This window comes from Cetorhinus maximus, chromosome 5 (genome assembly GCF_964194155.1).
Source record: "Cetorhinus maximus chromosome 5, sCetMax3.hap1.1, whole genome shotgun sequence".
Taxonomy (NCBI): Eukaryota; Metazoa; Chordata; class Chondrichthyes; order Lamniformes; family Cetorhinidae; genus Cetorhinus; species Cetorhinus maximus.
In genome coordinates, this window is record NC_135883.1 from 155,936,282 (window position 1) to 156,008,370 (window position 72,089).

General features: G+C 44.8%; 1 protein-coding gene across 1 annotated transcript; it reads left to right on the plus strand.

Moving 5' to 3' along the window:
• The first annotated feature begins 17,589 nt into the window (after positions 1-17,589).
• Positions 17,590-55,987, plus strand: LOC144680380 (heme-binding protein 2-like). The gene is made up of 4 exons (XM_078541346.1): positions 17,590-17,712; positions 31,337-31,466; positions 48,127-48,301; positions 55,816-55,987. Exons 1-4 carry the CDS (start codon positions 17,590-17,592, stop codon positions 55,985-55,987), a joined length of 600 nt encoding a protein of 199 aa, XP_078397472.1.
• The last annotated feature ends 16,102 nt before the right edge of the window (positions 55,988-72,089 follow it).

Below are 72,089 nucleotides of genomic sequence, written 5' to 3' on the forward strand. Positions count from 1 at the left end.
TGGGCACTGCCTCTCACTGGGTTTCTGTTTCCTGGGCACTGCCTCTCACTGGGTTTCTGTTTCCTGGCACTGCCTCTCACTGGATTCCTGTTTCCTGGCACGTCCTCTCACTGGATTCCTGTTTCCTGGCACTGCCTCTCACTGGGTTTCTATTTCCTGGGCACTGATTTTCACTGGGTTTCTGTTTCCTGGGCACTGCCTCTCACTGGGTTTCTGTTTCCTGGGCACTGCCTCTCACTGGGTTTCTGTTTCCTGGGCACTGCCTCTCACTGTGTTACTTTTTCACTGGCATTGCCTCTCACTGGGTTTCTGTTTCCTGGGCACTGCCTCTCACTGTGTTACTTTTTCACTGGCATTGCCTCTCACTGGGTTTTTGTTTCCTGGGCACTGATTTTCACTGGGTTTCTGTTTCCTGGGCACTGCCTCTCACTGGGTTTCTGTTTCCTGGGCACTGCCTCTCACTGGGTTTCTGTTTCCTGGGCACTGCCTCTCACTGTGTTACTTTTTCACTGGCATTGCCTCTCACTGGGTTTCTGTTTCCTGGGCACTGCCTCTCACTGTGTTACTTTTTCACTGGCATTGCCTCTCACTGGGTTTTTGTTTCCTGGGCACTGACTCTCACTGGGGTGCAATTTCCCTGACACGGACTGACAGGGGTGAAAGGGAACCTGGAACGAGGGGGCACAGTGTAAAAATAAGGAGAAGCCTAGACATGTGCATCTTATTAATGTTTTGAGGGCTTCCTACTGGACAAAGAGGACAGGGATAGATAGTACAACCACTTGAGACTGTCGCTCCATTCAGGACCAACAGTCAATATGAGTGTCACTCCAGGATCCACTCAAAACCCTTGTCCACCCTCCGGTACAGGCGTCCCTTCACCTTCCCGAATTCTAATCACTTCTGGAACTTTTCCCTGAGCGCTTTCCCAATGCCAGGGAATTCTCTCCAGTCTCAAGTGGTGGCATTTTTTATGGTTCGACTATTTTTAGTTCCCGGCAAAGTAAGCCAATTCCCTTCAACTTATTGCTCATTTAAAGTCTCAACTCAGAGAGATTTTAAGCATTAAATGAACAAAGTCTTAAATTGGGTCCACAAATACAAGCCCTCTCCTCCAGAACTCTCAAAGCCCACAAAATTATCTTAGGACGGGACATATATTGAGGCATGTCTTAGTGGACCAACTCCTTTGAAAATTTACTAATATCAGCTCCTAGAAATCTTAATAAGACTTCTGCAGTACTGTATTTATGTGGATTGCCGAGATCATAAATATTTCAGACTACACGTTCCATATGCTTCAAAAACATACACATTTTAGTGAAGCCCATTTTAGTTTATAGCTTATAAATGAAGTTATAAGTGATAATCAAATCTAAACATAATGTGTCAATAAAAGCCTTAAATACATGAAATTTATAAATCCAACATGCCTGCAAATATTAAAACAGAAATACCTGGAAAAACTCAGCAGGTCTGGCAGCATTGGCGGAGAAGAGCACAGTTGACGTTTCGAGTCCTCATGAACAAACAATAACAATTAAGAAAGATATTTACTCACAAATTCAATATGGTGATATTGAAGTTTGATATATCTCTGTCTCAACCCAGGGTAATTCTCAAAAGGGAACTCTGACCCTTTATGTTCCAAAGGTGCCTGACTGACCTAATCCTCATGGTGTGAACTTTTAAATGCAGTGGGTGGAATCGCCTGTACCCGCTGGCATCGGGCGTGTTCGGTGCTGTGAGCGGACAATATGGCAAGAAGGCCAAAAATGGGTTCCAGGGAGTTGTGAAACCAGTTTGCGATCATCCTCTCAGCTTGGATGTGGGGAACCTCAATGTCGTACACCTACATATCATTGTAAGGTTCACCTGTCAGACTCATTCCTCCCCCGGCCGGATCGTCCACCCACGCTGATGTGTTTCACAACAGCATATAAAAGGCGTGCACTTGACAGGCTGCACTTTGAGGCAAACTTGGAGGCGAGTGCACAGTAACATTGCAGAGCACTCACCAAGGACGCCTGTTAGATTTCAAGGTTCAGGCGTGTTTTTCAGGGGGTTTGGGGCAAAGGCTGCCCTGCAGTTGAAGGTAGTGCACAAGCCCGTGTGGGGTGGTGGGTCGGGGAGTGGATAAGGGAAGCGGCCATGCATTAGGGACACCTTGTATAAAGTGACCCTTACTCTGCAGCTGAGACAGTTCAGGAGCAGCCACATTGATATGATTGGGGTTGGGCCTCGAGCTTATCTGCCCACTCAAGCAACACAGAGGCATTAGAGTGCTACCAATTGCTCCAGAGTTTATTACCCCTCGGGCACAGTCTGTAAATTAATGAGTGTTTTAGTGGACTGCAGAACAGTTGGACGACTGGGCACATTGTACAATCTCCTTGCTAAAGCTGGTCATGGAGCAGTCACTGGTGGAGGCGCTCACAACCCTTTGCATTGTCATCATCCCGGTTTGGACCAGTCTCCACCATGGTACAAGCTAACAGTGCAGTTTTGCAGCACGGGTTAGGAGAATGCCTGTGCCTGAGCTGAGAGCACAGCATGCAGTCCAATGGGCAAAGCTGCCGCCAATCGGCCGGGTGGAGTGGGGTGGAGGAAGGTGGGGTTTCGGGCAGCCATGCAGCGCAATAATCTCTGGCCATCCAAGTGGTGACCAGCTCCCTCCGGGATGTGTTAAGGGGCCTTCAGACTTAACCCAGAGAGGCCCTTTGTGCAACCATGCTAACCCACATGTCTCTCTCTTTCATCCTGCAGGAGGAGTACACCAGGATAATGGAGTTGGCTGAATTAGCTGTCTGCCTCATGGCTTACAGGGAAGGAAGATGATGGCGAAGAGAGTGACTGAGGCACTGGCTGTGCAGAGGGAGGAGTAGCACCCTCAGGAAGAAGGGGCGACTGGGACTCCCGCTCACGCCGCTGAAGGGCCACAGTGAGCCATCACTGGTCGGCACCTAGCTAGACCTAGGGACTATACAAGAGCCAGGATGCAAGAGTGATTAGATTTGTCCAGATCTCATGTTTCCCACATGTGCAGGGTGCCATCGACTGCACTCATGTGGCGCTGAGATCTCCGTCGCAACACTCGGTCCACTATGTGGGTTTCTGCTCCCTGTCTCCCTCCCTTTTGGAATAAAGAAGTTACATTTGTTATTTCCAAATCTAACGCACCCTTCTCCAAATATAGGAAATTTTGGAAAATTAAAACCTGTGCATCAGCTATCTCACTAGCCACTTCTGTCAAGACCTCACAGTGAATTCCATCTGTTCCTGGGGATTTGTCAGCCCGCAGCCCCAACAATTTTCTCAATACCACTTTTCTGGGGATTGTAATTTTCCCGAGTTCTTCCTCCCTTCCATTTCCGGATTTACAGCTAAGCCCATGATGTTACTTGTGTCCTCTATAGAAGATCGAAGCAAAATATCTGTTTAATTCATCCGCCACTTCCTGACTTTCAACTATCAATTCCCCCGACGCACTCTCTAAAGGACCAACACTTACTTTGTTAACTCTTCTTATTTAAATATCCATAGACCAATCCATAGGCCAATCGGATGACCTGTTTTAGGGTTTTGTCTTTTGTGCCAAAGGGGAAAGGGCCGGAGTCAGAAAAAGTGTATAAACGTCAGAGCCCAAGAAGACATCAGCACTGCAGGTGGAGGATAGGGGCCTGGTCACTCACTGGGAGACATGGGGAGACATCGTCCAGCGGGCCGACCACCTCAAGGGTGACCCTGTGCACGGGGAGTGACCAAGCACCCGGTACAGTGAGTACGAGCTGTCACTAGTGAATGAATAAAGGTTTCCCACCTGAAGTAGAAATTGCATCCAAGACTGGTTTTGTGTTGTTGATACCCAGAGAACAGGTCCTGAACCTTGTAGACTCCCTGCTTCTAGTGTCTTACACCTCCAGGACAACCGTTGCAGTTCAGAGCTGCATACAGCAGAACTAGACAACACCCTGGCTTGTCTGATGAGGGGTAAGGAAAATTCATGCCACCCAAGTGCCAGGCAATGACCATGAACGATGGCATTACCATTGCTGAGACCCAAGCATCAACCTCCTGGTTATCACCTTTGAGCAGAAACTGAAGTGACCAACCTCACAAACACTGTTTCTATCCGCCCAGATTAGAAACTTCATACTGGATCACCTCCTGCACACCCAATCCTCACTGCAAGGCAGACGTCTGGGTGTAATGTAATCCTCACCACTTTCCTGGATGTGTGAAGGTCCAGCAACACTCCAGGAGCTGACACAACCGTCCACAACAAATCAAACCCTTTAACCAGCACCACATCTATTAGCTTAAATATCCACACCTTCCACCATCGGTATGTTGTAGCTACAGGCTGTAATCTCTACAAGATTCACTACAGCGAGTTACTAAGACTTCTTCTGCAGCCCCTCCCAATTCCACAACCTTCACCACCTAGAAGGACAAGAGCAGCAGGTCAATGCAACACCTTCACCTCCAAGTTCCCCTCCAAGTTCTCAATCTCCATTATCTCACTGTCGCTGGATTAAATCCTGGAACTCCCAGTTTAACAATGTTGGTTTCCCTGCACCACATGGAATGCAGCCGTTCAAAAAGAGGCCTCACCACCATCTTTGGGCACCAAGGGAAGGGTAATAAATACCAACCTTGTCGGCAACTCTCACATCCCAAGAAGCAATAATAAATACCATGTGACCATAATGTGCAATGACTCAACTAAACGTGTTCCTGGTTAAAGTTTTTACAGTTTCATTTTTCTATGTGATTGAAGGGCACTTGAACAATTTAAAATATAAAAAATCAGCTCCATCTATTACTCTGAAATGTAGGCCTGTAAATGTCCAGATGGACAATTGGGATGTGTTTTCAGATCTGCCTTTGGAGGCAGCTTTACTTCAGTGATCATTGGGTGGTCCAGATCTCACTGACATTTACAATGACCCTGTTTTTGAGTGAGGTACTCAGCTTATTTTATTACTTTGCATTGAGAGAGCCAAAAGTCATGTCTTGGCCACTCTTCTCAGGAACATTTACAATGTGCTTTGCATCTTTTGATGTAGAACTCATGAGAGATGAAGAAAAACAGCGTCACAAGACCTCAAGTGACTTCATCTGCACCTGGACAAACCAAACACCTGAATTTTAATAATTGGAGATTTTACAACCTGAGACACAAAATGTACTTGTAATTCTCTCTGGCTCTTTATTCCCTGGGTTAGTTACAAAGCTTGTAGTCAAACCCGAATCTAGCAGACATGAGGAGGTGAGTGTTGGGTAGCAGTGCGATTGCACACAGCATGAAGGTGTCAATTAAGTTACATATTAGGTGGCGAATCTAAGATTTTAAACTGTTAATCCCAAGATTAGCAGCATCAGGTTAGAAACATAAAATGGCAGAATTAACTTTGGCTAGATAACTTGAATTATTGCCAATGTATTTATAAAACAAAGGAAGCTTCAGATGGTAAGAAATTGGAATGTATCCAAAATAGACATCTGTGCTCAGAGTCAGTCTGAACGCGAAATTACTTCAGATAAGCAAAAATTAAAAAACACTTAGTACAGCGAAACCTTAAAGTTAAATTACTTTTAGAAGGTAGCCAACCGGTCAGTCATTTCAAAACACCCCATTACACAGGTTGGAAAGAAAACATTTAGCCTTCACTAATTCTTAAATTGATAAGATTTATTAACAAAATAGACAATAGGAGCTTGTTTCGTCTCTGCAGACTGTCTAGAAAAAGTACACACCATTAGCTTTCAGTCAGTCAGCCATCTTTGGAACATAAAGGGTCATAGGGCAGTCTTTTGAGAATTCCCCTGGGTTGAGACAGAGATATATCAAAAGTCGATATGACCATAGTGAATTTGTGAGTAAATATCTTTCTTAATTGTTACTGTTTGTTTGAGTTACCCAACAATATTTGCTGATAAGATAGATTTATAAATTTCATGCATTTAGGACTACATTATTTACATGTTATGCTTAGCTTTAGTTATCATTTATAACTTAATGTATAAGATATGATCTATAATGGGCTTCAATAAAATGTCTACGTTTTTGAAGCACATAGAATGTGTAGTCTGAAATATTTATTATCTCGCCAACCCACATAAATACACTACCCTAGAAGTCTTAGTCAGATTTCTAAGAGCTGATGCTGGTTAACTTTCAAAGAAGTTCGCCTACTAAGACAGGCCTCAATGTATGTCCTGTCCTAAGATAATTTTGTGGGCTTTGAGACTCCTGGAGGAGAGGGCTTGTATTTGAGGACCCAGTCTAAGATTATCTTCCCTTAATGCTTAGAACCCCTTTTAGTTGAGAATTTAAGCTGGCAATAAGTTGAAGGGAATTGGCTTACCTTGCTGGGAGTTAAACTTGTAGAACCATTAACAGCTGGCGCCCAACGTGGGGCTCGAGATAATTTTAATTAAAACCATCCTAAACTAGAGTTATCCTCATTGAGATAAGATATTTTAAAGGAATTCCTAAAAAAACCTCAATTATAAGCACTTACCTAGATAGGGCTTTAGCCTGGTGTAATAACCATGGCAACACAGCATGGAACAGGGCTGATTCACTCTTTAGGTGACACAGGCAACTGCTTTGGCAGTCAACAAAATCTGATTGCACTTCCAGAAGCCGATCATGTAGTAATTTCTGCTGTGGAGGGAGGCAGGATAAGACGGGACACAGTTAGACCACCAGGGATTGTTGAACTTATTTATTTATTGGTACAGTAGAGAAAGAGGCCATTCGGCCCATTATGTTTGTACTAGCTCTTTGAGCATTTTAACTTGGGCCAGTCTCCTGCCTTTTCCCCATAACCCTGCACATTGTTTCTGTTTAAATAATCATACAATGCCCTCTTGAATGCCTCAATCAAACCTGCCTCCACCACACTTCACAGAATCACAGACTTCACCTCCAGGCAGTGCATTCCAAACTCTAACTACTTGCTGCATGAAAAAGTATTTTCTCACCTCACATTTGCTTCTTTTTCAAAACACTTTAAAACTATGCCCTCTGATTCTTGGTCTGCTTACGAGCAGAAACAGTTTATCTCTATCTGCACTGTCCAGACCGCTCATGATTTTGAAAACTTTTATCAAGTCTCCTCTCAGCCTTCTCCTCTCCAAGTAAAGCAGTCCCAACTTCTCCAATCTTTCCTCATAACTAAAGTGTCTCATGCCTGGAACCATTCTTGTAAACCTCTTCTACACTCTCTCCAATGCGTTCATATCCTTCCTATAGTGTGGTGCCCAGAACTGTACACAGTACTCCAGTTGAGATCTAACCAATATCTTGTATAAGTTCATCATTAGCTCCCTGCTCTATGCCCCTGTTAATGAAGCCTAGAATACTGTATGCTTTAGAAATAGTTCTCTCTCCCTGTCCTGCCACCTTTAATGACTTACGTACAAATACACCCAGGTATCTCTCCTCCTACACACACTTTAGAATAGTATCCTTCATTTTATATTGTCTCTCCATGTTCTTTGTTCCAAAGTGCATCACCTCACACTTCGCCGCATTGAACTTCATCTGCCACCTATCTGCCCACTCCACCAATGTGTCTGTGTCCTTTTGAAGTTCTACACTGTCCTCCTCACAGTTTACAATTCTTCCAAGTTTTGTGTCATCCGACAACTTTGAAAATGTGCCCTGCACACCAAGATCTAGATCATTTATATATATCAGGAAAAGTAAGTATCCCAATACCGACCCCTGGGGAATTCCACTGCAAACCTTCTTCCAGCCTGAAAACGACCCCTTAACCATTGTTTTCTGCTTCCTATCCCTCAGCCAATTTACTGCAAATGATGCTGGAATAGCACAAATCAACTGGCAGCCGAAAGTCACCTTACAGCCTTTAGACCAATAGGGTGTCTACTTAACAAATATACAGGCATTAGGTTACAGCTCATAAGATACAGGCAGGACAGGGGCCCCAGCTTTTATCGAAGGGCAAGGCACAGCTTTCGCCCCTGGAGGGTTTGGTTACAGAGAAACCCCATGAGTGGCAAACTGTGATTTAAATGCTGTCAGACAAGCTTATGCAGTCTTAAAGGGTTTATTACGCCAGTAAAGATGCTTCAAATTTTGAAGAGGCCAGAACAGGCCACTACATTCAGATGGTCACATTATCACACAAAATACTTAGCAAATTTCTGGGAAGCCAGAAGGCAGGATGAATATTTAAAAATTAGAATGGATATTACAGAATTTAACTAAATTTAAGCTTGTACAAAACATTGGGGAAATGAAGACTTACACACAGTGGCCAGTCTAATTCCTGGCGCTGCGACAGTCCCTAAGCTGTACATCCTGGGAGCCAATTTATGGCCTTGTTTATAATAAAGCACATGGAAAGCCTCTCATTTCTGAGATTACTCCTATGTTAGGAAGAATAACAGATGGACGTGGACTGTCTACAACCTATGAAATAGGGAGGATTTTAAATGACCATAACTGGAAATTGGGTCACAGGAGCCTATTGTGCAGCTATTTCGATTCAGCAATTAAATTAGACTGAAAAGGCATTAGCTCAAATCCCAGATCAACAGGAAAAATTCTTACGTGTCCATAGAATTATTGAAGAAGTTCATGCTTTGTCGAATATTCCACTCGTAAAATTCATCCTACTCTCCGTCAGGATTTTCGAATCTCTCTTTTGCTTTGTTGACCTTCATTGCTTTCCATTTCTCTCCTGGTGTTTGACAAGGTGGTAAACATCTCTTTGTTCTTTTGTCTGTGACATCTTTTGGTTATCTCCTCCTATCACTGCTTGCTTGTCCCAACAACCACCCCCACCCCCTTCTCTCCCACCCCCACCCCCTTAAACCAGCTTATATTTCACCCCTCTCCTATTTTTACTTAGATCTGTTGAAGGGTCATGAGGACTCGAAACGTTAACTGTACTTTTCTCCGCCGATGCTGCCAGACCTGCTCAGTTTTTCCCAGGTATTTCTGTTTCTGTTTTTGTTTTGTGACGGAGATTTACAGACAAGTTAGCATAACATTAATAGTGGGGAAAATGCTAGGGTCTATTATAAAAGACGTGTTAACAGAACACTTGGAAAGCATTAACAGGATTAGACAAAGTCAGCATTGGTTTATGAATGGGAAATCATGCTTAACTAATCTACTGGAGTTTTTTGAGGATGTAACTAGTAGAATAGATAAGGGAGAACCAGTGGATGTGATGCATTTGGATTTCAAGGAGGCTTTTGATAAGGTCCCACATATGAGGCTAGTGGGCAAAATTAAAGCACAAGGGATTGGTGGTAATATACCAGCATGGATTGAGAATTGGTTGACAGGCCAGAAACAGAGAGTGGGAATAAATTGATCTTTTTCCAGATGGTGGGTGGTGACTTGTGGTGTACTGCAGGGATCAATGCTTGGGCCCCAGATATTCAGGAAAAATATAAATGACTTGGATGAGGGAACCAAATGCAATATTTCCAAGTTTGCTGATGACACAAAACTGGATGGAGTTGTGAGTTGTGAGGAGAATGCAAGGAGGCTTCAGGGCAATTCAGACAAGTTGTGTGTGCGGGCAAACATATGGCAGATGCAGCATCTTTTGAATAAATATGAAGTTATATGCTTCGGTGTGAAGAAGAGAAAGGCAGAGTATTATTTAAATGGTGATACATTGGGAAATGTAGATATAAAAAGGGATCTGGGTGTCTTTGTACACCAGTCAATGAAAGTAAACAGGCAAGTGCAGCAAACAATTGGGAAGGCACATGGTATGTTGGCCTTCATTGCAAGAGGATTTGAGTTCAGAAGTAGGGATGTCTTACGCAGTTATACAAGGCCTTGGTGAGACCACACCTGGAGTGTTGTGTGCAGTTTTGGTCTCCCTACCTAAGAAAGGATGTACTTGCCATAGAGGGAATGCAGCGAAGGTTAACTAGACTGATACCGGGGATGGCAGGACTGTCGCATCAGAAGAGATTGGTACGACTGGGACTGTATTCACTAGAATTTAGTAGAATTAGAGGGGATCTGATTGAAACATATCAAATTCTAACAGGGCTAGACAGACTGAATGCAGAGAGGATGTTTCTCCTGGTTGGGGAGTCCAGGGACCACACTCTCAGGATACGGGGCAGGCCATTTAGGGCTGAAAGAAGGAAAAATGCCTTCCCTCGGAGGATGCTCAATCTGTGGAATTCTCTACCACAGAAGGGTGTGGAGGCCAGGCCGCTGAGTATATTCAAGAAATAAATTGATAATTTTTTGGATATTAGGGGCATCAAGGGGTATGGAGAGAAAGTGTTGAGATTGAGGATCAGCAGTGATTATATTGAATGGTGGAGCAGGCTCGAAGGGCCGAATGATCTATTCCTGCTCCTCGTTTCTATGTTTCTTGTGCCACAGGAATCAGTGCTGGAGCCTCAACTTATCACAATTTATATAAATGACTTTGATGAAGGGACCTAAGGAATAGTTGCTAAATGTGCTGACAACACAAAGATAGATCGGAAAGTAAATTGTGAAGAGAATGTAAGGAGGCTACAAAGTGACATAGGTAGGTTAAGTGTGTGGGCAAAGATCTGGCAAATGGAATATAATTTGGGCAAATGCGAACTCGTTCAATTTGTCAGGGAGAATAAGAAAGAAGCTCATTATCTAAATGGTGAGAGATTGCAGATCTCTGACATTCAGAGGGATCTGGGGATCTTAATGCATGAATCATCTGGAGTATTGTGTACAGTACTGGTCTCCATGTTTAAAGAAAGATGTAAAAGCTGTAAAAGAAACAGTTCAGAGAATATTTACTAGACTAATGATAGGAATGGGCAGTTTGTCTTATGAGGACAGGCTGGACAGGTTAGGCTTGTATCCACTGGGATTTAAAATAGTAAGAATTTACTTTATGGAAACCTTTGAGATCCTGAGGAGCCTTGACAGGGTGGATGTGGAGAGGATGTTTCCCCTTGTGGGAGAATCAAGAATGAGAAGTCACTGTTTAAAAATAAGGACAGCTCATTTCATACAGAGAGGAGGGGAGATTTCTTCCTCTCAGAGAGTTGTAAGTCTTTGGAACTCTCTTCCTCCAAAGGCGATGGAAGCAGAGTCTTTGAATGTTTTTAAGGCAGAGCAAGATAGATCCTTGATTTAAAAAAGGGGTGAAAGGTTATCAGGGGTAGACAGGAATGTGAGGTTCAGTTTACATTCATATCAGCCATGATCTTATTGATTGGCAGAGCAGGCTCGAGAAGCTGAGTGGCCTACTCCTGCTCCTAATTCGTATGTTCATTTGTATAAGCCAAAGTTGAAAGAAGCACAGTGTACAGCTAAACCCTGAAGCTAAATTACTTTTGGAAGGGAGCCAACCAGCCAGTCACTTCAAAACACCCCATTACACAGGTTGGAAAGAAAACATTTAGCCTTCACTAACTCTTCAATGATAAGATTTATGAATAAAATAGACAATAGGAGCTTGTTTTGTCTCTGCAGGCACTGGGCGGAATCGTCCCAGATTTGCTTTAAGTGCGGTAGCGGGCGGGTAAAACGACATTTTACCCATCGGCCGGAAAACAGCTTATTGTCCCAAACCCACCGTGTTAATTATGCATTCCCAGGAAACACACCATTTCCATGCCAGGCGGCCTCTCATTTGCCCTCCACACCATCATCTCACCGCATCACACCCGGCACCATATTGAAAGTGTAGCTGCGGCAAAACCTCTCAGTGCTTCCAGCCCACGGCTGCTGCCATAGACATAGTCCTGAATGGAAAAAAGACTGCAGCCCTCCCAGTTCAATGACATGTCTCTCGAGCACCTTTTGGACGTAGTGGAGACTCACCGTGATGTCCTCTAACCCCCGCTCTGGCCTCAGGATGGGCAGCAACATCACCAATCCGGCTTGGCAAGCTGTGGCAGTGTGGTCAGTTCCAATGCCCTGCACAAGAGGACTGCCACCCTGTGCCACAAGAGGATGAATGACCTTCCCCATTCCACCAGGGTAAGCCTACCCTTTTTCCTCACAGGGTCAGGCAGGGGCCCTTGGGCACCCATAGGGGGGAGGATCAGCAGGTGCACACCCTGAGGCCATCCATCCAGGTGACTATGGGAGTGTCCGGCACATCTGAATCCCCTCTTCCTGTGGCCTCAGCAGCTCCAGCGGCAAAGACTGAGGAGGGTTCCACTGCCACACAGCAGGACCCCGAAAGCAGGCCGGGGCCCTCCAGGTCTCAGCCTCCAGAGGACGCCAATCCTCTGTCTCCTTGTTCTGATGAGCACTGTTCATGTCACTCAGATGTGAAACTTTTCTGCACAAGATAAAGGCAGGAGACTCAGTCCATGGCCTCTCCCCTGTTCTCTGTGCAGCCTTCAGACTAAAGTAATGGTGTATCCTCACGTTCCCTGGACACATTCCTGATGCCTGCACCTCGGCTGTGCTTGTTATTGCCGCCGGAATGTCGTGGGCAGGCATCCCAGAGATCCGTCATTCTCTCTGTGTGTTCTCAGCACCTTTAAGGTGGGGCTGACCCCCATATCCTCAGCATCTGTGACCAGTGACGCTGTGCTCCTGAAGGGCTCAGTTTCTGAAGGTGGACAAAGGATCAGATGCTCCTTAAGATTCAGGGCTATGTCTCTTTGATTTGACCCTGATCACAGAGCGGAAGCGAGCTGCCCTTAGCCAGACAGGAGTCAGACATTCTCAGAGGCTATGTAAAGATATTAGGGGAGTCCTCACTGAATTTCGTCACCATCCTTCTGCAATCAAGTGACTATTAGGGCCTCCACTGCCATGTGTTCTACCATAAGCCAGACTGGATTCAAATATTCATAGATGTAATGTGAGGATCTTATGGTGTCTCTCCACTGCATGTTGTCATCATCCTCCACAAGTCTAGAGGCTATGAGGGCCTCCCGAGCACATCTGCCTGCTCTGGCCAGTGTGAGGGCCTCATCCTAGTCATGGTTGCCTTCAAGGCCCTCCTCACCCTCATCACAGTCGATGTCCTCAGAGGTGATGGAGGAGGAGGAGACCTCCAGTTCCTCCATCTCCTCCTCAACCAGCTCCTCTCCTGTTTGCAGCACCAGGTTGTAAAGGGTGTAGCAGGCGACGATGATGGGAGACACCCACTGGGGACTGTGTTGCAGGGCTCCTCCAGACCGGTCCAGGCACCGGAACCTCCTTTTCAGTATCCCGATGGTTTGCGCCACCAGGTGGAACCTCCATGAGCCTCACTATAGCGTTGCTCTGCTACAGTCTGAGGCCGCCGCACGGGTGTCATCAGCCACGTCCTCTGTGGGTAGCCCTAGTCCCCGAGGAGCCATCCCTGCAGCCTCTGTGGACCCTGGAAGACATCAGGGATCTGTGACTGATTGAGAATCTAGGAGTTGTGAACACTCCCTGGAAACGGTGCACGGACCTGCAGGATGTGTTTGTGGTGGTTGCACATCAGCTGCACATTCAGCGAATGGAATCCCTTATGGTTCACATAGTGGACCGTGTGTAGCGACGGAGATCTGAGCGCCACATGAGTGCAGTCGATGGCAACCTGCACCTGTGAGAAACCTGAGACCTGGACAAATCTAATCACTCTTGCATCCTGGCTCTCGTATAGTCCCTAGGTCTAGCTAGGTGCCGACCAGCGATGACTCACTGTGGCCCTTCAGCGGTGTGAGCGGGAGTCCCAGTCGCCCCTTCTTCCTGAGGGTGCTACTCCTCCCTCTGCACAGCCAGTGCCTCAGTCACTCTCTTCTCCATTGTCTTCACTCTCTGTAAGCCATGGGACATACAGCTACTTCACCAGGCTCCATGATCCTGATATACTCCTCCTGCAAGATGAAAGACAGAGAGGCGTGGGTCAGTATGGGTGCACAAAGAACCTCTCGGTTCAATTTGAATTCCCCTTAACACATCCCGGAGGGAGCTGGCCACCACTTGGATGGCCAGAGATTATTGCGCTGCATGGCTGCCCGAAACCCCACCTTCCTCCACCCCACTCCACCCGGCCGATTGGCGGCAGCTTTGCCCACTGGACTGCATGCTGTGCTCTCAGCTCAGGCACAGGCATTCTCATAACCCGCGCTGCAAAACTGCCCTGTTAGGTTGTACCATGGGGGAGACTGGTCCAAACCGGGATGATGACAATGCAAAGGGCTGTGAGCGTCTCCACCAGTGACTGCTCCATGACCAGCTTTAGCAAGGAGATTGTACAATGTGCCCAGTCGTCCAACTATTCTGCAGTCCACTAAAACGCTCATTAGTTTACAGACTGTGCCCGAGGGGTAATAAGCTCTGGAGCACTTGGTGGCACTTTAATGCCTCTGTGTTGCTTGAGTGGGCAGATAAGCTCGAGGCCCAACTCCAATCATATCAATGTGGCTGCTCCTGAACTGTCTCAGCTGCAGAGTAAGGGTCACTTTATACAAGGTGTCCCTAATGCGTGGCCGCTTCCCTCACCCACTCCCCCACCCACCACCCCACATGGGCTTGTGCACTACCTTCAACTGCAGTGCAGCCTTTGCCCCAAACCCCCTGAAAAACACGCCTGAACCTTGAAGTCTAACAGGTGTCCTTGGTGAGTGCTCTGCAATGTTACTGTGCACTCGCCTCCAAGTTTGCCTCAAAGTGCAGCCTGTCAAGTGCACGCCTTTTATATGCTGTTGTGAAACACATCAGCGTGGGTGGACGATCCGGCTGGGGGAGGAATGAGTCTGACAGGTGAGCCTTACAATGATATGTTGGTGTACGACATTGAGGTTTCCCATGTCCGATGGATGGAAATGCGGCCCGCCATCGATGGACTGAGAGGACGATTGCAAACTGGTTTCACAACTCCCTGGAACCCATTTTTGGCCATCTTGCCATATTATCCACTCACAGCACCGAACACGCCCGATGCCAGCGGGCACAGACGATTCCACCCACTGTATTTAAAAGTTCACACCATGAGGATTAGGTCAGTCAGGCACCTTTGGAACATAAAGGGTCAGTGTTCCCTTTTGAGAATTACCCCGGGTTGAGACAGAGATATATCAAAATTCAATATCACCATATTGAATTTGTGAGTAAATATCTTTCTTAATTGCTCCTGTTTGTTTGAGTTATCCAACAATATTTGCAGGTAAGTTGGATTTATAAATTTCATGTATTTTCAACTATTATTGACACGTTATGTTTTGCTTTAATTATCATTTATAACTTCATGTATAAGCTATAAAGCATAATGGACTTCAATAAAACGTGTATTTTTTTGAAGCATGTGCAACATGTAATCTAAAATATTTATTATCCCGGCAATCCTCATAAATACACTACTCCAGAACACTTACTAAGATTTCTAAGAGCTGACATTGGTTGACTTTCAAGGAACTTGGCCAACTAAGACATGCCCCAATTTATGCCCCATCCTAAAATAATTTTGTGGGCTTTGATACTCCTGGGGGACAGGGCTTGTATTTGAGGACTCAATCTAAGACTATGTTCCGATAATGTTTAGAATTTCTTTTACTTGGGACTTTAAACGTGCAATAAGTTGAAGGGAATTGGCTTACCTTGCCAGGAGCTAAAAATAGTAGAACCATTAAAAAGGCCACCACTTGAGGTTGGAGAGAATGATCCCTGGTATTGGGAAAGTGGTCAGGGAAAATATCTGGAAATGATTGGAATTGGGGAAGGTGAAGGGATGCCTGAACCGGAGGTGGAAAAGGGGTCTGAGTGGACCCTGGAGTGACACTCAGATAGACTGTTGGGCCTGAATGGATGGTCAGTCTCGAGGGGTTGTGCTATCTATCCCTGTCCTCTTTCCCCAGCCTTCAAAACATTAAAAAGATGCACATGTCTAGGCTTCTCCTTATTTTTACACTGTGCACCCCCCACCCTCCCATTCCAGGTTCCCTTTTACCCCAGTCAGTCAGTGCCAGGGGAATTGCACCCCAGTGAGAGCCCAGCAAACAGAAACCCAGTGAGAGGCAGTGCCCAGCAAACAGAAACCCAGTGAGAGGCAGTGCCAGGGATAAATTAACCCAGTGAGAGGCTGTGCCTAGAAAGCTTTTTTTAATTATTCATTAAGGGAAGTGGGCTTCGCTGGCTAAGCCAGCATTTATTGCCCATTCCTAGTTGCGCTTGAGAAGATGTTGGTGAGCTGCCTACCTGAACCACTGCAGTCTGTGTGGTGCAGGAACACCTGCAGTGCTATTAGGAAGGGAGTTCCAGGATTTTGACCAGGCAACAGCGAAGGAACGGCGATATATTTCCAAGTCAGGATGGTGAGTGACTTGGAGGGGAACTTCCAGATGGTGGTGTTCCCATCTATCTGCTGCCTTTGTCCTTCTATAAGGTAGTGGTTGTGGGTTTGGAAGGTGCTGTGTAAGGAACCTTGCTGAATTCCTGCAATGCATCTTGTAGGTGATACACACTGCTACTACTGTGCGTCGATGGTGGAGGAAGTGAATGTTTGTGGATGTGGTGCCAATCAAGCGGGCTGCTTTGTCCTGGACAATGTCAAGCTTCTTGAATGTTGTGGGAACTGCACTCCTCCAGGCAACTGGGGACTATTCCAGCCCACTCCTGACTTGTGCCTTGTAGATGGTGGACAGGCTTCGGGAAATGTGGAGGTGAGTAAAATGTGGCAGGATTCCACGTCTCTGACCTGCTCTTGCAGCCACAGTATTTATATGGCTGGTCCAGTTCAGTTTCTGGTCAGGATGTTGATAGTGGGGGATTCAGTGATGATAATGCCATTGAACGTCAAGGGGCAATGGTTAGATTCTCTCTTGTTGGAGATGATCATTGCCTGGCATTTCTGTGGCACAAATATTACTTGCCACTTGTCAGCCCAAGCCTGGACATTATCCAGGTCTTGCTGCATTTGGACATGGACTGGTTCAGTATCTGAGGAGCGGCGAGTGGTGCTGAACATCGTGTAATCATCAGCGAATCCAAGGCAGTGTCAGGAACTGGACTTCAGTGGGAGTTGTTACCAAGGGTTATGTACCTCAGCCAGTCTCAGTTACCTCAGGAGAGGAGGGGAAGAAACCAACAGGAACAGTGTGAAATGCTCAAGTCATTGGGCAGTGAGACCCACAGAGGCTTCACCTACTCAGTGAGGAAATGGTGGTCTGTCCCGCGGTTGGAGTGCAGCATGGCCACTGGGTTCCCACTTTCCGCCAGTGCAGGAAACCCAAGAAATGAAACTGTGCAGACATGAAACCCGAATGTGAAATTCTTTTCTCCCGGGTCACTAACACCTGCGACCGGCAGATCAATCTTCCATTCCAGGCGACTTCCAAACAGGGAGGGTTGACAATCCTGAATGTGTGAACTGGAATCAATTGTAAAACAGCTTCCCGAGTGTTCAGACTTCCCGGGAACCGGCACTCAGAGAGTTAATAGTTTCTAACTTCAAGTAACATTTCCATAATGAATCAGCTAGTGCGTTTCTTCAACACATAATGTTGCTACCTGCAGCTTAACTTTATTCAAAATCATCTTCATAAAACAGTATAAGAAGACCTGAGCTCTCTGCTCAAACTGCAGATCCACCTGAAGGTGCTGAGAGTCATTCAGGGTGTTCACCGGTGATCTGAGCGGACACCAGGATGCTGAGACTCTTCCTAACTGTGTCTGTCCTCTTCTGGCATCAACTTGCTGGTCAGGATGAGGTGGAGAACTTCTGTTATGAAAATGGCTGCATTGAGCCCGCAGAAGTCATTGTGGACAAGGTAAGTATATTTCAGAGTTTACTGCGTTCTGTCATGTTTGTCCTAGGGGAAATTATTCAATGCCCGTTTTTGGGGTAAATAACCTGCGGTGAATCGACAGCGCATCCCCCAACCCTGAAACATGAGGCTGGGCTGAAATTGGTCCTTGCATCTCAGTAACATTTTATACATGAGCTGCTGTCGGCTGATTGGTCTCCACTGCCAGCTTGTGTAGTGAGAATATCAGGGTTTCTGTCTCCAGCAGCGGGTCTAAAGTGGGGTTGGTGTGGAAACAGAGAGGTTAGAGGGACAATGCGAAGGACTGTAGAGTCGGGACACATTCCTGTTACTCCTGTATTCACTGAATTTAACCCAATTTCTGAAATTTATAACAGACTTAAGATCACTATGTTACATCTGTAAGAAGCCAAGTCTTGTTTTAGGTGATACCCCCACACCACAGATACCTGGAAAGTCACATCAATACAGCAGTGTCCTTAAAGCAGGTTTGGCTATGAGAATTACACTCCGTCCTTGCTAGGGTAATATAAACCGGGGAGTTTTACCCAAGAGGTTCCCCTGAAGATGTGCCGGGGACATCCCGGAAGTCCCCATGCAAGGACTGCATGGGATATGTCCGGGAATATTTAAGCTTGTGATGGGCAATTATCCTGTACTGGGAACTATCCGATACTCCAACTTCTATCAGTGACTTTAGATGGTTCCGACTCTCTTAGCAGAATAGTTACCTGGGAAAAGTTAGACAGATTAAACCCACTTCTACCCCCTGTGGTACTGACCCTTCAACTCCCCACTGAAACACATCCCCCCGAACACCAACCACCCCCCCACTGTCCAACTACCCCTATCCCCAATCCCAAACTACCCACCAACCATAACTAACCCCCCACCCACTGACTAAACCTCCCACCCCTGACTACCCCACCCCTCCAATTGTCACCCCTGGACTAACCATCCCACCCCCAACCATTTCCCAACTGCACTCACCCCTCAAATTTCCACCCCCGGACTAACCATCCCACCCCCAAACATTTCCTGACTACCCCCACCTCTCAAATTACCATTCCCCCACCTCCGACTACCCCCACACCTATTTAGCCCCCAATTAGCATCCAAGCCGTTCACCCCCAACTATCCCATACCCCAAACTAGCCCACCATCCTGACTACCCCAATGCCCTGACTGGATCCCAACTCTTCCACCCAATCCCCAGATCCTCCCTCATACCATGACCACCGACAACCACCCATCTACTCCCCACTACCCCCCGACAACCCCCTGGTCCTCCCACCCCATGGTTTGCCCATGATGCACTGACTTACCCCCCCGACCCACTACTCTACCTGATACCCCCACCACCCAAACCCCAGACCCTCCTCCCACATCACAAATACCTCCCTCCACCTCAACTAAACCCCACCCCCTCCAAATACCCCCTGGCCCTCACACCCCCTGGTTACCCCACAACTCCACAAACTAACCCCCACACCCTGACTACTCCCACCGCCCCAACGACAGGACCCACCCCCGCCCCAGCCCCCCTCCACCCCAAGGAAGTTGTGAGCCATTAGCACGAATGGGGGTTTGGATAATAGACAGAAAGAGGACAGAAAGACCTTCCACCACTCTGACCACTCACCACCACCCCCCACCATTATCCTCTGACCCTCCCACTCCCTGATTACGCCACAACCCCCTGACTAAGCCCCACATCCCACCCCTTTGAACACTGGACTCCCCGCCCCTCCTTCAATCCATGACTATCCCAAAACACTCTGAATACATCTCACCCCTGACTATCCCCCAACCACCACACCCCTTTTCTACTTTGATGACCCTACAACTAACCCAGAGATAGAAACAAAAAACTACTGCGGATGCTGGAAATCCAAAACAAAAACAGAATTACCTGGAAAAACTCAGCAGGTCTGGCAGCATCGGCAGAGAAGAAAAGAGTCGACGTTTCGAGTCCTCATGACCCTTCAGCAGAACTGAGTATAGTTAGGAGAGGGGTAAAATATAAACTAGTTTAAGGTGGGGGGGGGGTGCGGTGGGGAGAGAAGTTGAGGGGGGGTGTTGGTTGTAGGGACAAGCAAGCAGTGATAGGAGCAGTAATCAAAAGATGTCACAGACAAAAGGATTAAAGAGGTGTTGAAGGTGGTGATATTATCTAAGAAAATGTGTTAATTAAGAATGGATGGCAGGACACTCAAGGTACAGCTCTAGTGGGGGTGGGGTGGAAAGACTGACAAGGTATTAGTTGTAGATTTTAAAATAATGGAAATAGGTGGGAAAAGAAAAATCTATATAAATTATTGAAAAAAACAAAAGGGAGGGGGAAGAAACGGGGTGGGGATGGGGGGAGGGAGCTTAAGATCTTATGTTGTTGAATTCAATATTCAGCCTGGAAGGCTGTAAAGTGCCTAGTCGGAAGATGAGGTGCTGTTCCTTCAGTTTGCGTTGGGCTTCACTGGAACAATGTAGCAAGCCAAGGACAGACATGTGGGCAAGAGAGCAGGGTGGAGTGTTAAAATGGCAAGCGACAGGGAGGTTTGGGTCTTTCTTGCGGACAGACCGCAGGTGTTCTGCAAAGCGGTCGCCCAGTTTGCGTTTGGTCTCTCCAATGTAGAGGAGACCGCATTGGGAGCAACAAATGCAGTAGACTAAGTTAGGGGAAATGCAAATGAAATGCTGCTTCACTTGAAAGGAGTTTTTGGGCCCTTGGATGGTGAGGAGAGAGGAAGTGAAGGGGCAGGTGTTGCATCTTCTGCGTGGGCATGGGGAGGTGCCATAGGTGGGGGTTGAGGAGTAGGGGGTGATGGAGGAGTGGACCTGGGTGGCCCGGAGGGAACGATCCCTACGGAATGCCGCCAGGGGGGGTGAAGGGAAGATGTGTTTGGTGGTGGCATCATGCTGGAGTTGGCAGAAATGGCGGAGGATGATCCTTTGAATGCGGAGGCTGGTGGGGTGATAAGTGAGGACAAGGGGGACCCTATCATGTTTCTGGGGGGGAGGAGAAGGCATGAGGGCGGATGCGCGGGAGATGGGCCGGACACGGTTGAGGGCCCTGTCAACGACCGTGGGTGGAAAACCTCGGTTAAGGAAGAAGGAGGACATGTCAGAGGAACTGTTTTTGAAGGTAGCGTCATCAGAACAGATGCGACGGAGGCGAAGGAACTGAGAGAATGGGATGGCGTCCTTACAGGAAGCGGGGTGTGAGGAGCTGTAGTCGAGGTAGCTATGGGAGTCGGTATGTTTGTAATGGATATTGGTGGACAGTCTATCATCAGAAATTGAGACAGAGAGGTCAAGGAAGGGAAGGGAAGGGACGCTACCTTCAAAAACAGTTCCTCTGACATGTCCTCCTTCTTCCTTAAGCGAGGTTTTCCACCCACGGTCGTTGACAGGGCCCTGAACCGTGTCTGGCCCATCTCCCGCGCATCCGCCCTCACGCCTTCTCCTCCCTCCCAGAAACATGATAGGGTCCCCCTTGTTCTCATTTATCACCCCACCAGCCTCCGCATTCAAAGGATCATCCTCCGCCATTTCTGCCAACTCCAGCATGTTGCCACCACCAAACACATCTTCCCTTCACCCCCCCTGACGGCATTCCGTAGGGATCGTTCCCTCTGGGACACCCTGGTCCACTCTTCCATTACCCCCTACTCCTCAACCCCCACCTATGGCAGCTCCCCATGCCCACGCAGAAGATGCAACACCTGCCCCTTCACTTCCTCTCTCCTCACCATCTAAAAGCCCAAACACTCCTTTCAAGTGAAGCAGCATTTCACTTGCATTTCTCCTAACTTAGTCTACTGCATTTGTTGCTCCCAATGCGGTCTCCTCTACATTGGAGAGACCAAACGCAAACTGGGCGACCACTTTGCAGAACACCTGCGGTCTGTCTGCAAGAAAGACCCAAACCTCCCTGTCGCTTGCCATTTTAACACTCCACCCTGCTCTCTTGAGCTAGAGCTGTACCTTGAGTGTCCTGCCATCCATTCTTAATTAGTACATTTTCTTAGATAATATCACCACCTTCAACACCTCTTTGATCCTTTTGTCTGTGACATCTTTTGATTATATGCTCCTATCACTGCTTGCTTGTCCCTACAACCAACCCCCCCGTCAACTTCTCTCCCCACTGCGCCCCACCCTCCACCTTAAACCAGCTTATATTTCACCCCTCTCCTAACTATACTCAGTTCTGCTGAAGGGTCATGAGGACTCGAAACGTCGACTCTTTTCTTCTCCGCCGATGCTGCCAGACCTGCTGAGTTTTTCCAGGTAATTCTGTTTTTGTTCTACAATTAACCCACACTGACCCAACTCTCCTACCAGCCCCGTTGATTATCACCTGAACTCCCATCCCTCCATGAATAACCCCCACCTCCTCTCACTGCTCCCTACCCTTCCCGACATCCTGACCCTCTCCATACTTGGGTGAGTGAAAAGGAGCGGAGTGGCATCCGAAGGTGATTATCACTACCCGGATGTTGTGAGCCATTAACATGAATAGGGGATTGGATAATGGACAGACAGAGCTATGGGATTTTGATAAACTGTGGTCAACATTTAAAGAAATAATTACAAATTCTCAGTGAAAACACATTCCATTGAAAAACAATAAATTCTGCAGGAATACTGGTCCACCCATGGCTTACCACATAAAATAATGGGGAGCGAAAGGGTGAAAGAGAGTGTGGAATTTAAAGTAATCTATCTAGAAGAAAATAAGCACTAGGGAAACTAATGGGAGTAAAATCTGACCAATTCACTGTACTTGATAGTTTATATCCTTGGGGTCAGTTCAGTGGATCGATACGATTCTCTGCAGCTATGACCGGGTGTTCTGAAGGTTGTGCTGTCTGTTCTGCTGCCAAGAGATATATACCGGTTAGGTGACAGGGCAACAAGTTGGCAGATGGAATATTTTGTGAGCAAGTGTGAGGCTATTCACTTTGATAAGAAGAAAAACGGAGGGTCACCAGAATGGTGGGGTGGTAATTAGTGAGGAGGGTTGCCTTAGATTACAGGAGGATATAGGCAGGAGGGTCAGATGGGCTGATCAGTGGCAAATGGAATTTTATTCGGATAAGTGTGAGGTGATGCACTTGGACAGGACAAACAAGGCACGGGAAGACACGATGAATGGTAGGGCCCTGGGAAGTATAAAGGATCAGAGGGACCTTGCTGTGCATGTCCACCGGTCCCTTAAGGTAGCATGGCAGGTGGATAAGGTGGTTAATAAGGCATATGGGATACTTGCCATTATTAGCCGTGGCATAGAATAAAAGAGCAGGGAGATTATGCTGGAACTGTATAAAACGCTGGTTAGACCATAGCTAGAGTATTGCATGCAGTTCTGGAATCCGCATTATAGGAAGGATCTGATTGCACTAGAGAGAGTGCAGAGGAGATTTACCAAGATGTTGCCTGGGCTGGAGAGTTTTACTTATGAGGAGTGATTGGATAGGCTGGGGTTATTTTCCTTGGAGCAGAGGAGATTGAGGGGGATATGATTAAGTTGCATAACATTTTGAGGAGCATAGAATAGGGTAGACAGAAAGGAACTTGTCCCCTTGGTGGAGGGTTCAATAACTAGGGGGCATAGATTTAAGGTAAGGGGCAGGAGGTTTAGAGGGGATGTGAGGAAGAATTTTTTTGTCCAGAGGGTGGTGTGAATCTGCAAACTAAATGTCTGAAAGGTTGGTATTGGCAGAAACCCTCATAACATTTAAGAAGTATTTGGGTGTGCACTTGCGATGCCATGGCATACATGGCTATGGGCCTAGTGCTGGAAAATGGGATTAGAATAGTAAGGTAACTGTTTGACCAGTGCAGACTCGATGGGCCTCGATGACTCTTTAACTCTAACTTTTTAATTGGTATAAAGAACATATCCATTTTGGTATTTAGAAGCATTTGGTTTCTTAATCCAAAAAACTCAGAAAGTTTGTATTTGGGTATAACAAATGATTAGAAAGGCAAATAGTAAGTTGCCCCTTATTGAAAGGGGTTTGGAGTTCTAGAATAATGAAGTCTTGCTCCAATTGTACAAGGCATTAGGGAGACCACACCTGGAATACTGTGTGTAGTTTTGATCTCCTTATCTAAAGAAGGATGTACACACTTTAAAGGTGATGCATGAAGATTCACGGGGGTGATTTCTGGGATGAGGAGGGTTGTCCTGTGATGAGAGGAATTATAAATTGGGGCATGCTCTCTGGAGTTTAGTAGAGTGAGAGGTGATCTCATTGAGGCTACAAGATTGTGTAGGGGCTTGGCAGGGCAAACACAGGGAGGCTGTTTCCCCTGATTGGGAACCGAGAACACGGGGGGACAGACCCTGGTTAAGGGGTTAATCATTTAGGGCTGAGAGGAGGAGAAATTTCTCACTCAAAGGCTTGTGAATCTTTGGAATTCTCTATCCCAGAGGGTTATGGATGTTTAGTCATTGAGATAGATTTCTGGATTCTAGGAACATCACAGATGGGGGCTGGGTGGGAAAGTGAAGTTGAGGTAGGGGTGCGGGAGGGTGGTGTGGGTTGGGAGGTCACTTTTAAGGTTTAGTACCAAAAATTAATACTGTACATTTCTAAAAATTCCCTTTTCAATTGAAACCAACATTCCAATAGCGTTATAACTTTTCATGATGTCCTAAAGTAGGAACAATTCGAATGACATGCTGTGTGGTGTACCAGAGGCTTGAGAGTCTTGGACCTCATTGAAACGAGTGGTATAAAAGAGGACATTGACTCACTTATTGCTCTTGCAAAGTCTGGGAATTAAATCCTTATTTGGCATTGACCTAGGCACTACAAACGACAGTGGGAATCGCAGCCCTGTCGACCCTGCAAAGTCCTCCTTATTAACATCTGGGGGCTAGTGCAAAAATTGAGAGAGCTGTCTTACAGACTAGTCAAGCAACAGCCTGACATAGTCATCCTCACAGAATCAGACCTGAAAGGTAACGTTCCAGACACCACTGGAAGTTTCCCTACCACTGACGTGAGACTCACTGATCTGTCGTTCCCTGGCTTATCTCTAAAACCATTCTTAAATAGCGGAACCACATTAGCTGTTCTCCAGTCCTCTGGCACCTCCCCCATGGCCAGAGAGGAATTAAAAATTTGGGTCAGCGCCCTTATGATCTCCTCCCTTGCCTCCCTCAGCAGTCTGGGACACAAATCATCCGGACATGGAGATTTGTCCACTTTTAAGCCCGCCAACACCTCCAATACCTTGTCACTCCCTAAATCAATTTCCTCAAGAACCTCGCAGTCTCTCTCCCCGAATTCCATACCTTCATCCTCATTCTCTTGGGTGATGACGGATGTGAAGTATTCGTTCAACACTCCAGCGATGTCCTCTGGTTCCACCCATAGATTGCCACATTCGCCCCTAATGGGCCCTACTCTTTCCCTGGTTATCCTCTTCCCATTGATATACTTGTAGAATATCTTGAGATTTTCCCTACTTTTCCCAGCCAGAGCTTTCTCATATCCCCTCTTTGCTCTCCTAATTGCTTTCTTAAGCTCCACCCTTCACTTTCTGTACTCCACTAATGCCTCCGCTCTTTTACTCCCCTTGTTCCTGCTAAAAGCCTCTCTTTTCCTTCTCATCGTATCCTGAATATCTCTGGTCATCCATGGTTCTCTGGGCTTGTTACTCTTTCCTATCACCCTAGAGGGAACATGTTCAGCCTGTACCCTCCCCATTTCCTTTTTGAACGCTCCCCACTGCTCTTCTGTAGATTTCTGCACAAGTAGCTGTTCCCAGTCTACCTTGGCCAGATCCTGCCTTATTTTACTAAAAACCGCTCTACCCCAATCCAAAACACTTTTTTGCAACTTGTCTATTTCTTTGTCCATAAGAAGTTTAAATTGTACCATGTTGTGGTCGCTATCACTAATCCACTCAGCAAATGTTTCTTTTCTGAAAATTTTCAATGAAATTCAGTTTATTTTTGTGCCAAATCTTATCTTTCTGAAATTTGTTCATGGGCCCCTTGAGTGTGAAAAATATGCAAATGTGGCCCTCGGAGTCGAAAGGTTGGACAAGCCTGGGTTAAAGGAAGGTTTTACAAATCCCTGCTCCATCCTAGATTCATCCCACCCTGCACCATCCTGTTTAAAATCTAGCAGAATGTGGTCACACTGTGGGACTAAAATGTCCCTGGGGAGGACTATTCCTGATCATTCGTTGTAGCTTTGGCAAAAAAAAATTAATTGAAATCCCAGAGAAACAGCATAAAGTGCTTTTATAAAAAGGGTCTTTACAGAAAACAACCCTATGACTGGAGTGCTTCTAGAAATGATTTCTCTCAGGATATGAAGATGCAATAATACAAAATAGGAGCAGAAGTAGACCATTTGGCCCCTCAAGCCTGCTCTATCTTTCAGTAAGACCATGGCTGATCTGCTTGTGTTTTGATTTCCACATTCCCATCTACAACTGACAACTTTGATTCCCTTGCCTAACAGCAATCTATCTACCTCTGCCTTAAAAATATTCAATGACCCCGCCTCCACCATCTTCTGAAGCAAAGAGTTCCAAAGTCGCACAACCCTCTGAGAGAAAAAAAATTCTCTTCATCTCTGTCCTAAAAGGGTGACCCCTAATTTTAAAACAGTGCCCCCTAGCTCTGCTCTCACCCACAAGAGGAAACATCCTTTCCATGTCAACCATGTCAAGGCCGTTCAGGATCTTATATACTTCAATCAAATCACCCCTCACTCTTCTAAAGTCCATTGGAAACAAACACAGTCTGCCCAACCTTTCCTCGTAATACAATCTGCTCATTCCAGGTATTAATCGAGTAAATCTCCTCTGAACCGCCTCCAATGCATTTACATCCTTCCTTAAATAAGGAGACCAAATCAAAGAATCACAGAATCACAGTGCAGAAGAGGCCCTTTGGCCCATCGAGTCTGCATCAACACGTGAGAAACACCTGACCTACCTACCTAATCCCATTTACCATCACTTGGCCCATAGCCTTGAATGTTATGACGCACCAAGTGTTCATCCAGGGACTTTTTAAAGGATGTGAGGTAACCCGCCTCCACCAGCCTCCCAGGCAGTGCTTTCCAGACCGTCACCACCTTCTGGGTAAAAAAGTTTTTCCTCACATCCCCCCTAAACCTCCTGCCCCTCACCTTGAACTTTTGCCCCCTTGTGACTGACCCTTCAACTAAGGGGGACAGCTGCTCCCTATCCACCCTGTCCATGCCCCTCATAATCTTGTACATCTCGATCAGGTCGCCCCTCAGTCTTCTCTGCTCCAACGAAAACAACCCAAACTGCAGCAGTATTCGAGATGTGGTCTCACCAATGACCTGTATAGCTGACGCAAAACATCATTACTTTTATGTTTAACCTCTCTCGGATTAGAGGATAACATTCCATTAGCCTTCTTAATTACTTGCTTTATTTGCACACTAACTATTTGTGACTCCTGCACTCGAACAGCTCGATCCCTCGGCACCTCGGAATTCTGCAGCCGTCTTCCAGTTAAGTAACACTCTGCTTTTTTATTCTTCCTGCCAAAATGTAAACAATTTCATATTTTCCTACATTACATTCCATCTGCCAGATTTTTGTCCAATCGCTCAACCTGTATATATATCTCTCTGCAAACTCCTTGTGTCCTCTTCACAACATACTTTCCTACCTATCACCTGTAAATTTAACTACCGTGCCTTCACTCCCCTCATCGAGGCCATTAATAAGTTGTAAAATGCTGAGGCCCCAGCACAGAGATTTGCAGAAGCCCACTCATCACATCCTGCCATCAGAAACAGACCCATTTATGCATACTCTCTGTTTTCTGTCAGCCAGCCAATCCTCTTTCAATCCTAATATGTTACCAGCTACACTTTGCGTTTTTATTTTCTGCAAAAGCCTTTGGGTGGCAGTTTATTTTTTGTTCATTGATGGGATGTGGGCCTTGGTGAATTACTGCAATGCATCTTGTAGATGGTACACACTGCTGCTATTGTGCGTCAATGTTTCAGGGAGTGAATGTTTGTGGATGTGGTCCCAATCAACCAAGCTGAACGGTGTCAGGCTTCTGGAGTGTTGTGGGAGCTGCACTCATCCAGGCAAGTGGGGACTATTCCATCAGACTCCTCACTTATGCCTTGCAGGTAGTGGACAGGCTTTGGGGAATCAGGAGGTGAGCTACTCCTCGCAGGATTCCTTGTCTCTGACCTGCTCTTGTAGCCACAGTATTTATATGACTCATTCAGTTCCGTTTCTGGCCATTGGTAACCCCGAGGGTGTTGATAGTCGTGGGGGATTCAGTGATGGTAATGCCATTGAACATGAGGGGGCAATGGTTGGATTCTCTCTTGTTGGAGATAGTCATTGCCTGAAACTTGTGAAGCGCAAATGTAACTTGCCAATTGTCAGCCCAAGCTTGGACATTTTCCAGGTCTTGCTGCTCTTGGACCTGGACGGCTTCAGTATCTGGGGATTTGCGAACGGTGCTGAACATTGTGCAATCAGCAGCGAACATCCCCACTTCTGACCTTATGCTGGAAGGAAGGTCATTGATGAAGTAGCTAAAGATCGTTGGGCCTAGGACACTTCCCTGAGGAACCCCTGCACTGATGCCCTGGAGCTGAGATGACTGACCTCCAACAACCACAATCATCTTCCTTTGTGCCAGGTATGACTCCAACCAGTGGAGAGTTTATTCCTGAATCCCATTGACTCCAGTTTTGCCAGGGCCACACCCAGTCAATGCTGCATAGGTGTCAAGGGCAGTCAATCTCGGGAGTTCAGCTCGTTTGTCCATGTTTGAACCAAGGCTGTAATGAGGTCAGGAGCTGAGTGGCCCTGGTGGAACACAAACTGGGCATCAGTGAGCAGATGATTGCTAAGCAAGTGCCTCTGATTAGCCTTTTAGTCATTCGCTGCCATTCTTTGTATTCTGACCAATCACCTGACTGCCACTCAAATTTGTACTGTTATAGGCTTTTTTCTTCAGTTTTATACTTTCCTTAACTTCTTTAGTTAACCACGGACAATCGGTCCTCCCTTTAGAATTTTTCCTTAGAGTAGGAATATATTATTATATTATATTCTGAGTATTCAGAAATATCCCCTTAAATGTCTGCCGCAGCTTTTCTATCGATCCTTCCCCTGTAGTAGAGCAAGAACCAGATCCTACAGGTGAAAAAGTGAGAAAAAGCAGAATTGCACCTTCCTCCCTTCCTCACTGAACTCCCAGCAGTGCGCTGAGGTCACACTCCAGTGCTAAGTTGCACTGAAATGTTTGAATTCATGTGCTCTGAAAATAAAGGCACTAGCTGAGCCCAGGTACAGAAAAACATTGCAATCTATCTACAGCTGTGCCCCAGTGGTTAGATACTCTCTCCCTGCTTGGGGCCCCTGGATGAGATTTAGAATTTAAACAGTATTGGCAGTTAAATGTTAAATGCTAAATATAAACATTATTAGACGTTTAGAAAGGGATTTAATGTTCTCTCAACTCACCAAACTCTCGGGACTCTGTTGAGGTCACACTCCAGTGCTCGGTCACACTGAAAATTGCTGTCACTTTTTTTTTCCTTTTGGAGATTCTTCTTTATTAATTACACTTTTCCACTTAATTTCCCTGTTTTTCACACATCTCAAAAGCAACCAGAATTAAAAAAAAGATACTATTTGCACATTTATTTCATAGAAATAAAATGCAACATCACATTGAACCTGTGGATAGGCTGTAAATTCAACACAACTTGTACGACAGCTTCTGGGCGCAAGGGAATCAATCCAGTTCTTGAGTGATGGCCGTACGGAATGTTTGTACCATGTATCATTCTACTCTGAAACATTCAGATCAACGATTCTCTCTACATTTTTTCTGAGCTGCTGGTAAATGTCTGATTGACAAACCCTTGGATAGTGGCATTAGCATACAAGGGACCAATGCCATTTAAAGTATAATATGAGTTGGTGCCAATGAAGTCAGATGGAAAGGTTATATTGTTACAGAGTTAACTTGTTTTGTAAATGTAGTGTTTTCTTTGTAGCCACTTTGCTAACACTAGTCGATTGCTCTGTGATTAATTATCCTAAGAGAATCAGCATTGGTCCTGCAATATCACCATTGCTACAGTCACTCTGCCTACTGAATGCAGGTGTAATGAAAGAACGTTAAACATGTATTTATACAGCACCTTTCACAATGTCTCAAATCACCTTCTAGCCAATTAAGTGCTTTTGAGAGGTAATCATTTTTATAGTTTAAGGAATGTTATTAAATGGCAGAGCAAGCTCAATGGGCCAAATGGCTCACTCCTGCTCCTAATAGTATGTTTGTGTGTCATTCTGGATGGATCTGATAAGCTGGTCTAGATTACCTTTATCATCCATAATTATCTTGTCGTCAAGGAGTTCAATCATTGCTGGAGTTCTGTTTATTTTTTTGCCAATGGAAGTTTACTGTGAGCAGGCTTTGTGGGGTGAAATTGCAAGGACACAAGAGCGTAATGGGCTCATAGTGAATCTGTAACCTATTTTACACTCTACATGATTCTCAAAAGTCTTTTCCATTGACTTCAATCTTGTCTTTTAATCTACTTACCTATTACCTCACTCTGTCTTGGTGCTTTTATGAGTTTCTTGAGGCATTGAAATATCATGATAAAGTTGTATTGCATACTAGATATTAAAAATATATCCTAGTAAGAAGCAGCAATCAGAAGAGTCTTCAGACTTCCTGAACAAGAAAATAAAAATACAAATGTGAGCCATTCAGACTTTGTCCTTTGGCCTCTTAAATGTTGCATTGCACAGAGACACATTAGGGCTCCAATGCTTCTCACTGACAGTGAAGACCATGTTGTGCCATCACTCCACTTTATTGACAAGGAGGTATTTGATATTTCTATCCTGTGAGTTTACTGGTAAAGTAGAATCTATTAAGGTAGGGGGCAGGATGTTTAGAGAGGATGTGAGGAAGAATTATTTCACCCAGAGGGCGGTGGGAATCTGTAACTTACTGCCTGAAAAGGTGGTCGAGGCAGAAACCATCATAACATTTAAGAAGTATTTGGGGATATTTACAACCAGATGCCAACAACGTGAGTTACCATTTTACTGGGACCTTTCTGTGATTATTTGGTGAACTAATTGATGAATCTTGAATGGGGATAAATGATCATGCATCATTGAGGGGGGAATGATGTGGTGGTGGGGGAAGCGCATGGGGTGTAGGTGGTGTTGGGATTAAGGGGCACGGAGACAGGTGGAGCACTAGGGCTCATGTCTCCTCTCCCTGGCCCTGAGAACACTAAGAGGGAGGTGACTCAGTGTGAAAGGCTGTCAATAACAATCTCTACTTTCTTTATTGAAAACCCAAGGGGAGGAGCAAGGCCAATAGTGCAGGAAACGCTAAAGTTGAAAGACTGAAAGAGAATAGAAAATGAACCAGGAAGTGTTAATGCCAAGAATTCCATCAAAACCCCTAACTCTCTTTCAATCCCAGTCCATCCAGGACATGAATGCTGCTACCACACCTGGGAAATTAGCATGTCCTCTGAACACTGACGCTTTACAGAGGGACTTCAGTTGTGTCATATGGTAATACATTCTCCTCTTTTTGTCTTAGAATTATGAAGAGAAAAAATTCCTACACTTTCAAGCTGTTGCAACAGTGGTTACTGGAATGGATATGAATCGTGCAATAGAGACCGGCCTGGAGAGACTTTTCAATTATTCACATTTCTCTAATGCTGCAGGTACATCAAATGTTCCCTCAAAATAACAAAAGAATAGAAAACAACCTTTCGATCTTTGATTTGTCTTGTTTCAAACTTAGTGTGTAGACTGAGACACTGACCGAAAATCCCCCCATTGTCAATCCCAGAGGCTTCCGTGTTCACTTGTTCCCAGTGGGTAGAAGTGCCACTTGGGCTATTTCTTTGATATTTGCAGACTTTATGCTCCCAGAATCGGAAGGTTTCCCACATATGGGGCGGAATCATCCCAGATTTGCACTCAGTGCCGAAGCAGGCAGGTAAAACGATGATGGGTTTTCACGCCGTATCATCCCAAGCCCACCACATTATTTATGTACTCCCGGGAAACGCGCTATTTCCATGACGGGAGGGCTGTCATTCGCCCTCCCACCATTACCCCGCCGCTGCATCACGCCGGGCACCACATTTAAAGTCCAGCTGCAGGCATACATCTCAGTGCTTCCAGACCACAACTGCTGCACCTAAGACATGGCCCTGAAACGGAAAAGACTGCAGCCCACAGGTTCAGCGACGCACCCCTCGAGCACCGTTTGGATGCCGTGGGGGCTCCCGGGATGTCCTCTCCCCCACTCTGGCCACAGGAAGGGCATCAACAGCACTAACCCGGCTTGGGAGGCAGTGGCAGCAGTTGGCAGTGCCAACGCCCTTCAATAGAGGACAGCCACCCAGTACCGCAAAAGGATGAAATACCTCCTCCTTTCTGCCAGGGTAATTAGGGGAGGCGGTGGTGTAGCGGTATTATCACTGGACTGGTAATCCAGAGGGTAATGCTCTGGGGACTTGGTTCAAATCCCACCGCAGCAGATGGTGGAATTTCAAATTTGAATTTAATTAATATCTGGAATTGAAAGTCCGGTGACGACCATGAAACCATTGTCAATTGTCATAAGAACCCATCTGGTTCAGTAATGCCCTTTAGGGAAGGCAATCTGCTGTCCTCAGCTGGTCTGACCTACATGTGACTCCACACGCACAGAAATGTGGCTGACTCTTAAAAATGCCCTCTGAATAAGAGTAATTAGGGATGGGCAATAAATGCTGGCCTAGGCAGCAACGCCTACATCCCATGAACGAATAAAAATAGAAAGGTCACTCATCATTTTCAACTCACACACTCACAAACCCATTGCACATCCAGAGGGTTCTGGCACTTGGAGGACTGCTGGAGGCCAGAATTGTGCTGAGCCCGAGTCAGATGATGAGCCTCTGGACTCGGTCATGTCACAGTTGCTGGAGCTGCAAAGGCAGGCTCGGGAACAACAGGAAGGGATGTCCGCTGCACTCCTCAGTTTGAAAGGCATGATGGAGGAGTCCGTCCGCCTTCAGCCTGAGGTGACAGTGCCGACATGCCAATGCACTGAGGTTAACACAGGTAGGACGGCAGCCACCATGGAGACCTTGGTCCAGGATGTTGCTCCTGCACTGCTATGTGGGCGCAACTCCATCGCTGATGCCATAGTGAACCTCCAACAATGTGCACCCAAGATGGGTGCCAGGCAGCTCGATCTCAGCCTGGCTACCCCTGCTCCTCAAGGGGTCAGCCTGGGACCTCTAGGCACCGACAGGGAGGAGGACCAGCAGGTGCACTCTCCAGGCCCATCCATCCAAGTGGCCCATGGAGCATCCAGCCCACCCGACTCCCAAGAATATTTCCCTGCCTATGGCCCCTTGTTCTGATGAGCAGTGCTTTTGTCACTCAGATATGAAACCTTTCTGCACAAGATAAAGGCAGGTGTCTCAGTCCAGGGCCTCTTCCCTCTGCTCTGTGCAGCCCTCAGAGCAAAGTGATGGTCCGGCCTCACACTCCCTGGGGCAGAAATTTGCCCTCATTGGGCGGGCTGGCTGGGGGCAAGTGGAAGTGGTCGGGGAGCCAACAGCCGCCCGTGAATGGGCCATAATCGTTATTTGACGCTGGCGGGCCAACTAAGGCCTGCCCGGTGTGAAAGGTGCAGGACAGCGCTCAGCACTGCCTGTGTTGGGGGAGGGGGAGAGGAGGGCCAGCGCAGAAGTTCACACATGCGCACGGTTAAGCAAAGGAAAAGCTCCCTGAGGCTCAGAGCTGCCTCACGGAGATGGAGATTCTTGGAATAAAAAGAAAGATTGTAAAAATTTTAATAACATGTCCCTGCTCATGTGACACTGTGAGATGAGCAGGGATGTGTTAGAAATTAGTTTAAACATTTAAATATTTTTTGTTGACTGATTAAAACCTCATTCCGCCCGTGGATGAGGTTTCACAAAAAATCCAAAGGCCGCTTGGCCTTTTCACCCACCCACCAACCGTAAGGTCGGACGGGCGGTGAAACATTTCATTCAATTGGACCTTTAATGTCCTTAATGGGCCTGTTAATTGTCGGCGGGTGAGCTGCCGACTGCTGCACGCGCCTGCCCACTGAAATACCGCGTGAGGGAGCGATGACGTCGGGATGCTCGCCTGATGTCATCCTGCATCATTTTACACACGTTCAGATCGGGCGCGCACCCGCACGACGAACGGAAAATTCTACCCCGGGAAATATTACTGATGTCTGCACCTCGACAGTGCTTGTCATTGCTGCCAGAATGTAGTGGGCAGGTGCCACAGAGCTCGCTCATTCTCTCAGTGTGCTCTCAGCACCTTTAAGGAGGGGCTGACCCCCGTCTCTTCAGCATCTGTGACCAGTGACGCTGTGCTCCTGAAGGGCTCAGGTGCTGAAGGCGGACAAATGATTAGATGTTTCTAAAGTTACATGGCTGCGTCTCTATGATATGTCCCTGATCACAGAGCACAGCCGACCTGCCCCTCAGCCAGACAGGAGATGACATTGTCAGAGGCTATGTGAAGATCTATGGAGTGTCCTCACTGCAGGTCATCATCATCCTCCTGCAATCAAGCAACTATTAGGGCCTCCACTGTGTCTCCATGACAGGAGCATTATCACAGAGGGTATTTGCACTGCCATAAGCCAGACTGGAGTCAAACGTTAACAGATGCGATGTGAGGATCTATGGTGTCTCCTCACTGTATGTCGTCACCATCCTCCACAAATCTAGCAGCTATGAGGACCTCCTGAGCACGCCTGCCTCATCTAGTCAGTGCGAGGGCCTCATCCCCATCATTGTCGCCTCCCAGGACCCCCTGACCCTCATCCCTGTCGGCGTCCTCCTCATCAGAGGAGACGTGCAGCTCCTCCATTTCCTCCTCAGCCAGCTCCTCTCCATGTTGCAGGATCAGGTTGTAAAGGGCGTATCTGACGATAACAATGTGTGTCACCCGCTGAGGACTGTATTGCAGGGCTCCACCAGACTGGTCCAGGCAGCGGAACCTCATCTTCAGCATCCTGATGATCTGTTCCAGTAAGTTACGAGTTGCAGCATGAGCCTCAATATACCGTTGTTCTGCTGCAGTCTGAGGCTGCCGCACGGGTGTCATCAGCCCCGGCCTCTGCGGGTAGCCCTTGTCCCCGAGGAGCCAATCCTGCAGCCTCTGTGGACCCTGCAAAACTCCAGGGATCTGTGACTGACTGAGGATGTAGGCATTGTGCACACTCCCTGGAAACCGTGCGCAAACCTGCAGGATGTGTTTCTGGTGGTCGCACACTAGCTGCACATTCAGCGAATGGAACCACGTGTGGTTGATATAGTCCACTATGTTGCAATGGAGACCTGAGCACCACACGGGTGCAGTCAATCACACCCTGCACCTATGGGAAACCCGAGATCTGGGTGAATCCAATCGCTCTTGCTTCCTGGCTGTCCTGGTCCCTGGTGAAATGCTCAGAGTTGTGTGCCCTCGTGAAGATGGCATCCGTGACCTCATGGATGCATTTGTGGATGGAAGCTTGTGATACCCCACAGAGGTCACCTGTGGAGCCTTGAAAGGAGCCACTGGCATAGAAATTGAGCGCCACTGTCAATTTCACGGCCACTGGCAGCGGATACCCTCCATGTCCTCGTGGCACCAAATCCTACAGGAGCCGGCAGATGGGACCGACCAGTTCCCTAGACATGTGCAGTCTTCGGCAACACTGGTTCTTGGTCATCTGCAGGAATGACAGGCAGCGTCTATAGACCCTGGGTGTGGCTAGGCACTGGCCTGCAATGGCTCGTTGGGGCTCTTGGGTGATGTTTGTTGGAGCACCAGCCGCCGCTTCTTCATGAGGTTGCTGCTCCTGCCTCTATGCAGCCAGGATCCTCAGTCGCTCTCTCCTCCGTCGTCATGACATCCTGTAGGCCATCAGGCACACAGCTAGTTTACCAGGCTCCATGATCCTGATGTACTCAGCCTGCAGGATGAAAGTGAGAGACATGTGGTTAGCATGGGTGCACTAAGAACCTGTCCTGGTTAAGTGTAATGGCCCCATAACACTTCCCGGAGAGTGCTGGCCACCACTTGGATGGTCAGAGAATAGTGCGCTGCATGGCTGCCCTATTAGCTTGAGCTATTGGGGAGATAGGTCTAAACTGGGATGCTGACATTGCAAGGAGCTGTGAGCGTCTCCTGCAGTGACTGCTCCACGGCCAGCTTTAGCGAGGAGATTGTACAACGTGCGCAGTCATCCAACTGCTCTGCAGCCCACTAAAATGCTCATGAATTTGCAGTCTGCCTGTGGGGTGGGCTGAGGGTGGGTGGGGCGGGTGTGGTGTACATGGAGTTCTGGGGTACTTGGTGGTAATTTGCTGCCTCTGTGTTGCTTGAGTGGGCAGGTAAGCCAGGAGCCCGACCCCAACCATATCAATGTGGCTGCACCTGAGCTGTCTCAGTTGCAGAGGAATGACCACTTTATGCAGGTTCCCTAATGTGTAGCCACTTCCCTCACCCACCCTACCCACCCACACCGAATACTTGGGCACTATATTCAATGCCAGGCCTGCCCTTGCCCGTCCTCCAGCCACCAGTCGCCTCAATGGCAGGTCCGCCCTTAAACCCGAACCCCCCGATTCTCCTGAAGCTTAAAGTCCAACAGGTGACCCTGGCGAGAGCTGTACAAAGTTACTGTGTACTCACCTCCGAGTTCCCCTCAAAGTGCAGGCCACCAAGCTCACTCCTTTTACGTGCTGTTGTGAAACACGTTGGCGGACTATCCTGCTGACATGGACGGATGACCCGGGGGAGGGGGGTACGATTCTGGCGGGCTGGATGATAATGATATGCAGATGTATTACAATGAGTTTCCTAATGAGTTACAATGATGTCCGATAGCGGGCTGAGCGGGCAATCGCAAACTGCTTTACTGCTGTCATGAAACCAATCGCGCCATATTATCCGCTCACGCCACCGATCATGCCGACTCCAGCGGGCACAGAAAATCCTGCCCATGGTGGGATGGGATTCCAAACTCATGTTCCTACTCCAGCAGTGGCTGCTGAATTTTCCTAGTATAATAAAGGCTCCATATGCCAGGCATGAATCCCACTACTGCAGTCGACATGTACCCTTGTGGAAGCTGATACATTGCATCTCTCTCAGGTTACTGGATGCTGCTGGAATGCTGGGTCCAGACTGAGGCTCAGTGGCAGGAAATTCTGTCTTGTTACAGATAAATCATGTTTGACTAGCTTCATTGAGATATTTAATGGTTAATGTTGGATGAGGGTAGTTGATATTATGTCTATACACTTTCAAAAGATGTTTGACAAATTAATATATAATAGACTGTTCGTAAAATTAAAGCCCATGGGATTAAGGGGATTGGCAGTGTGGATACAGAATTGGCTAAGTGACAGAACACAGAGAGTAGTGGTGGACAGTTGTTTTTCAGACTGGAAGGAAGTTTACAGTGGTGTTCTCCAGGGGTCAGGAACTATTACACATTTCATAAATATTAATGATCTAGAATCGGGTATGCAAGGCATAATGCCAACATTTGCAGATGATATTAATGTTGGGAAATGCAGTAAAAAATAAGGAGGTTCTAACAGGACATCCAATATGAACGTAGGAGCATGGGAGCAGGAGCAGGCCATTTGGCCCTTTGAGTCTGCTCCACCATTCAATAAGATCATGGCTGATCTGGCTGTGCTCTCAGCTCCACTTTCCTGTCTGCTCCCCCATAACCCTTGACTCCCTTGACTAACAGAAATCTTCTAACCCTGCCTTAAATAAATTCAAAGACCCAGCCTCCTCTACTTTCTGGGGAAGAGAATTCCACACACCAACGATCCTTTGGGAGAAAAAGTTTCTCCTCATCTCTGCCTTCAAAGGGAGATCTCTTATTTTTAAACTCTGTTCCTTCATTTTAGCTGCCCTACAACAGGAAACATTCTCTGGGTATCCACCTATCACATCTCCTCAGGATCTTGTATGTTTCAATAAGATCACTTCTCATTCTTCAAGACTTCACTGGGTATAGGACTAACCTGTTCAACCTTTCTTCATAAGACAACTCCCTCATGCCAGAGGGTTCCAGTGAACCTTCTCTGAACTGCTTCTAAAACACTTATGCCTTATTTTAAAAAGGGAGATCAAAACTGCCCAGTTCTACAGATATGGCCTCACCAAGGCCCAGTACAGCTGTAGTAAAACTTTCTGACTTTTATATTCCATTCCTCCTGCAATAAACACCAACATTCCATTTGCCTTCCTAATCACTTGCTGTACCTGCACACTAACCTTTTGTGATCTATGTATGAGGACACCTAGATCCCTCTGTAGGATCGGGTTATGCAATCTCTTTCCAATTAAATAGTATACTGTATAATACTATTCTTCCTGCCAAAGTGAACAAGCTCACATTTGTCCATGTTACACTCAATCTGCAGTAATTTTTCCCACTCACTTAATCTGTTTATATCCCTTTGCAGACTTATTACCTCCTCTTGACAACTTACTTTCCTACATACCTTGGTGACCTTGGCAAATTTAGCTGACATACATTTCTAAAAAAGCATTCAAGGGATGTGGGCATCGCTGGCTAGGCCAGCATTTATTGCCCATCCTTAATTGCCCTTGAGAAGGTAGCGGTGAGCTGCCTTCTTGAACTGCTGCAGTTCCTGTGGTGTAGATACACCCAAAGTGCTGTTATGGAGGGAGTTCCAGGATTTTGACCCAGCCACAGTGAGAGAAATGGATTTGCATTCACTCCCTTCATACAAGTCATTGATATAGATTGTAAACAGTAGAGGTCCCAGCACTGAACTCTCTGGCACTCCACTAGTTTCAGCTTGCCAAATGGAAAACGATCCATTTATCCACACCCCCTGTTTCATGTTAGCCAATCAATCTTTTATCCATGTTAATATGTTACCCACTAAACCATGTGCTCTTATCTGGTGTCGTAACCTTTGATGTGGTCCCTTATCAAATCCCTTTTGGAAGTCCAAGTGCACCACATCCACAGGTTCCCCTTCATCTGCCTTGAGCGTTGCTTTGTCATAAAATTCGAACAGATTTGTTAAAAACGATTCCCCTTTCACAAAGCCATGTTGGTTCTGCCTGATCAAGTATCCTGCAGTAGCCTCCTTAATAATGAATTCTCGCACTTTCCCTTTGACTGATATTTGGCTAAATGTCCCATAGTTCCCTGCTTTCTGTCATCCTCTTTTCTTGCATTAATGTGTTACTTTAGTTATTTTCCAGTCCGTTGGATCCTTTTCAGAATCTAAAGAATTTTACAAGATTATAACCAATGCATCTCTAATCTATGCCACCGCTTCTTTTAAGACCCTCGGGTGCAGGCCATCCGGTACTGGGGGCTTCTCAGCCTTTAGGTCTTGTTTCAGCTGCAGCTGATGTTAATGCTCAGCAAGCCAGGTCTCAGATTGAAACCCATCTCGGCTGATTGTAATTTTCTTTTTCTGTATTGTAGAAATGAGGAGGGAAAGCTACAGAACACAAAAGTACAGGACTTCAGTTATTACTTTTAAAATTTAAAAATTAACATGTTTATTGAAAAAAAAGATAAAGTAAAACTTAAACACACAAGATAAAAGTTACAGTAAGAAAATAAATTGTACAAAATGACACCCAAAATGCTTGATCAAAGTTACACAAAAAAACTATTTTTCCGCAACAACTCTTATAGATTCTTAACCATTAAAACCAGGAAATATTCCCCAAACCGAAAAATTGCTTTTGCTTTAAACAGAAGTACAATCCATGACTTCCCATAACAAATCCATGCTTCTGTGGTTCTTCCAAAGGGAGAGTTCGAACAAATTGTTTCTAAGGACACATATTCTCCTGGCCCAAAACTGAGCTGCTTTCCTCAATTAAAAGGTTTTCAGAGCTTTTCTGCACACTCCAAAACACTGGGATTGGCCTTCGGTGGGACGTCCCCCACAGCAACTGCTACAGCTGAAAACCCATTTGTATAAATACCTTTTCACCCCTTTCTTCATGGTTCTCCATTGTCTTTAATTATCTCCTTGAAAACTCAGGCTCCCAAATATCAAAACCTTGCATGTTCCTATTTTATCTCTATTTTGGATCCATAAAATTTAAAATGCCTGCCCCTGTTTACTCACAAATCTCCTGTAAAATGCAAATGTTCTTGTATCTTTGAGCCTCGTATGAAATGCAGCAACTTCAAATCAATTTCAAAACTTATCCCCAAATGCTCATTTCAGACCAACTCTGTTTCCTTGTAATTTAACACTCACTATAAGGCCTCTTTACGAAATGCAAGAAGATAACACCCTTAGTCTTTTGTGCGTTACACTCTACAGAGAATCTGACTCCAACAATCTCACATTGATTAACTCTGGACACAGACAGACACAAGTTACCCTTACCTACACAGAATATACACATAAACACAGGAATATAAAAATGTACTCCTATCATCATAGTCTAATAGTTTAAAAGCAAAATATTATGTATGCTGGAAATCTGAAATATAAACAGAGAATGCTTTAAAAATTCATCAGGTCTAGCTGCATCTGTGGAGAGAGAAACACAGTTGACATTTCGAGTCCACATGATTCAGCTCTGAGAAAGAATTGTACAGATTCAAAAGGTTAACTCTGTTTCCCTCACCACAGACACTGCCAGACCTGCTGAGTTATTCTAGCATTTTCTCTTGTTATTTCAGGCCAAATAGTTCTCCTAGCACCCTTTCCCAGGTGATGGTGATTGTATTATGTTCATCCCTCCCTATCATTTCTTGATTTTCAAGACTCCTTGGAAAGTTTTCTAAGTCCTCTACTCTGAAAACAGACACAAAATACCTGTTCAACGTCTCCACCATTTCTTTGCTTTCTGTTACTGATTCCTCACAATCACTCTCTAGATTTAGTTATTTTTGCTAACTGTTTTTAGATTACTAGCGAGCTTTCTCTCATACTCTGCTTTCTGCCAATTTATTTTCGTTTAAGTCATTCTTTGCTGGTTGTTAAAATATGTCCATTCCTCTGGCCTACCACTAATCTTGCAGATTTCTACAGTGTTTCTTTCAATTTGAAACTATCATTTTAATATTCCCTTAAATTTTGTTACTGCAACTTTACTGCATTAAGTTTTAGTTTTCAAGTTCACCTAAGCCAATTCTGCCTTCACACTCACCTTTATTTGGGTGTAAAACACTAGGCATGGACCAACACTTCTCCATTTTAAACTGAACATGAAATTCTATCAAATGATCCCTGTCCCTAGAGGCTCCTTTACCATGCGGTAAACCCTGTGTCACTGCACATTACCAGATTTTACCTGTTCCCTGGTTGCCTCGAGAATGTACTGCTCAGAGAAATTGTCCCGAAAACTCTTGGTTCCAGGCTACATTTGCCAACCTGATTTTCCAAATATAAGTGTAGATTAAAGACATCCACGATTATTGCAGTATCTTTTTTACACACCCCATTTATTTCTTCCTGTGTGCTTTGTCCTACAGTATCATTATGTGAGGGGGCCTATAAACTCCTCCCACAAGTGACCTCTTGCCTTTACTATTTTTTATCTCTCCCCAAACTGATTCTACATCTTGCCTTTTCAAGCTAAGCTCTTCTCTCAGTATTGAACTATTGCCCTATTTAATTTACAGGGATACACCACCACCTTTTCTTAGCTTCCTCTCATTCCGATTTATCAAACGTGCTTCACCATTCAGGCCCCAGCCTTGGACCCGTTTCAACTATGTTTCTGTAAGCCCTATCAGGTCATACATATTTATCTCTAGTTGTGCTAACAATTCATCTCTTTTGCTACAAATGCTGCGTGCGTTCAGATGCTAGGCCTGAAACTCTGCTTTCCTTCCCATTTTCTGCTTCATCTGCTGGTGCACTCTTATGATTGCATTTTCTGTCCCTTCCTGCCACACTCTGGAACTCATTCCCCAAATTTCTGCCCTGCTCCATTGCATTGTTGTTTCCCTTTACTTTACTGTATATCCTTACATATGACCCCTTCCCCTCACTATTCAGTTTAACGCTCTCTCTCTACCACCTTAGTTATATGATTCACTAGAACACTGGCCCCAGCACGGTTCAAGTGTAAACCATCACAATGGTACGTCTCCCGCTGCCTGCACCCCATGAATCAAAACCCATTTCTCACACACCAATTCTTTGAGCCATGAATTCATATCTCTAATCGCAATTACCCTGCACCAATTTGCTCGTGGCTCAGGTAATAATCCAGAGATTGTTAACTTGATGTTCTGCATTTTAATTTAGCCCCCAGCTGCTCATAATCCATGAGGAGGGAGGAGGGGGTGGCATAGTGTTATTGTCTGGTATTACAGAGACCCAGGGTAATGCTCTGGGGACCAGGATTCGAACCCCACCACAGCAGATGGTGAAATTTGAATTCAGAATGAATCTGGAATTAAAACACAGATCATGACCAAGAAACCATTGTCGATTGTTGTAAAAACCCATCTAGTTCACTAATATCCTTTAGGGAAGGAAATCTGCCATCCTTACCTGGTCTGGCCTATATGTGACTCCAGGCCCACAGCAATGTGGTTGACTCTTAAATGCCCTCAGAATAAGGACAATTAGGGATGGGCAATAAATTCTGGCTTAGCCAGCGATGCCCTCATCCCACGAATGAGTATGAACAAAAATGTAGAACCTCTTATCTATGTCATTGGTACCTACATGGATCACAACCACTGAATTCTCTCCCTCCCACTGCAAGTTCCTCTCCAGCCCAGAGCAGAAAGTCTGAACCCTGGCACCAGGCAGGCAACACAGCTGCCTGGATTCATGTTCTCAACTGCAGAGAACTGTAACTATCCCCCTGACGATACTGTCTCCTATCACCACCACATTCCTCTCTGCTCACCCACTAGAATGACATCCCTCACCACGGTGCCATGGTCAATTTGCTCATCCAACTTGCAACCCTTCTCCTCATCCACACAGGTAGCAAACACCTCCACTGGGGAACTCCACTATGCACCTTCCTCCAGTCCGAAGAACAGGCTGTTTCTGTTTCCTGTCTCTCAGCCAATTTTGTATCCATGTTGCTACTGCCCCTTATATTCCACGAGATAAATCCTTGCTCACAAGTCTGTTGGAAGTCCATGTACACCCACATCAAAAGCATTAACCTCATCAACACTTTCTGTTACCTCGTCAATTAACTCAAGCAAGTTAGTTAAACACGTTTAGTGCTTAAGAGGTCTGGGCTGGTTTTCCTTCATTAACCCACGTTTGCCGAATTGGCCATTAATTTTGTCGCAAATTATTGTTTCTGGAAGTTTCCTCACCTCCGAGTTTAGCCTGTAGTCGTATTTATCTTGATATTCTAATTTGAACAATAGTGTAACATTTGCAATTCTCCAGTCATCTGGCACCACCCCTGAGTCTAAGGTCGGCTGGATAATTATGGCCATTGCGTCTGCAATTTTCTCCCTAACTCCCCTCTGTCTTCTTGGGTGCATCTCATCTAGTCCTGTTGCCTGATCAACTATAAATACAGGCAATCTATTCAACACCTCCTCATTATCAATTTTAAAGCTTCCAAGTGTCTGAATTACCTCCTTTTTCACTATGACCTGGTCAGAAACTTCTTCTTTGGAAAAGACAGATGCAAACTATTCATGTAATACCTCAACCCTGCCCTCTACCTCCACGCATTCATTCCCATTTGATCCCTAATTGGCTCCACTCCTCCTGTTACCACTCCTTTACTATTTATATGCCTACAGAAGGCTTTTGGATTCCATTTTATGTTAGCTGGCAGCCTCATCTCATTCTCTCCCTTTGCTTCTTTCATTTCCTTTTTCAATTCCCCTCTGAACCTTCTATATTCAGCCTGGTTCACAGCTGCATTACCAACCTGACACCTGTCATGTGTACACTTTTTCTTTTTCAGCTTAATCTCTATCCATTTTATCATCCAAGGAGCTCTGGATTTGTTAGCTCTAACTTTCCCTTCTGTGGGAATATACCTTGATGGTGACTGAACGCTCTCTTCTCTAAAGGCAGCCTGTTGTTCAATCACCTGCTAACTTGTGACTCCAGGTTTTCTGGGCCAGATCCATTCTTACCCCACTGAAGTTGGCTTCCCCCTGTAATTATTCTGACTATGGATTGTTCTTTGTCTTTTTCCATCATCAACCTATTCCCAATGATTACTGTCTCCTAAATGTTCCCCTTCTGACCCACTGGACCCACCGCATTCCCAAGAACCAGATCTAGCATTTCCTCCTTTCTCTTTGGACTAGAAACTTACGACTGATGAAAATTCTCCTGAAGACAATCTAGGAATTCTTGCCCCTCACTGTCCTTTCCACTCCTACTATCCCAGTCTATATTCTGATAAAGATCCCTATTATAAATACTCTGTAATTCTGACACCTCTCTATAATCTCCTTGCAAAATGTACATGTTCTCCACTAGTTGGTGGCCTTTAGACTACATCAAACAATGGAAATCACAAGACTTTTTCTTCCTTAGCTTTAGCCAGATAGATTCTGTCCTTGACCCCTCTGGGACACACTCCCATCCAGCTTTGCAATGTTCTGATTAAACAATGCTGCCACCCCTCCCCCTTTCCTATCTTTCCTGAACACCATGGATCCAGGAATATTTAATACCCACTTCTGCCCTCCCTTGAGCCAGGTCTCTGTTATAGCCACAATGTCACATTACCATGAGGCTATCTCCACCTGTAACTCACCAATCTTATTAAGCACACTCCATGGGCTGAATCTTCCCCCCTTTCAGGGGGGTGGGTGAAGTTGAAGGGCAGGTGTGTAGAGGCGCCCTTCCGATCAGCGTCCCTGATCAGAGGCGCACCGCCATTTTACGTGTCTATCTGCTCCCTGTGCGGGGGCGTATCCCAAATTCGAGAGTGCGCTCTTTGGCGCACGCGCACAAAAGAGCGCACTCATCTCCCTGAGGCTAAGTGCAGCCTCAGGGAGATCAGTTGTAAATGGAAAAAAGATAAAAATAGAAAAATAAAATATCCCTAACATGTCCCCTCATGTGACAATGTTACATGAGTTGGAACATGTCCATAATTTTTACAAAAACTTTATTAATTTTTTTTAAAACCTACATGAAACTTCATCCCGTCCGTGGTTGAGGTTTCATGTTATTTCTAGTTCCCACTGGGGCTCCTGGCCTGATCGCCAACCTTAAGGTTGGACGGGCAGGTCCATTAATTACTTAATTGACCCTGTCAATGGCCTCAATTTTTTTTTTCAGTTTTTAATTTCCCAGCTGCTTAAACTGTCTCCTTAAATTTGGAGACAGGGAAACAAGCTACAGTAGTCACAAGCCAATCAATTCATACTTTCCAGTGATGTGACATTTTGGTTTATTTTTTTCTCTCCTATTTTATTTCAAACTCCAGCATGCCCAGGCCCACTCCTCCTCCGCAGACTCTCCTTGAGGAATGGAATGGAATATAAAAGTAGGGATGTTTTTCATGTAGCTTTACAGGGCATTGGTGAGACCACATCGAGGAAACTGTGTACAGTTCTGGTCTCCTTTTTTAAGAAAGGACATAGTTGCGTAAAAATCAGTTCAGAGAAGGTTCACACGACTGATTCGTGGGCTGAGCAGATTATCGTATGAGGAAAGGTTGGGCAGGTTGGGACTGTATCCATTGAAGTTTGGAAGATGGAGGTGATTTTATTGAAACATATAAGACCCGGAGGAGGCTGGACAGGGTGGATGTTGAGAGGATATTTTCCCTTTTTGGAGAGACCAGAATTGGGGGACACAGTTTAAAATTAATGGGTTTCCCATTTAAGAGAGATGAGAAGAATTTTTTTTTTTCTCAGAGGTTGTGCGTCTGTCTAACCCACTTCCCCTGAGATGGGTAGAGGCAGGTCATTGAATATTTTTAAGGCAGAAATAAGTAAATTTGTGACCAACAAGGGAGTCAAAGGTTTCAGGCGGTAGCTGTTCAGATTCTGTCAATCGCACCTCCTCCAGGCACATCTTTGTTTCTTTACAATAGGAAGGAAATCAAGGCCTTGGAGAGGGTGCAGAAGAGATTTACGAGAATGATAGGAGTGTGGATGGGCCTCAGTTACAAGGAGAGGCTGGAGAGGTTGGAGATCATTTCACTAGAGCAGAGAAAGTTGCCGAGTGATTTGAGAGAGGTTTGCAGAGCCAGGAAGGGTTTTGACAGAGTAAATAAGGAGAAACTGTTTCCAGTGGCAGAGCGGTCGATAACCGGAGTGCATAGAATTTAGATGATTGGCAAAAGGATCAGGTGCAACATTTATTTAAACAATGAGTCACTGTGATCTGGAGAGCACTGCCTGAACTGGTGGTGAAGCAAATTCAAGAGTAAAATTCAAAAGACAATTCTTGAGATAATGGGAAACATTTTTGTGTGTCTGTGGGAAAAGAGGAGGTCAGGGTGATTAGTGGGATATGTCTACCAAACAACACAGGAGCAGCCTGCCTGGAAGCTGTATCATTCTGTGTGTCTTTGATTCAATGTAACCACATCAGTGTTTTCCACATCTCAGCAAAGTTTCCCTGACTCACCATTAGCAATATTTTGCCTCAGTTTTCACAGTGGAGGACACTAGTACCACCCCAATAGGAACAGGTAGTGCAGAGGATATAGAGAAGGAGGAACTTAGAACAATCACCATCACTGGAGAAAAAGTACTGAGCAAACTATTGGGATTAAAGGTTGACAAGTCCCCAGGACCTGATGGCCGACATCCCAGGGTCTTAAAGGAAGTGGCAGCGGAGATAGTAGATACATTGGCTATAATATTCCAAAATGCCCTGGATTCTAGAAAGGTCCCGTGGATTGGACAAATGCTAATATAACGCCCTTATTCAAAAAGGGCGGGAAGCAGAAAGTAGGAAACTATAGACGAGTTAGTTTAACGTCTGTTGTTGAGAAATTGTTGGAATGCATTATTAAGGAAGTAACAATGGGGCATTTGGAAAACCAAAATGCAATCCATCAGAGTCAGCGTGGTTTTACGAAGAATAAATTGTGTTTGACTAATTTGCTAGAGTTCTTTGACAATGTGACAGGCAAAGTGGATAATGGGCATCCTGTAGATGTAGGATATCTGGACTTCCAGAAGGCCTTTGATAAGGTGCTGCACAAAAGATTAATACACAAGATAAGATCACACTGAGCTAGGGGTAATATATTATCTTGGATAGAGGATTGGCTAACCAATAGAAAACAGAGAGTCGGGATAAATGTGTCTTTTTCTGGATGGCAAGCTGTAACTCGTGGGGTGCCACAGGGTTCGGTCCTTGGGACCCAACTATTTACAATCCTTATTAATGACTTGGATTCATGGTTAGAAGGTACTATAGCTAAATTTGCAGATGACACCAAAATAGGTGGGAAGGTAAGTTGCAATGATGAAATAAGGAATTTACAAATGGACATGGACAGGTTCAGTGAATGGGCCAAAATTTGGCAGATGGAGTTTAACGTGGATAAGTGTGAGGTTATCCATTTTGGTCAGAAGAATAAAAAGGCGACTTATTATTTAAATGGAGAGAAACTTCAGAATGCTTCAGTGCAGAGGGATCTGGTTGTCCTCATGCATGAATCGCTGAAAGCTAGTATGCAGCTGCAGCAGGTAATAAGGAAGGCAAATGGAATTTTGGCATTTATTGCTGAAGGAATAGCGTATAAAAATAGGGAAGTGTTGTTGCAGCTGTACAAAGCATTGGTGAGGCCGCACCTCGAGTACTGTGCACAGTTTTGGTCCCCTAACTTGAGGAAGGAAGTAGTTGTACTAGAGGCAGTTCAGAGGAGGTTCACTAGATTGATTCCAGAGATGCGGGGCTTGTCTTATGAGAAGAGATAGAGCAGTTTAGGCCTATACTCACTAGAGTTTGGTAGGATGAGAGGAGATCTAATTGAGGTATATAAGATGCTAAAGGGGACCGACAAAGTAGACGTGCAGCGGATGTTTCCCCTTCTGGGGCTTTCTAGAAGGAGAGGCCATAGTTTTATGCTAAGGGGTGGTAGATTTAAATCAGAGATTACTTTGATTTACTTTTCTCAAAGGGTCATGAATCTATGGAATTCACGACCTCAGAGTGCAGTGGATGCCGGGATGCTGAATAAATTTAAGGAGGAGATAGACAGATTTTTAATTAGTAATGGGTTATGGGGAGATGGTGGGAAATTGGAATTGAGGCCAAAATGAGATCAGCCATGATCGTAATGAATGGCAGGGCAGGCTCGAGGGGCTGAATTGCCTACTCCTGCTCCTTGTTCTTATGTTCTTATTAGCAATGCTGTAACATTGTGTTTCTTTGTCTACAGGTACAATTGTTCCCATCTCTGCACCTTGGACAGTTTCTGGATCCATGGAAAAAGGCACAATGGAACAGACATTCGTTATATCTGTTTTGATAGTTGCTGAAGTCATCAGTCCACCAGAACCAACAGATCAAACAGTTCAACTATGGAGTGGATCTTCTGATTGGTACTATGTCAGGTGAATTCAGTTACTGATACATTGTGTTTGATATTGCTTTAACTCAGCTTTCGTGTCAACATCACTCAACCTAGAGTCGGACTGTGATAAATGGGCTTATCCGGGTACATAGGAACATTGGTCAATATTAATTGTATAATGGAGTGATTCATATCTCACAATCTGCAGTTCCTTCTTCTGAGAACACAGCGAGACCTCCCCATTCACATTAGTCAGGTTCATATGGAGTTGGCTCCTGTTTTTCCGACATTCTCACATCCACCACCTTGTGCATTTTTGGAAGAACAAATTCACATCCTTGTTATATATAGATACAATAAGCATAGTGGGAGAGGAAGTATTGGAGGGACTGGCATTCTTGAAGGTGGATAAATCACCAGAGCCGGATGAATTGTATCCAGGCTGTTGAACGAAGACAGGGAAGAAATCGCAGATGCTCTGAGGATCACTTTCCAATCCTCACTAGACACAGGCGAGCTCACAGAAGATTGTTGGCTTGCAAATGTCGTACCATTTTTTTTAAAAGTTGTGAGGTATATGCCAGAAAATTACAGGCCAGTCAGTCTGACTTTGGTGGTGGGCAAATTATTGGAGACAACTCTGAGAGACAGGATAAACTGTCACTTAGAAAGGGGCAGATCGATCTTGGATAGTCAGCATGGTTTTGTCAGGGAATATTGTGTCTGTTGGCTTAATTAAATTTTTGAGGAAGCAACAAGGAGGATTGACGAGAGTAGTGCAGTGGATGTTGTCTACATGGATTTTAGTGAGGCATTTGACAAGGTCCCACGTGGAAGACTGTTCAGAAAAGTGAGAGCCCATTGGATACAGGGGAAGGTGGCTGGTTTGATTCCAAATTGGCTCAGTGAAAGGAAACAAAGGGTTTCCAGTGGTTTTCCACTGGGCTCAGTGTTGGGACCTTGCTGTATGTTGTATTTATTAATTATTTAGATGTAAATGTGGGAGGCATAATGAGGAGATTTGTAAATGACACAGAAATTGGCAGTGCAGATGATAATGAAGCGGACAGCTGTTGACTCCAGAACTATATCAATGGTTTCATTGAGTAGGTGGAGAAATGGCAAATGGAATTCAATCCGGAAAAGTGTGAGGTAATGGATTTGGGGAGGGCAAAAGAAGCAAGGGAATATTCAATAAACGGGAAGTTATTGAGAAGGGTTGAGGAAGTGAGACTTTGGAGTGCATGACCACAGGTCCTTGAAGGTAGGACAGGTAGACAATGTGGTTAACTTTACTGGACGAGCTATTTAATATAAAAGCAGGAATGGAACTTTATAAAATGCCGATGATGCCACAGCTGGAATTCTGTGCACAGTTCTGGACACCACATTACAGGAAGGACATAATTGCTCAGGAGAGAGTGCAGAGGAGATTTACAAGAATGTTGCCAGGGCTTCAAAATTGCAGCTATGAGGAGAGATTGGATCGGCTCAGGTAGTTTTCCTTAGAACAGAGGAGGCTAAGGAGTGACCTAATTGAGGTTTACAAAGTTATGTGGGGCCTAGAATGGGTAAACAGGAAAGACTTGATTCCCCTGGCTGAGGGGTCAATTAGCAGAGGACATAGATTTAAGGTGATTGGTAGGAGTATGAGAGGGGACATGTGGAAAATCTTTGGGATTCACTGCTTAAGTTGATGGTTGAGGCTGAAAAGCTCAACTCTTTTAAATGGTACCTGGACCTGCATCTGAAGCGCTGTAACCTGCAAGGCTACGGACCTATTGCTGGAAAGTGGGATTAAAATGAGCGGTTAGTTTTGTTTTCCTCTTTTTTGGTTGGCGCAGAAATGATGGGCTGAATGGCCTGTTTCTTCACCGTAGCTTTTCTATGGTTCTATGGTTAATCAGTGCCTCACACAAAACCATTTCATTTCATCATCTCATTGAGATATCTGATGTTCTATTCTAATTAATTTAAATGTCTCTTTATCTGCTCTTTCTGTGCTTAGTCATAAATGGCACAGTTGCAATGTTACTGGCTTCCCTCCCATACCCTTTGGATGGGACATTTTCCTAATATGTGTCTGGATGATGAATGTCGGTGTGATTTGCTGATCTCAGAGAGGATCAAGCTGGGCTCAGTCCTTTCCTCACTCAACATTCACTAATTCACACTATCAGTGAGGGTCACTACACAGGACGATCTCCAATGTAGACATTGTCCTCCTGCTGCAATGGACAGTGATGCTATTTTGTCATCTGTAGTGTTTGCACATTGAGCTTTTACAGTGAGCAGTTGTGATCACAGAGATTGCTATTTGGTAAAATTACGGCCTAGTTTTCACTCTGTTTAAATTATTGATAGAAAGTCAGACTTGGGGCCTATGAATTCCCAACCAGTGACCCCTGTGAACAACAATTCACTCCAGGAATTCCCGATCACAGATTCTGTCCTCATATTTTAAACAATCAAAGAAAATGGTAGTGTTCCCTTCAAAGAGGAAAAGTTGGGGTGGGAGGAGTTTCTGAGATATCAGCTGGGTGTGGGTCATCCTTTATATGGGTTGGCAGTATGTGGTAGATTTGTAGAGAGCAGGAAATGCTGCAGGCAATTTGTGCACAGCAAGATCATACAAACATACAAATTAGGAGCAGGAGTAGGCCATCAGCCCCTGGAGCCTTCTCTGCCATCCACTAAGATCATGTCTGATCTGATTGCGGCCTCAATGTCACTTTCCTGCCTACCCCCTGTACCTTTCACTCCCTTAATAGTCAAGAATCTATCTCCCTCTACCTTAAAACTATTGAATGACCCTCTTCTGCTCTCTGGGGATGAGAGTTCCACTAACTCAAGACCCTCTGAGAGAAAAAAAGTTCACTTCATCTCCATTTTCAATAGGAGAGCTCTTATTTTTAAACTTTGCTCTCAGGTTCAGGTCTCTCCAACAAGGGGAAACATCCTCTCAGCATCCACTCTGTCAAGCCCCCTCAGCATCTTTTATGTTTCAATAAGATCACCTCATTCTTCGAAACTCCAAATGGCCCAACATGCCCAAGCTTTCCTCATAAGATAACTCATCCCAGGAATCATTAGAGTGAATCTTCTCTGAACTGCTTCTAAGTCAATTATGTCCTTTCCTAATTTAGGAGACCACAACTGTCCACAGTACTCTAGATGTGGTCTTGCCAGTGCCCTGTAGAAATGTAGCAAAGGATCCCTCCTTTTATATTCCAATAACGATACCATTTCCCTTTTCTAATCACTTGCTATATCTGTATACTAGCTTCTTCTGATACATCCACCCGGACACCCAGATCCCTCTGCACCTCAAAGTCCGCAATCTCTCTCCATTTAAACAATCTGCTGCTTTTCCATTCTTCCTGCCAAAGTGGACAAGTACCAAAATGGGCAAGAGGAATTACATTCACTATTTTCCAATCTGATGGGACCCTTCTAGAATCCAGGGAATTTTGGAAACTCAAAACTAATGCATCTATTATCGCAGCAGCCGCTTCTAAGACTGTAGGATGAAGTCCATCAGGGCCTGGGGGCTTGCTTGCCTTTACTTACTATAATTTCCTCAGTACTCTTTCCCTGGTGATTGTAATTGTTTTAAGTTGCTCCCCCACTTTCATGTCTTGGTTCACAATTATCCCTGGGATATTATGTTTTCCTCTACAACTCAGGTGGATGGAAAATATCTGTTAAATTCACATGCCATGTCCTTATTTTCCGTTATTAATTCCACATTCACTCTATAGAGGACAAACATTCACCTTAGTTATTCTAATACTTTTAAAATAATTGTAGAAATGCTTATTATTCATTTTTATGCTTGCAGCAAATTTTCTCTCATATTCAAATTTCTCTTTATTATTATTCTTATTATTATTTTCATTGTTCTTTGAGTCATTCTTTGTTGATTTCATACTCAGTCCAATTTTCTGATCTTCGTGGAGTTCTATGCTCTTGCTTACAATTTGATCCTATCTTTAACTTCTTTAGATGGCCATGGATGGTATGTTCCTCCCCTAGAATCGTTCTTGCTCACTTTCTCACTGGAATGTATCTTTGCTGAGTGTTATAAAAAATCTTCTTAAATATCTGCCACTGATCTCCATTGACCTATCTCTAAACCTATTTCCCCAGTTCACATTAACCAGCTCTGTCGTCATACCCTCATAATTGCCCTTATTTGAGTTTAAAGCATCAGTCTTAGACCCGCTGGCCCATAACTTCTGTTCTCCGGGGCGTCAAACCCAGGAGATAGCCCAGAAGATGCACTGGGGCATCCAGCGGAAGTCCCCAATCAAACATTGTATTCAAGTTCAAACTTCCCATTGGCAATTACCCTGCACTGGGAAACATCATATACTCCAATTTAATTGAGAGACTTTGGATGGTTCCAACTCTCTCAGCAGGATAGTTACTCAGGAAAAGTTAGAATAATTAAAACCACATCTAAATCCTGGCTAACTATCGTACTAACATTCCCCTCCCTGCCCAGAAACAGCCAGGGGCTGCCCTTGTCACCCACAACCCGCAACTACCCCCTGAATCTCCTGATTGTCCCCAGACTCCTGACTACTCCCCAACCAATTACCGAGGTCCCATCCATCGCCCCGACTGCACTCCAGACACGCCGACCACACACCACTTCCCTGACTACACTCACTAACCCCCTACAAAACGGCAGCACACTGACTACACTCTCTAACCCCCGACAAAACGGCAGCACACTGACTACACTCACTAACCCCCGAAAAAACGGCAGCACACTGACTACACTCTCTAACCCCCGACAAAACGGCAGCACACTGACTACACTCACTAACCCCCGACAAAACGGCAACACACTGACTACACTCACTAACCCCGACAAAACGGCAGCACACTGACTACACTCTTTAACCCCCGACAAAACGGCAGCACACTGACTACACTCTCTAACCCCGACAAAACGGCAGCACACTGACTACACTCACTTACCCCCGACAAAACGGCAGCACACTGACTACACTCTCTAACCCCCGACAAAACGGCAGCACACTGACTACACTCACTAACCCCCGACAAAACGGCAGCACACTGACTACACTCTCTAACCCCCGACAAAACGGCAGCACACTGACTACACTCTCTAACCCCCGACAAAACGGCAGCACACTGACTACACTCACTAACCCCCGACAAAACGGCAACACACTGACTACACTCACTAACCCCGACAAAACGGCAGCACACTGACTACACTCTTTAACCCCCGACAAAACGGCAGCACACTGACTACACTCTCTAACCCCGACAAAACGGCAGCACACTGACTACGCTCTCTAACCCCCGACAAAACGGCAGCACACTGACTACACTCACTAACCCCCGACAAAACGGCAGCACACTGACTACACTCTCTAACCCCCGACAAAACGGCAGCACACTGACTACACTCACTAACCCCCGACAAAACGGCAGCACACTGACTACACTCTCTAACCCCCGACAAAACGGCAGCACACTGACTACACTCACTAACCCCCGACAAAACAGCAGCACACTGACTACACTCACTAACCCCCGACAAAACGGCAGGACACTGACTACACTCACTAACCCCCGACAAAACGGCAGCACACTGACTGCACTCACTAACCACCGACAAAACGGCAGCACACTGACTACACTCACTAACCCCCGACAAAACGGCAGCACACTGACTACACTCTCTAACCCCCGACAAAACGGCAGCACACTGACTGCACTCACTAACCCCCGACAAAACGGCAGCACACTGACTACACTCTCTAACCCCCGACAAAACGGCAGCACACTGACTACACTCTCAAACCCCCGACAAAACGGCAGCACACTGACTACAATCTCAAACCCCCGACAAAACGGCAGTACACTGACTACAATCCCAACCCACCAACTAATCCTCTAACAACCCCCTCCCCCACCCCCAGACACCCTTCCGACCCCCCTGACAAACCCCTACCACCTTCCCACTACTCTCCTAATCTCTCAACTACTCCCTACCCACCCCCAACTACTCACCCAGCAACTGGTAGAACCCTCCCCTTCCCATGACCAACTCCCATCCTCCCCGGATAAACTCCCATTCCCGTGCCTGCCCCAGGCTCACCCTACAATCCCACCATCCCCACTGACCACCAGACCTCCCCCGATCCTACCCACTTACCTTGCACACTTACCTTCTCTCTGGCTTCTCAAAATGGCTGGGTCCAAAACTTCATAAGATGTAGGAGCAGAAGTCGGCCATTTGGCCCATCAAGCTTGCACAGCTATTCAACGAGATCATGGCTGACCTGATACTCCTCAACTCCACTTTTGTGCTTTTTCCACATAATCCTTGATCCCCTTACTGATTAAAAATCTGTCTATCTCAGCCTTGAATGTATTTTGCAGCTCAGCCTCTTCAGCTCATTAAACTTTAAACTTACCTGCTTTATAGCAGCTGCTGCCATAAAAAGGGGTCTGGCCTCCTCTCGAATGATTCTGCTGCCCTCGACTGAAGGCCTCGGGAACACGCTGCACTGCGCATTTCTCACCTGGCCCGAGGTGAAAGGTCGGGAGAGGAAGGTGCAGCTGCTGAGTAAGGTCGGAAAAAGGATCAGAGTGGCAATCAAATAGTCGTTGTCAATTCTCGAAAGTTCTGGCCCAAGTTCTCTGCCTCAAACTGAAAGCAAAATTCAATCATATTATGGTCACTGCTGCCTAGATGTGCCTTTACTGTTACGTACCATTAAATAACCCTGTCTTGCTGCCCATGACCAGATGTAGCATTGTCTGCTCTCTGGTTGGCTGTAGAATGTGCTGCTCTAAGATACTGTCCCAAAAACACTTGATGAGAACAGCTTGCCAACCTGATTCATCCAATTTATATGTAGATTAAAATTACCCATGATTATCACTGTACCTAGATGGTAGCGATTGTGGGTTTGGAAGATGCTGTCTAAGGAGACTTGGTGAGTTCCTGCAGTGCATCTTTTAGATGATACACACTGCTGCCACTGTGCACCAGTGGTGGAGGGAGTGAATGTTTGTGGATGGGAAGCCAATCAAGTGCGTTGCTTTCTCCTGGATAATGTCAAACTGCTCAAGTGTTGATGGAGCAGCACTCATCCAGGCAAGCGGAGAGTCTTCCATCACATTCTTGTAATTGGTGGACAGTCTTTGGGGAGTCAGGAGGTAAGTTATTCACCACAGGATTTCCAACCTCTGACCTTCTCTTGTAGACACAGTATTTATATGGCTAATCCAGTTCAGTTTCTGGTCAACGGTAACCCACAGGAAGTTGATAGTAGGGGATTCAGTGATGGTAATGCCATTGAATGTCATTTCTCTGTATTAAATCCAATCTGCCACTTGTCTGCCCATTGGGCTAGCTTATCTATCATGTTACTACAGCTGTGGATGAACTGGATGGTGGAGGGTCCTCAGTGTACTGAATGTCCTGACAATCCATTTGGCTTCCATAAGGGCTTTGTCAGGAGGAACAAAAATGAAAATTATATATTCTTAATTCTGTTGCAGAGCTTTTGACCAGAAACTTGATGGGCAACAATATGAAAAACTTGTGACTGAATTCCTGAAGGACTTGGAACAAGACAATCAAAACTTTGGTCCAAGATTTCACATTTCTTTTTATAACACACATGGGCTCATGCATATCGCTTTTAGAAAGATAGTACATCCTCTCGGGTAGGTTTGGTTATCTCTGTAGACATCAACAGTGAGATGTGCTTAACTCTATTCTTAATCTGACTGAACCTTCCACTAATTACACTTTGGGTTTAAGCTGGAGTACTGTGCAAAGTTCTGGTCTCCTTTCCTAAGGAAGGATATATTTACCTTAGAGGGAATGCAATGACTGTTCATTAGACAGATTACATATATGTGCTGGGATTGGGATTGGTATTGGGACACATTCAGCACTGGGACCCTGTTTAGAATATTGCCCTCTACTGACAGATAACTCTGACTCCCACACACACTGCTGCATTTAATCTTCATTCAAAATTATACCAACACGTTAGCATCAACAGTGAGCATTCCTTCCCCATTTACATAAACTGGTCCCTTTAGTTGTTTTGTTCAGTGATTCTAAACAACGGCTCTTTCCTGGTGTCCAGTTCAATGTCTCTCCACATTGTCCTGTGACAGACAGATCTTGTTTCTCACCAAATTTGACGAAAAACAGGGGCACTTCAACCTTGTTCCACCATTCATAAAGATCAGAGCTGATCGTCTACCTTAACTCCACTGTCTAAACAATGGCTCTTTCCGGGTGTCCAGCTCAATGTCTCCCACACTATCCAGTGACAGACAGATCATGGTTCTCACCAGGGGCTGTCCCTCCTTGTCTTTCCCAAAGTCAAATAAAACAGAGGCTCTTCAATCCTGCTCCACCATTCAGTAAGATCATGGCTGATCTTCTACCTCAATTCCACCTTCCCACACTATCCCTCGAGTGTGTAATCTGTCTAATAAACAGGCATTGCAGTCCCTTTAAGGAAAGTTCATCCGCCCTTAGGTAAGGAGGCCAAAACTACAGGTGTGGTGTCACCTATATAATTGAAGCAAAATTTATTTTCTCTTAACTCTCTTTGTAATAAAGGCTAAGATACCATTTGTTTTCCTAATTGCTTGTTGTAACTGCATATTACCTTCCTAGGCTTCATGTGTAAAGACACCCAAGTCCCTCTGAATACCAACATTTTCCAGTCACTCACCCATGCAAAAGATTCCACTTTTATATTTTTCCTATATTTGGCTGACTTCACACATCCCCAAATAAGATTCCATCTGCCACATTCTTACCCATTCACTTAACCAACCAAATTTGGAGAAACCACATGGTCTTCTACCCCCACGTTAACTAGACATGAGGATCCAGCCCTGGCAGATCTGACTGTCCCTGACAGAGGAGTCCTGACTGCTCTTGTTGCTTTTCATATTGTTTATAATTAGGTTCCTCCTTCAATTCCAAATTATTTGGGACCCTCTTCTCCGGTGGGGATTGGCTCCCTGCCTGCTGGAGATTGGGTCGGTCCCGCCCGCACGACAGGCAAAATATTCAGCCCCTTGAGTTCACCTACAACATTCCAATTACCCCTGCTGAGAGTGATCTCAGACAATCTCCTTTACAATGCATAGAAGGGAGAGCCAGCTGAGCCAGCAACTTCAGCCATGTTCCACAGAGCGGTGAGTGCAACACTGGACACTAACATAAACATTCAATAAAGAGTGGACCAAAAAACACCTTTATTGTGGAAGAGATAATATTGTGTCTCCCTAATTCTTCTGTAACCATCAAGGTGTGCCAACTATGAGCTGTGCCAGGACATTGAGCTTTCTGATTAAATTAGCCTCAACAAATAACGATGGTGCCGTCATGAATAAAGAGAAACCAATGTAACGTGAAATACTTACAAGTGAAGTTTAAATTTGAAAAACACGCAGCCCACCTTTCTGCTCTCAATAAATCTCCTGTTAGTAACAATAGAGTTGGGCGGGAATGTTGTGGTCATGATGAAGATCCTCCCTTTTTGTCCAGGAGACTCTTTTATAACCCGCCTGTACCTGCTGCCTTGTCAGCTGACAACAGTATTCACCACTGAAAAGCTTCCCCGCAGCATGGTCACACACGTCTCTTATGCACACCATTTTCATTAGAATCATGAGGAAACTGAAGGTGAAGATTTGACGACTCTGGTTTGAAGCAGCATAAAACTGAGAAAGAATCCCAATCTAAAATTAGAATCCAGAGTCTGAACATGGAAAAAAGGTCAGATTCCCATCTCCTCACACCCGTACTGGGAGGTCACATTCGGAACATCGACAGACTGAACCTGTGATTGAGAACATGATCTATTCAGATATTACCCCTGTTAACAGGTGACCCATATACAGGCTTCTCTCATGGAGTAAATTAGCCATTGTCATCTTGCCTCTGTTTGTCTTTTGTTTTTCAAACTGCTGGGAATGTATTCTCACTGTGAAATAAAGAGGGTGATGCATTTCAACATTTGGTCTCATGTTAGATTCTTACTCAGAAATAAATCTGGGTCACTCATTTATTATTTTTGGGGAGATAGTGGTGTCGTGGTAATATCACTGAACTAGTAATATAGAGACCCAGGTTAATGCTATGGGAGCACATGTTTAAATCTCACCATAACAGCTTCTGAACTTTAAATTCAGTTAATAAAATCTGGAATTGAAAGCTTTTAATAGTGATAAAAGCAAAATTCTGCAGATGCTAGTAATATAAACAGAAAATGCTGGAAAATATCTGCAGGTCTGACAGCACCTGTCACCCCTTCTTTAAAGATCATATGGATGGGAAGCATTAACTCTGTTTCTCTCTCTGGTAGACCTGGTGAATTTTTCCAGCATTTTCTGTTTTTATTTCAGATTTCCAGCATCCGCAGTGTTTTGCTTTTATCTTAGTGTTTAATTCAGTGCCACTTCTCTTCCAGGAATGCCTGTGTTGAAGAAGTACTGCTCTTCTCTCAGTAATAGTGACTCTGAAACTAACATTGATTGTTGCAAAAACCCATCTGCTTCACTAATGCCCTTACCTGGTTTGGTCTACATCTACAGCAATGTGGTTGGCTCTTTACTGCCCTTTCAAATGGCTGAGCAAGCCTCTTAGATCAAGGGCAATTAGGGATGGGCAACAATATGTGAGCCTTGCCAGCAACAGTAGAGATAAGCCAGGGATCTACAGGCCAGTGAGTCTCTCATCAGTTGTACGGAAACTATTGGAGAAAATTCTGAAGGAGATAATCTATCTCCACTTGGAGAGGTAAGATTTGATCAGGGATAGTCAGCATGGCTTTATCAGAGGGAGGTCATGCCTAACAAAGTTGATTGCATTTTTTGAGGAGGTGACCAGGCGTGTAGATGAGGGCAGTGTAGTTGATGCAGTTTATATGGATTTCAGCAAAGCCTTTGACAAGGTCCCACATGGGAGATTTAGAATGCACATGGGATACAGGGTAATTTGATAAGGTGGATTCAAACTAAGATTGGCTTAGTTCTAGGAGACAAAGGGCAATGACACAAGGATGCTTCCGTGACTGGAAGCCAGTGCCCAGTGTCATGCCACAGGGATCTATGCTGAGTCCACTATTATTTGTCATTTATATAAACGACATAGGTGACCTTGTGGGGGTAGGATTAGTAAGTTTGCAGATGACACAAAGATTGGCCGTATGGTTAATAGTGAGGTTGAGTGTCTTGAGCTGCAGGATGATATAGACGGGATGGTCAAATGGACAGCTAAGCGGCAGATGGAATTTAACCAGAAAAGTGTGAGGCGATACACTTTGGAAGGAGTAATTTGACAAGGAAGTATGCAATGAACGGCATGACACTAGGAAGTTCCGAGGAACAAAGGTGTGTGTGTCCATAGATCTCTGAAGGCGGAGAGGCATGTTAGTGGGGTGGTGAAAAAGGCATATGGGACACTTGCCTTTATAAAAGGAGGCATAGATTAAAAAAGTAAGGAGGTCATGTTGGAGTTGTATAGAACCTTGGTGAGGCCACAGCTGGAGCACTGTGTGCAGTTCTGGTTGCCAAACTATAGGAAGGATGTAATTGTACTGTGGGGGGTGCAGATGGAGATTCACCAGGATGTTGCCTGGGATGAAACATTTAAGTTATGTTTTTGTTGGAGCAGAGAAGACTGAGGGGCGACCTGATCAAGGTGGACAAGATTATGAGAAGCATGGAGAGGGTGGATATGGAGCAGCTGTTCCCCTTAGATGAAGGATCACTCACAAGGGGGCATAAGTTAAAGGTGAGGGGCAGGATATTTAGGGGGGATGTGAGGAAAAACTTTTTTACCCAGAGGGTGGTGACGGTTTGGGATGCGCTGTCTGGGAGGGTGGTGGAGGCGGGTTGCCTCACACCCTTTAAAAAGTACCTGGATGAGCACTTGGCACGTCATAACATTCAAGGCTATGGGCCAAATGCTGATAAATGGGATTGGGTAGCTTTATGAAGTGTTTCTCACATGTCGGTGCAGACTTGATGGGCCGAAGGGCCTCTTCTGCACTGTGTGATTCAGTGACTCTGTGAACACCCAAATCCCAAAAAAGATTAAATAAAAATCTTAGATAAACTCTCCACATTTCAGTGAAATGATTCTGTCAAACTATTAAGGTGTACGAGGAAAGAATGAGAAGGGATGAAGAGACAGAGAGTAATTTCTTGAGAGATGTGACACTTGGAGAGTGAGCACCATATTCTCCAGGTGACAGCTCACACCCCGTGCAGCCTGACACTTCAACCTGTCAAACTCCACTCTGAACAGGGTTTAAAACTCTCTCAATGGGATTTCACTGATAAACTCCCAGGATAGACAGAGTCCAACACACAACAATTCATGGATCAATCATCGGCCGGGTGTTGTGAAATTCATCTCGCTTGGAAACTCTCCCAATCTGGGCAGGTAAGGGAGGATTCTGGGGAGGGACCTGGTTAATCCGGTCTCATTCCCCTTTCCTCACATGTTCAAATTTCCACCCAAGAAGGGTCTGGAACTCCTTCCCTCCACACTTTCCATTGCAGGGGTCACAGGAAGAGGTTGAACTGATGGGAGAATCTCATCAATTGGGATTTCTGTCAGTTCCACCTCCATTGTGTGAAAGCTGCTTCTCCCTGTAGGAAACTGGGAGACTAGCATTCCAGTGTCTGATCCTGGCTGAAGTGGGACCTGCTTTCCATCTAAAGGACACTTTCCCTGCTGCAAAAACAAAACATTTAAAATCAAGTGTTGTTATTTTTTTAAGGGTCTTTGTTCCAGGGAAGAGGCCCCACTTACATAGCAGCAAGATCACACAGTGATATCCCTCCAAACCCCACTCAGACAGACACACCAGTTAGTGAGGAAATCACAGCCACAGCCCCAATATATTCCAATCGTCCTGATCCTGGAATTCCAGGCAGGGGCAGCAGCATATCCATGGGGCAGCCGGATATTCTGCTCCATGATGATCATTCCCAGGAAGCAACCACTGAATTCTAGTATGACTCCCAGAGATTGGGAGCTAGGGTTCTGACATTGTGTTTTGAGTGTAGCCTCCATCAGGGTCAAAACTGGGTCAGGATGAAGTGGATTATAATCCTCGACCCTCTTTAGGCTGTTCCAGATCAGACACACTCCTCAGATGATTACTTTCACATCAGGTTAAGAGAATGAGGCCTCACAGATATTTAGAGCTGATCTAACTCTCCCTGAATGAAAGGAACTACCAGAGAATATTGCTGTCCTCCAGATAGCCTTTTTAACAAGTTTAAACTCGATTATAACAGCCCAGATATTATTGAGGTTCGTGCATCTCTCCTCAACAATATAACTCTCCACTGAAGGCTGTACAGAGATGTGTTTCCGGGTTTGGATATAGAAGGTGATATGAGACAATATACTTTCTTAATTATATAAATGTTTATTCAGGAACTGAGCATGCAATTCATTTTTATGGTAAATCAATCACAACATTGACAGTTCGAGGAAACTTAGTATAATCTTGTCTCTAACAGAAAATGCAGTCTTATTAGTATTACAATATTGGTAGTAGGGAACATGATTATTGCTGAAAACAGAGACATGTCAAAGTTTTTCATTTTATACTCATCAGGACTCTTCTCAAGAATAGCAATATAAGGGGAAAACAATAATTTATACTGTATGAGAAGAGAGTGCTGATTGATTGGCAAGTGGACTCTGACTGGTAGAGGCGTTGCCAAGACGTGAATCAGTTTTCATTGAACTTATGACCGTGACAACTCGCGCAGTTGAGTTCAGCTTTGATGACATCATGTAAGCCCAAATAGATGGTGTTGCCATGGGGTCAACTCAAGGCCCAGCTCTCTCAAACATCTTTTTTGGTTTCCATGAGAAACGTGTCTTTGATGGAGTGACACTGAGCCTCCTACCCCTTGTTAGGAAAATATAATAATTTTAACTGATGAAGAGTCATACAGACTCGAAACATTAACTGTATTCCTCTCCGCAGATGCTGCCAGACCTGCTGAGTTTTTAAAGCTATTTCTGTTTTTGTTTCAGATTTCCAGCATCCACAGTATTTTGCTTTTGTTATAATAATTTTTTGTTTGGTATCGCAATTTATTGTAAGGTAGGACTTAATTGAATTAAAGATAGCTGGTCTGAAGGATTTGATGTAACTGAAGAAAAACTGGGTTTGAAATTATAAATAGTTAAACATGGCTGAAGTTTTAGAATGTGATGTGTAAAAGGAAATTTGCATTTTTAGATAAACCAGAGTAGTTTGAATTTCAAAATTGGCGTTAAAATGTTATACTCAAACAGAAGAAGCCAAACAGTGTGTTTATTTTCCCCAAAGCTTACTGATAAAATAGGAACTGTGAAAGATCTTTAAAAAATATTTTTATTAGTAAAATAGAGTTGAAAGGCATATTGGGACAATGGGATTTTTATTAAAAAGGGAGAAACCTGTACAGAGGAGATGCGGTTCTGTGTAAGAGGAAGGCATTCTAAGATCTAACAAGTGTGAAAAGCCTCCAGCCTCTTAGCCTCAAGTTGCTTCTATATGAACTTAAGTGAAGAAAACTCACTTTGAATTCGACTGTTCAGGGCATCATGTTACTTTGCCTGGGTCACTTAAAATCTCTGTGTTTTACTGTTGCCTTAATGGAAGTGTAACTGGGAGTTTGATTAACCAACGGATCCTGGAGCTTTCATAGTAGCAATTTGTAAACCGATATATGTGCTTAAAATCATTTTTAAAAAGAAAGGTTTAATTTGGATGTACAAGGAACCTATAAAACTTGGTGGTCCTATAAGTATTGAATTTAAATCACACAGCTTGAAATAAATAGAAATTGTAAAATAGTTGTGGCAGTTGTTTCAAGTTTCCCTCTGGGATTTGAACAGTTCAGCATTTACCGTCCGCTGTGCCATAACACCATTGCAATTTCCTGATATGTGGATGGCCCGTTTGCTACATTTAAGTCCTTAGCTGCATGTAATAATTTCCTAACATTTCTTAATAGGCTCCATCCTTTCCTCAAATTCACTTGAGAAATGGAGCAGTCAAATTCACTCCCCTTCCTTGATGTGCCAGATCAGAAATCTGCCATGAGTTTCTCTACCAAGGTCTACCACAAGCCTACCTGCACTGGTCAGTTACGGCGTTGGGATTCTTACAGTTCCATACGCTATAAGATTGATCTTATCTGCAACCTTCTTAATAGGGCCCGAGCCATTTGCTCCCCATGCAAGCTTGATGCTGAAATAGGGCGTATCAAAGATATCCTGCAGGAGAATGGCTACCCTGATCAGATCAGTTCATCACGCAAAGTGATGAATGGTGCTAAGGTTGTCGCTTACATCCCTGGAAAGTGCCCAGTCTACCTCTGATTACCCTGGAAGGGCAAAGTACCCTAATCATTTGTGCAGCAGCAACAAGAGTGGTATTCACTAGTAGCAGGATGCTGGCATCAAGCCAAAAAGTCATTCTGCCTATCACACAAACCAGTAATGTGGTCTGTGAATTTCAGTGCCAGTGTGATGCAAGGTATGTGGGCCGTACATGCCAAAGGCTGTCAGATCGTATCAAACAGTCTGTCCCAGACGCTGCTTAGAACGGGCAAAGTCCAGACCGTACCCGACCAGCCCGTGCTTGTAAAATTCAAGACACCGTGTCCAACATTAGACGTGATTCCGCGATTGGACAACATTTGTTAATTAATCCTCTGTGTGCTAAGAATTACACTGACAACCAATTTAAGGTTGTCAGTCGGGCTCACAGTATGGAGCATTTGGGTGTGCTGGAAGCTACAGATATTAATATTAAAGGCCCTGTCCTTTGCAGACAGAAAGAGCATGTACACACATTGCACCTGTTTCATCTAAACAAGATAAGTGACGCTATTCGCTGACTCATTCCTCAGGATAATGCTTCAACCAATCAGGCTCAAGATAACTTAAATGGTTTAAATTTCAAACAATGCGTGGCAGTTAACTGTCAGTCATCTTTACCGATGCATTCTCCATGGTAATGCCTCTACCAATCAGATTCCACTTGCTAACCAGTTAGCACTCTCTTCACATTCATTAATATTTATTGCAATGATCATGAAGCTATTAATGTCTGTAATATTATTGGAAAAGATTTTTCTTTTAAAATAGAGCTTTAGTTTGTGGGTGAGTCTTAATTGGATTAAAGCCAGCTAGTCTGGGTGCTTTGATGTGCACTGGTTTTGATATGTAAGAGAGAGCGTGCATTTGCATTTTTTGAATAGAGCATTCAAGAAGTGGGGTGAAAAATGATACCGATCCAGCGGATACCAAGCCATATGTTTATAATGCTAATAAAATTGGTATGATGAAAGGGGTTTTATTGTTAGAGAGGTTTAGTTCAGAGGTTGTTGATACAATGAGAATTAACTTTAAATGGGCAGTGCTAGGTACAACTTTAGCAGTTTTCGGGTGTGCATGGCAGAGGCAATGTGAGATCACACGGCAGCTGTCAGACTCCAACTGTCTCCACAGGAACTAACATGAAAATAACCTCATTTTGAATTTGTAAGATGAAAATGCTTTGCCTGGTGTTTGGTTAAGTCTATGTGTTGCTGTTGCCATGATGGAGATTAGTTTGGGAATTTGTTAAAAGTTATGTTAGTAGTAATTTGAAGCCATGTGTATATATATATATATATTAAACTGTGTTGATTAATAAAATGTTCATTTAGTTTAATGTAAAACCTCAAGAACTTGTGGTCTGATTCCTGAATTTAGAGTTGCATCTTAAACATAACACTTAAATTATCGGTTATCACAGTTGTTTCAAGTTTCCCTCTGGGATTTTTAAATAACTACACTTTAACAACTGCATCGGTCATAACAGTACATTCATTTCCCTCACCCAAGTCATGAACATATATTGTAAATAACTGTGGCCCCAGCACTGATCCCTGTGACACTCCGGTAGATACAGGTTGCCATCCTGAAAATGTCCCCGGCAGCCTCATGAAGCTACAACACAGGACTATTTGATTGGCAAACAGCAGAAGCAGCAAGTGATTTACAGAGCGAAGTGCTTCCATTACCAACAGATCAGAAGCTCTGCAGTCCTGCCACATCCAGTCGTGAATTAGATTAGGAGAAATAAACACGAGAGGACATGGCTTTAGGGTGAAAGGGGAAAGGTTTAGGGGGAACATTAGGGGGAACTTCTTCACTCAGAGAGTGGTGAGAGTGTGGAACGAGCTACCATCTGACGTGGTAAATGCGGGCTCACTCTTACGTTTTAAGAATAAATTAGATAGATACATAGATGGGAGAGGTCTGGAGGGTTATGGACTAAGTGCAGGTCAATGGGACTAGCGGAATAATATTTTGGCATAGACTAGAAGGGCCGAATGGCCTGTTTTCTGTGCTGTAGTGTTCTATGGTTCTATAGTTCTATGGTGGTGGACAATTAAACAACTCACTGGAGGAGGAGGCTCCACAAATATCCCCATCCTCAATGTTGGGGGAGCCCAGCACATCAGTGCAAAAGACAAGGCTGAAGACATTGCAACAATCTTCAGCCAGAAGAGCCGAGTGGATGATCCATCTCGGACCCCTATGGATTCCCCAGCATCACAGATGTTAGTCATCAGCCAAGTCGATTCATGTCACCTGATATCACAAAACGGCTGAATGTACTGGACACTGCAAAGGCTGTGGGTCCTGACAATATTCTGGCAGTAGGACTAAAGAATTGTGCTCCAGAAATTGCCACTCCCCTAGCCAAGCTGTTCCAGTACGGCTACAACACTGGCATCTGCCCGGTAATGTGGAAAATTTCCCAGACATATCCTGTACATAAAAATCAGGGCCAATCCAACCTGAGCAATTACAGTCCCATCAGTCAACTGTCGATCATCAGTAAAGTGATGGAAGGGGTCATTAACAGTGTTACCAAGTGGGTCATGCTTAGCAATAACCTACTCACTGATGCTCAGGTTGCTTTCCAGCAGTTTCACTCAGCTTCTGACTTCATTAGAGACTTTGTTCAAGCATGGATAAAAGAGCTGAACTCCAGATGTGAGGCAACAGTGACTGACATTAACATCAAGGCAGCATTTGACTGAGTATGGCATCAAGGAGCCCGAGCAAGACTGGAGGCAATGGGAATCGGGGGAAAACTCTCCAGTGGTTGGAGTCATACCTAGCACAAATGAAAAATGTTGTGATTGTTGGAGGTCTATCACCTGTGTCCCAGGACATCACTGCAGGAGTTCATCAGAGTCGTGTCCTTGGCCATCTTCAGCTGCTTCACCAATGACCTTTCTTTCATCATGAGGTCAGAAGTGGGGATGTTCCCTGATGATTGCACAATGTTACATACGAGCATCTGAACAAGGAGCAGGAGTAGGCCATTCAGCCCCTTCAGCCTGCTCTGCCATTCAAAAAGATCACAGCTGAGCTGATAATAACCTCAAATCTGCATCTCGCCTACTCCCGATAACCTATCATCCACCTTGCTTATCAAGAACCATCCACATAAGCCTTAAAAATATTCAAAGCCTCTGCTTCCACTGCCTTTTCAGGAAGAGAGTTCCAAAAGCTCACGACCATCTGAAAGGAAAAATGTCACACCATCTCCATTTTAAATGGATGACACTTTATTTTTAAATAGTGACGCTTATTCTAGATTCTCCCACAAGAGGAAACTTAACCTCCACATCCACCCTGTTAAGACCCTCTAGGATTAAACATATTTCCATCAAGCTGTCTCTTACTCTTCTAAACTGCAGCGGAAACAAGCCTAGCCTGTTAAACCTTTCCTCATAACACAACCCACTCATTCTAGGTATTAGACTAGTAAACCTTCTCTGAACTTCTTTCAAAACATTTATATCCTTCTTTAAATATGGTGACCAAAACTGTACACAGTGCTCCAGATGTGGTCTTACCAGTGAACTATTTAATTGAAGCATAACCTCTCAACTTTTGTGTTCACTTCTCCTCACAATAAAGGACAGCATTTCATTAACTTTCCTTATTACTTGCTGTACCTGCATCGTAAACTTTTGCGATAGATGTACTAAGACGCCCAGATCCCTCTCCATCTCAGAGTTCTGAAATCTCTCACCATTTAAATCATATGCTTCTCTTTTATTCTTCCTGCCAAAAATGGACAATTTCACATATTCCCACATCATACTCCATTTGTCAGATCTTTGCCCACTCACTTAACCTATCTATAACTTATTGTAGCCTCCTGAGTTCCTCCCACTCTTCCACATCCTGATTTATAGCTGCTTCTGGGATGTTACTTTTATCCTCCATAGTGTAAACTGATGCAAAATACCTGTTCAATTCATCTGCCATTTCCTTGTTTTCCATTATCAATTCTCCAGACTCACTTACAATAGGAAAAATGCTCACTTTGTTAACTCGTTTCTCTTTTCAAATATTTATAGAAACTCTTGCCATCTGTTTTTATATTTCGGGCTAACTTTCTCTTGTATTCTAATTTTCCCCACTTATTAATCTTTTAGACACCCTTTGCTGTTCCTTGTATTCTGTCCAATCTTCTGGTCTTCCACCCATTTTGTACAATTATATACATTTTCCATAAGTTTGATACTATTTTTAACCTTTCTGATTAACCACTGATGGTGTGTCCATACCTTGAAATTTTTCTTATTCGTTGGAATGTAACTATACTGTGCATTCTGAAATATCCCCGTAAATATTAGTCACTGTATCTCTATTGACCTAACCCTTACCCTAATCTGCCAATTCACTTTAGCCAGCTCTGCTTTCATGTCCTCATAATTACCCTTATTTGAGTTTAAAAACATAGTCTTAGACCCGCTCCTCTCACCCTAAAACTGAAAGTAAAATTCAATCATATTATGGTCACTGCTATCTAGGGAAACTGTCCCTATGAGGTCATTAATTAATCCCATCTCATTGCACAACACCAGGTGGAGTATTGCCTCCTCTCTGGTTGACTCTGGAACATGCTGTTCTAAGAAACTATCCCGGAGACATTCTATAAACTCCTCATCAAGACTATCTTTTCCCATCTGACTTTTCCAGGCTATATGTAGACTAGAATCTCCCATGATTATCGTTGTGCCCTTCTGAGAAGCTCCTATTATTTCTTCCTTTATGCTCCATCCTACCATGTGGTTACTATTAGGGGCTTGTACATGGCTCCCACACGTGACTTCTTACCTTTACCGTTTCTCATCTCTACCAAAACCATTTCCACATCCTGGTTTCCTGAACTTAGGTCATCTCTCTCTATTGCGCTAATACCATAATTAACTAACAGAGCCATCTTTCCTCCTTTTCATCACTTCCAATTCTTCCTAAATGTCTTATACCCTTTAATATTCAGGTCCCAATCCATGCCCTCCTGCAGCTATGCCTCTGTAAAGGCTTTCAAATCATATTTATTTATTTCTATGAGCGATCTCCATTCATCTGTTTAGTTTTGGAAGCTTCATACATCAGATACAGAACCTTTAGTTTTATCATTTTATTCTTTTTATAACCTCTCATCTCATCTGTCAATTTACTGTTAGATTTCTACTCTCAAACCCTTCCTGTCACTTTTGTTTTATATTTCCCATAATAATAAGTTCCTCTTTTGTCATGCCCCTACTCTTTGATTTACCACATCTTCCCAAATTTGCACCCTTATCCGCATTACTTCATTTAAACCCCTCAGTACCATTCATGACTCTTCAGATACTGAAGCAGTCCCTGCTCAAATGCAGCAAGACCTGGTCAACATGCAGGCTTGGGCTGGCAACTGGCAAGTAACATTCACACCTCAGGAGTGCCAGGCAATGACCATCTCCAACAAGAGAGAATCTAACCAGCACCCCTTGACAGTCAATGGCATTGCCATTGCTTAATCCCCACTGTAAACTTCCTGGGGGTGACCATTGTCCAGAAACTGAACCGGATGAGCCATATAAATTCTTTGGCTGCAAAAGCTGATCAGAGGCTTTGAATCCTGCACCAAGTATCTCACCTTCTGATTCTGCAAAGCCTGTCCTCCATTTACAATGTACAAGTCAGGAGTGTGGTGGAACACTCTCCACTTGCCTGGATGCGTGCAGCTCCGACAACACTCAAGGAGCTTGACACCATCCAGGACAAAGCAGCCGTTTAATTGGCACCACATCCACAAACACTCACTCTTGAAACCACCGACGCACAGTAGCAGCAGTGTGTACCAACTACAAGATGCACTGCAGGAATTCACCAAGACACCTTAGACAGCACCTTCCAAACCCATGACAACTAAAATCTGGAAGGACAAGGGCAGCAGACACATGGGAACGTCACCACATGTATTTCCAAGCCAAGCTACTCACCACCATATATATATATATATATATATGGAAATACATCGTCGTTCCTTCACTGTTGCTGGGTCAAAATCCTGGAACTCCCTCCCTAACAGCATGGTGGGGGTACCTACACCACATGCATTGCAGCGGTTCAAGAGGGCAGCTCACCACCACATTCTCAAGGGCAATTAAGGAATGGCAATAAATGCTGGCCTAGACAGCAATGCCCACATCCCATGCATGAATGAACAAACATGTCAAGGTGAACTGCTGGCTGCCGAATGAAGCACAGGAGACACAGCGGCCAGTCCTGTTGTTGGTCCTGAAAGCTAAGAGTCTCTGTTCAAACGTAACACGCGGCAAACAGGGGAAGATGTTCACTGGATGTCCTCGTGTTTCCGAGGATCAAGGAAAGGCGGTAAAAATTCTCCGAGATGCTGGGTGTTTACAGACGCTGTTCGTGAGGATACTTGGAGGTTTCCCATGCAGAAACAGAACAAATTCCGTTGTGCTCGTCAAAGGACTCACTGGAGAAGGAATTGAGATCTCTTCAGTAAAAGAAAATCACTTAATGAGTGAGCTTGTTATGGGACTGCTAATGGTGAGTGTGATCCCAAGCTTGTCTACTGGGGAATAACCTGGCTGGCTGCCCATTACTACCCACCACATGTCCACAACAATCCAGGGAAACTGAAAAGCACCAACCGATTCTGCAGAGTTTCTGCTGAGAAAGAATTAGATGGCCTGCAGGGGGCGGCAGAACCTTTGAGGGTTACTGTGGCTGAGAGAAAGCAAACATTGAACCAGGGCCAGCTTAGTGCCTTCTGTTCTGTCAGCCAATGTACTATTTACCTTTTTAATGTGCAATCACTTTTCAACTATGTAACTGTTACTTTATTTTGTTTATATTAATTGATGTGTGGAGTCTGTCTCATGGTGGTAACAAGGAACATCAAGGTATAAGAAGGACCCAGACTGAAGATATGTAAAGGACTGTACTGACCTGCGCTATGGGCTCAAACACAAAGCAAGATGGTTAATTGAATCAAGAGAAAGCCTTGCTAGAATCAGCAAATTCTGCAAAATGACTTAACCTGTAGAAGTGCTCGGACCAGTGAAGATAAACAGACTGAGCTTCATTAAGGAACAATAAATATGCCACCTTCTCCCAGCTCTGGGGTTTGGTAACAGTGTTGGAGATAACAAAGAGAAGTCAAGCTGGTTATGGTGCCTCAAGTATGACTTTCAAAGGAGGCCTACCAAAGGAACATCTGGAGAAAGCATGGAAATGTACAGTGATGTCATTAATAACGAATTAAAAGGATGAAAAGCAGGCTTTACTTTATATGGTACAGGACGATAGCAAAAAAAATTATAGAGAATGAGCCCACAGAACCAACTCTACTGCAATGGTTAGAGCAATTTGGTCAGTTGGTCAGAAGACACACACGGAGGATTCATCATTGGATTGGCCACTGAGACGGACTCCGGCTCACAGGGAAGCTAAACAACTGGTATTATTGTGAGTGTGTGGACTTGCTTAGTGGTTTAATAAAGGGGACATTTTGGTGCAATTTCATCCAAGTTGTTGTGTGCTGTTGATATCCAAGACAAGAACCTTTAGACCAGGAACAGGGTCTTACAGGATTTGGCGAGTTAGCCCAGGAATCATGAAGATGAAGAAATGGCAGAACATACTATGGATGGATTAATCACAAATTACGTGGCAGGGAAATCACCCCTTGAAAAGTTGCAGCTTCTGGTTAAATGCAAAATACCGCAGGTGCTGGAAATCTGAAATAAAAACAGATAATGCTGGATAAACATAACGGGTCTGGCAGCATCTGTGGAGAGAGAAACAGAGTTAATGTTTTGAGTCTGTCTGAATCTTCTTCAGAGCCTGGAGGGGGATGAGGCAGACAAGATGCTTATTAAACAGGTTCAGACACTGCTCCCCGAATTCCTAGAGAAGGAGGACAGGGTTCCTTTTAAAGAAGTAGCAGTTATCCAAGGACAGATGTATGAGAAAAGAGCGAGAGCTGAAAAGAGTGAAGACTTTTTGGTTCAGACACCTCACTGTCCTGAGAAATGTGACAAGTTTTTTCAGGAGTCAGATAATAAATTAAAACAATCCGTTTCTGTAAATCCCACCACATGGCAAGTAAGGTGGAGATGTAAAAGAATGTTTGGGGTTAAAGAAAATGGTTCGGGGAAAGTAAAAATTAAGTTGATAGACCTACAGTATAGTTAAGATGCTGTGTGAAAAAGCAAAAAAAAAGGAAAGAGATAACTGGTGTGTGAGGAAGTATTTGCTTGAGTATTTTTTTGAGGTATAAAGCATTTTACTGCCTGAATGTGATTTACTTGTGTCTGTAAGTGCTGGGTTAGTGTCGCCGAACTAAAGGATTAGTAGCCCTCAATTTCCATGGGGCACAGTGATTTACTTG

What these genes read in the sequence shown, in the direction of transcription:
- LOC144680380 (XM_078541346.1), top strand. Translation starts at nt 17,590, where the DNA reads ATGCTGAGACTCTTCCTAACTGTGTCTGTCCTCTTCTGGCATCAACTT. An exon ending in CAGAAGTCATTGTGGACAAG is followed by an intron (nt 17,713 to 31,336) that starts GTAAGTATATTT and finishes TTTTTGTCTTAG; the next exon opens with AATTATGAAGAGAAAAAATT. An exon ending in ACATTTCTCTAATGCTGCAG is followed by an intron (nt 31,467 to 48,126) that starts GTACATCAAATG and finishes CTTTGTCTACAG; the next exon opens with GTACAATTGTTCCCATCTCT.